Source organism: Pyrgilauda ruficollis, unplaced genomic scaffold (genome assembly GCF_017590135.1).
Source record: "Pyrgilauda ruficollis isolate IOZ18807 unplaced genomic scaffold, ASM1759013v1 scaffold74, whole genome shotgun sequence".
Lineage (NCBI taxonomy): Eukaryota > Metazoa > Chordata > Aves > Passeriformes > Passeridae > Pyrgilauda > Pyrgilauda ruficollis.
In genome coordinates this window covers 4,321,509-4,389,345 of record NW_024529266.1, presented here as the reverse complement: position 1 = coordinate 4,389,345, position 67,837 = coordinate 4,321,509, and the positions used below count along the sequence as shown (strand labels likewise).

At 41.0% G+C, this 67,837-nt stretch overlaps 3 protein-coding genes across 12 annotated transcripts in view; 1 reads left to right on the top strand and 2 right to left on the bottom strand.

Moving 5' to 3' along the window:
- Nucleotides 1-220, bottom strand: part of JAK2 (Janus kinase 2) — an 87,067-nt gene extending 86,847 nt beyond the window's left edge. Inside the window, exon 1 of one of the 2 annotated variants that reach the window (XM_041486234.1) lies at nucleotides 79-220. The gene's annotated coding sequence lies outside the window, so the exon portion shown is untranslated. The remainder of the gene's footprint in view (nucleotides 1-78) is intronic. The other variant, XM_041486235.1, reaches the window with a different exon arrangement.
- A 17,038-nt stretch (nucleotides 221-17,258) lies between these two features.
- Nucleotides 17,259-47,778, bottom strand: RCL1 (RNA terminal phosphate cyclase like 1). 2 transcript variants are annotated; one of them, XM_041486185.1, is made up of 9 exons: nucleotides 47,508-47,778; nucleotides 44,769-44,840; nucleotides 43,760-43,935; nucleotides 37,724-37,798; nucleotides 36,006-36,130; nucleotides 33,453-33,578; nucleotides 31,764-31,920; nucleotides 23,286-23,389; nucleotides 17,259-17,568 (listed from the first exon to the last, which is right to left on the bottom strand). In XM_041486185.1, exons 1-9 carry the CDS (start codon nucleotides 47,761-47,763, stop codon nucleotides 17,418-17,420), a joined length of 1,242 nt encoding a protein of 413 aa, XP_041342119.1. In that variant the 5' UTR covers nucleotides 47,764-47,778; the 3' UTR covers nucleotides 17,259-17,417. The 2 variants fall into 2 exon arrangements, with proteins under 2 accessions (XP_041342119.1, XP_041342121.1); XM_041486187.1 differs by lacking the exons at nucleotides 43,760-43,935; nucleotides 44,769-44,840; nucleotides 47,508-47,778 and adding an exon at nucleotides 38,245-38,397.
- A 9,193-nt stretch (nucleotides 47,779-56,971) lies between these two features.
- Nucleotides 56,972-67,586, top strand: AK3 (adenylate kinase 3). Of its 8 annotated transcripts, none has more exons than XM_041486193.1 (7): nucleotides 57,075-57,211; nucleotides 58,688-58,780; nucleotides 59,392-59,448; nucleotides 61,454-61,573; nucleotides 64,377-64,549; nucleotides 66,212-66,330; nucleotides 67,233-67,586. In XM_041486193.1, the coding sequence occupies exons 4-7, from the start codon at nucleotides 61,513-61,515 to the stop codon at nucleotides 67,354-67,356; spliced, it is 477 nt and encodes a 158-aa protein (XP_041342127.1). In that variant the 5' UTR covers nucleotides 57,075-57,211; nucleotides 58,688-58,780; nucleotides 59,392-59,448; nucleotides 61,454-61,512; the 3' UTR covers nucleotides 67,357-67,586. The 8 variants fall into 8 exon arrangements, with proteins under 8 accessions (XP_041342126.1, XP_041342131.1, XP_041342132.1 ...); XM_041486196.1 differs by having other exon boundaries at nucleotides 61,389-61,573; XM_041486194.1 differs by lacking the exon at nucleotides 57,075-57,211 and adding an exon at nucleotides 58,265-58,280.
- The last annotated feature ends 251 nt before the right edge of the window (nucleotides 67,587-67,837 follow it).

Sequence of the window (67,837 nt, the reverse complement as noted above, 5' to 3'; positions counted from 1 at the left end):
CGGGCCACGGGAGTGCAGCCGCCACCCTGGCCACCCCCTGGGCCCCGCCGGCGGGCGGGCTCTGCCGGCCCCACTCACCGCGGCGGCAGCGGCGGCTGTGCAGCGCGGCGCGCAGGCAGCGTCCCGCCCGCTCCCTCCCCATGCACGACGGCGCCAGCCGGGGGACGCGGCGGCAGCTCCGCGCCGACCCGCGCTCTTGCCGCTGCCTCCGGCTGNCGGGCGGGGCGGGGCGCCCCTCGGCGCGGGGGGACGCCCTGCGGCCGCAGGGCGGGCGTCGCGCAGCTCTCCCGTGGAGGCGGCAGTCCCCTCGTCACAGAATCGCAGCATACTCTGAGTTGGAAAGGGCAAGGGGCACACATGGATCATCGCGTCCAGCTCTTGGCCCTACACAGTACCATCCCCAAGAGTCACGTATGTGCTTGAGATCGAAACTCATCTGGAGCTGTGTCAGGTTCCGTCGGCACTAGAGAGGGCACCAGGGTTTTGTCGGTGCGGGAAGCGGAACCGCTGCCGAGCAGGCGGGTGCTGCTCTTTGCCCCCGCTGCCTGCTCGACAGTCGGTGTGGGCAGCAAGGGCTTCTTGCCTCCCGCAAGTCTCCGTCTGTAGGAGCCTGCCGAGGCGAAAGCTGGACCGCTGTGAGGCGAAGGGCTGGGGACCAGCGAGCGTGAGGGACAGATCTGGCCTTGTTCAGCCATGGCAAACAAGCAGTGCGTCTTTGCTGCGGTCTGGCTGCACAGTAGTGAGTGTGTTAGCTGGGCCAAAGAAAAAATGTACGGTAGTTTTTTAAGCAAAGTGTGTGTGTGTGTGTGTGTGTGCTAGTTCTGTCCCACCTCTTGGGATTTATTGCATAGTTCTGACTTCTGAAATGCACACTTTTCTGTCACTTCCTGTGTGATGAGTTTGTTCCTTGTTTTCTTGTCTGTGCCAAGTAAACATGCTTCACCTGAAGGCTCTGGTGGGTTGTCTGTTAGACAAAGGAAAAACACAAGCTGGGACAGGGAAGAACTAAAAAGCCATGTAAAAGTTTGATGGTTGATGAGTCTCAGACTGCTAATAGACTCAGGTTCATTACATTCTTGCTCTCAAAGCAGGCTGTTATGTGTCAGCTAGCAATTTGGTACTGTTAAAATGTAATTCTTTAAGAACAATCTTACTTTGTCATTTCTATGATGTGATGTATGGTCTTTTGCTCTGTACAGAAGAGTACGCCCATGTGCTGTAACATAATCTCCCAGGTCTCATGTCCTTTAAGATCATCTCACAAAATCTAGGCCATTTCAGAACTGGAAATTACATCAGTGGGTACATTGCTTGGTTCTTATTGAATGTGCATTGTAAAGAATACCTGGTGATTTTGAAATAAAGTAAATTACAGCATGTTTTCTTTGATAATATCTAGTCCTTCATCTCAAAGAAAGTTTCTGTGGTATTACATTCTCTAATAATTTGCTTTTCATGTTTAATGTCTCTTCTCAGTTTGCAGTGTGGAAAACTCACACAAACATGCTGCAGTGACACTGGAAACTTCTTCCAAGCAAAGAAAAGAAAGAAACTCCAAAATAAAAATATTCTGATGCCTCCCAAACATAATTACCTAATATGCCAATGATATCCAGACCACTCAAAAGATACGGAGAGTCTTGTACTACATTGGTTGTGTTCACTGCATGACATAAGACTCTGCTCATCAAGATTTCTGTGGACAGATCCCTGCAAATGCAAAGAATTTGACTGAAATAGATGACAAATCCTTATATTGTTAAGTTTCAGTAGTTTGTCAGGGTCAGGTGTAGTTGGGCTGCAAAATTTCTCAGACTCTGGAGTGATAAAGCACACCATTGCTTGCCTAGATTTTGAAAGTCCAATCTGTGTTAGGACTCCAAACTTTACAGCTTATCTAATGATACCTGGCATTCTTGTTTGTCTTCAATTATAACTAAACATGTTTTAGTATAACATAGCAAGAAACAGAATTGTCCTATGAAATACCCTTTTTCACTGGTCTGTTCAGCATTGTTCATTACTTTCATCAGGGTTCTTGCTATTATATCAATTTTCAACAAATCCTTTAAAAGGCATCTGCACTCAAAAACTGTGAACATCTCAGGTTTGCATCTAACTGCCATTTAAGCCCCCTCCCCTTCCCTTTTTCTTTGCTAAATGATGATACAGTGTCCATACATTTGCATGTTACTATGCTTGGACACCAGTGTGGTGTTGGGAGGGAGTTGAAGTACCTCCTTACTGTTCACACATTTCATTTTGTGTCTTCACATTCTGTGAATGCCCGTGTGTGTAGGGTGTAGTAACACAGCCATAACCATAGAATCCAAAAACATGGATGCTAAACAATAAACTTAGTAAACATATCCCTGAATAATGGACAAAAATACCGCTAATTATACAAAAAACATTATTTCTACAGGTGGTGTAGCAGCTTCAAATTTAGTTTGCTTTTCAAAGCAAGTTACGAACTTGCCATCTGTGCAAAAGGCTTAGTTTTACTTACTTGATTACTTTACTTCTATGTTCCAAATTCTGAGATTAGTGTGCTGGCCAGGATATAGACTTTGTTCCGGTTTCATGTTCAAAAAGCTGAAAATTACAGAAACAGTTCTGTAGTAGGTCCTTCAAAAATTCTCATAGTTGTCCTTTGATTTATCATTTTCAGCTGAAATTAAAATCAAAGCATATTCTCTGTTCAGAAGTTGGGAGTTATTTGCAAAACCTTTTCAAATTACAACACTAACGAAGTTACTTATTTTAGTCGAATCTATGCATGTATTTCACTTGTCTTTCTACTTTTGTAGTAGGATGTAAAATCCATACTGTTTAGTAAGTACATATGTCATAATGTTTTTTCTCATTTTCTTTGTGTAATAGGCCCGGCCTTGGACAAAAACATACTTTGGTTAAAAAGCCATGTTTTCCCTTGAAATATATGATGCAAAGAACAGTCTTAAAAGAAATGTTTTCATTTTTAACAGTCATTCTCTAAAACCTTTTTCTTGAAGTCGTATGAGTGATTACCTCCTTCCTGGAGGAGAATGGAAGAAAAAGCACCTGTAAATACAGGTTTGTGTATGACTCGGTTTGCAAAAGGACACACTTCTAATTCATCCCCTTTGGGAAAATATAACTTAGGAAAAGAAGCCATCTCTTGGCTTTGAGGGCCCCAACAGGAAGCACAAGATTTTCCCCTTCCATTTGAAGGGGAGACATCCATTTGATAGGGGAAGACATCCATTGGATACTGTTCCTCTGAGAGACAGTAGAAAGTACCTAAAAATACCATTTGTAATGCATTTCTGCAAAGACAGCTTTTGGAGCATATACCTAAGTATGCAAAAGGTACTTCTCCAGACACTAAATTGTACCCTCATTAGAAGATGAACTTCTTTGTCAGTTCCTTCTCCAACAGCCTACTGTGTTCTTGATCAGGTACAATATGCTGCATCACACAACAATCCCATAGGAAAAAAATTTTTAAAAATCCAAACAAGCATAGAAAAAGCCCTGCGAGAACAGGCATTAGTTCAATTGCTGAGCAAGCAAAAAGCACTCAGAGACTACAGTGACTAATGCAGGATGGTGACTTCTACAAACCAGAGGAATGGAATCAGGCAATGCTCCTTGTGTGTCCAAAACTGCCCTGTTTCCTTTCCCAGAAGTTTCCAGGAGTTGGATAAGCTTTCGTTTTCCAACAGCTCTCCGGGACTCCCTCCAAACAATACAAGGAGAAGACAGAGAAGCCTGCTTTGTAGCCGACAGTAATCAGGAATAGTGCTCTGCCTGACAGATTGTATGAGAGATGGGTGTGTCAAATGTCCAGAGCATTAAATCTTGGATTAAAAGGATTGCATAGAAGTATTGCTGTATTTCTTAACCAATATTGGTATAATATGCACAAGTCACCCACATGTAGTGCATGAGATTTTCATCTGCACCTTTCAAATTGAATTGTTCCAGTTTTGTGGATTTCAATAGTTTCTGATAGGTTTTCTGCAAATAAAGATTAAATAATTTGCTTATTTACTGTTTAGTGAAGCTAATTGCCTCATGTGAGTAGTAAGGTCTGCACTGATCTCCCATACTGCTTGTGGCTCTATTAAATGTTGCAATCCTTTGGGCACTGTCATCCATGTGGCTCAGCACAGGTTGGTGTGGATCTGATATGGAAATGGAGTAAATTCATTTCTTGCCAAGTTAGTTGAGTCATAACAGAGCAGCAGCATGGGATTTCCTTTTAAGGAACATATGCCTTTCTCTTATTAGAGGATAAAACCTAGTGTGCAGCCAACAATTTAGTAGCTGGAAAAAGCAGGCAGGCAAGTAAGCACAAGCAATTGGTTTAACTATAGAACTTCAAAATAAATTTTTGAAATGCAGTCCACTGATGGGAAATGGCTTGGTATAAATGGTATTACACGGAATCACAAATTTACTGTCACCTTGTGACTTTTTTGCTTAGTAAACATTTAGGTATACTAGTACCACACAGTGAAGAAAAGGGTCAGTAAGTCTGAATTTCTACTCAAAATCTGCTAACAGAATAAAAAAAATTAATAAAACTGCAGCCTGAGGCTGAAGGAGAACCTTCAAGTATGAAGACTCAGCTTGTAGTGTTTGTTAGTGGCTCTGCTGTCAAAAGTCCTAGTGATTGCAATACAAATGTTTCAGGAGTCCATCAGTATGCCAGGACTCCATCAAGTGACTGTTTCCTAACCAACTTTTGCTTGCATAGGTTCTGTTTTGCTTTGTTTTCCCTTTCATCTTTAAAGCAGGGTATCTTCTGTGTTTGACTGGTATCTAAATACAATAATATGTGAATTTGTCTTGGGTTTTCATGGCCAGGTTTTGGTAGTGGGGGAGCTACTGGCTTCTGTCAGAATATGCTGGCAGTGTCCTCCATGTCTGGTAGAGCCAGCGTCAGATGTCTTCAAGCCAGACATGCTGCTGGCCGAGGCTGGGACAATCAGAAATGATGGTGATGCCTTTTGATAACATATTTAAGAAGGAAAAAATGTTATTGGGTAGATGTAATTGCAGCCAGAGAAGAGCAGACTGAGAGTATGTAAGAGGAACAGCTCTGCAGACATCAAGGTCTGTGAAGAAGGGGAGGGAAGAGGCAGACACTGCAGCTGGGATTCCCCTAAAGGCCATGGTGGAGCCTATGGTGAGGCAGCTGTGTTCCTGCAGCCCACGGGGAGCCACATGGATGCAGAGATCCACCTGCAGCCTGTGAAGGAGACCCACACCCAAGCAGGTGGATGCCCAAAAGAGGCTGTGACCCTATGGGAGGCCTGTGCTGGAGCAAGTCCTGGCAGGGACCTGCAGACCCAGGGAAAGAGGAACCTGCAGTGGAGCAGGTTTCCTGGTAGGACTTGTGACTCTGTGAGATGTCATGCTGGAGCAGGCTGTGCCTGATGGATTGCACCTGTGGAAGAGTGCGATCTTCCTGTGAGATGAGCTCACACTGGAGGCACCCCACGCTGGAACATGGGAAAGACTTCTCTCCCTGAGCACTGAGAGAAAAAATGTCTGATGAACTGACCATAACCCCCATTCCCCTTCCGCCTGCACCATTACAGGAGGAAATAGAGCTAGGAAGGAAGAGAAATGAGGGAAACTTTTTGTTTGTTTGTTTTACTTCTCATTATCCTGACCTGATTTTCTTGGTCCTAAATTCAACTAACGACCAAATTCACTCTGCTTTGCTTGAGATGGTAATTGATTTACCAGTCCCACTGACTTTATCATAAATCATGAGCCTTTCACTATATTTTCTCTCCCATGTCTAGTTGCGAAGGAGAGTGTTAGACTAGCTTTGCTGGATACCTGGTATCAAGCCAGGATCAACCCTCCAAAAGTTTTCAGTGCTACTGTTATACAAATTGTATTCATATTCATAATAAAGATAAATTAAAGTGCCTTCCTAGGTCTACCTATCAATAGGAAAATAACTTTTGACAAAGAAATTGTCTTTGAAAAACCCATGGGAATAGGGAAGTCTACTAGATTGAAGACCTCTCAAAATAGATTTTGGAGAGCCCAGAGTCTGTTTTTTCTTTTGAAAAATCAAACCAAAATCACCTCAGGCTTTCTTACCTTAGGCAAATATGGAGAACAGCCTGCTTTCCTCATATACACACACTAGTATTTCTCTATTAATTCTTGGAGTGTCCAGATATTTAAAGGGACTCAGAAATTGACCAGAAGTACTCTAATGCATAATTATAGGCTTCCAGCCCAGTTCACCTTCTTCAGGACTTCATTGTGTACAGTGTTCACAACTGAGTAATGACCTGGCATCAATTTGTGGAAAGTAAGATTGTTCTTTGAATAGTGTTTTCACATGTGTATTTATATTAGAATTTTTTTCTTGTGTCTCAAGACATGAATGGAGATTTAGGTGAGAATATTTGTTATGGATTTTTAAAATTAATATTTCTAGAAGTTAATTATGTACTGTTTAATAATGTCTGATTTTAAATGCAATGGACTGCAGCTGCGCCCATATTCTTTTACCATGCATTATTATGGAAAGTTAACCTTCCTTAGCTTGTTTGGCAGCAGTTATCTATCTGTGAAAGCCAGGAAGCTTCAAAATTTAATGCTTAGGTAAATTCATTTCCATCAGTAGTGTTTCATCCTGTTGGGTTTGGGGCTTTCTTTGTGTTATTTAATTATGTTTTTCATTGTTGTGTCATTTCATCTGCTTTAGTGTAGCAGGATGTGACTGTGATAGAGCTAGAAACGAAAAGGACAAAAGACAACACAATGGGATAACAGAAATCCTGCTAAGGTCAACTGTTGAAGTTTTTGAATTTCCTCACTCGAGAGCTCAACCTTTATGATATTTTTCATTATTTCTTTTCATTTTGAAATACATTTAGATACAATTACTAAGCTGCTTGGATGCAATACAGAAATCAATGTCATGAAAATGAACCAAGTGTATCTTGCCCATTTTCTTAACTGCCTTCTGTACTCACATCAATCACCAGTCTTGAGTTAGGATGGAGAAGAGAAGGCTTCAGGGAGAAGTCTTCAGGGAGACTTTATAGCAGCCTCCTGGTTTTAGCTCCTTCCTGTAAAGGAGTCTTACAGGAAGACTGGAGAGAGACTTTTTACATGGGCATGTAGTGACAGAACAAAATAGCTTTAAACTGAAGAAAGTAGGTTTAGATTAGATATTAAGAAGAAATTCTTTATTGTAAAAACACTGAGGTGCTGGAACAGGTTTCCCAGGGAAACTGCAAATGGTCCATCCCTGGAAGGGTTCAAGATCAAATTGGATGTGACTGTGAGAAATCTGGTATAGTGAAAGATGTCCCTACCTATGACAGGGGCATTAGAACTAGATAACTTTTAATGTCTCTTCAAACCCAAACCGTTTTATGATTCTGTAAGAGCAAGAAACTTTAATATACACACACAAATATACAAACAAGAAACTTTAATGAAGTGATTCTAGAAGGTTCTATACTGCATACAGTAAACTCAAAGTGAAAAATTTGTTTGTAGGTAATTTTTCCACATGGTATTCTCACTTTAATATTTCACAATGAAGTAAAGACACTGAATTTCACTTTTGTTTCTACAGTTTTACTTCTGATTGATAGTACATAGTAGCAGCATGTTGTGTTTTGATTCACAGTTCTGGAAAAGCATGAGCAGAGCTTAAAATCAGAAACCTATTCCAGTCTGAAATACAATTATAAAAACATGCAGTCTGCTGATTCTTCAAATGTGCTAAGTAATTGTTGTTCAAAAGAAAATAGATATGAGACCCATTGTTTTGTTAATATTTCTGAAAAAGTTACCTCAGGAAAAAGCTAGATATCAGTGTTGGTATCAAATATGCACACTGGCAAAACTTTAATACTAAAATATTTTATGTTTAAAATAAATTATTAGGTATCTTTAACATAGCTGTTTTGCTTTTGAATCTTTTGGCCAATTTTAGTTAAAACTAGCAAGAGTATAAGGTTTTCACAAAGAAGTAAATTCCTAGTCTGGATTCAAAAAGGTATGGACATCTGCAAACCAGTTAAGAGGCAATTCTAAGAGAGAGGCCTGTCCCACATGCTACAGCTTTGGTAACACAGCTTTCATTAATTAATTGTGGGATAAAACTCTACATAATTTAACCACTGATTTTCACTATTGCTCTGTACTTACATTGGTACAAACAACATCAAACCCATGTCAAATCACTCTTTTCTTCTCCTCCCTTATTTTCAAATTGCAGTCAGATCAGTTAAAGATCTTTCTTTGTAATTAAAACAATAAATCAAATTCAGCTCTTTAATTTCCTATATTAAAAGAAGCACCCAGCAACTATTAAATTTGAAAATACTGATATCTTGTTCCACGCTTTATAGCGTAATGGAAATAAACTACATATTGGAGCTCTCCGGGACAGCATTTCAGGATCTAGAAATAGCTTCCACTAACTCCTTTTCTTAGAGGAGGAAGATTTTTAGATAAGCAATTCCAGTAAGTATTCCCTGACACTGAGGCACACATACAAAATAAAGCAAGAAAGCTCTCCCTAGGGCAAAGAATACACATCACTTGCCATTAAGCTTCCTGAAAGCTTAGGTTATAAAAGATATTGTCAAGGTAGCTGTACCCTAGGCAGAAACAGGAGTTAACATGATCCTTCCAGGGAGTAGCTTCAGAGTGTCATTCCCAAGATACCTTTCATATGAAGGACCAAAATAATTAGATGTAGAACTAGTTCTCATCTACAGAAATGAAGGAAAGCTAGTTGTCATGGTTTTTGATCAATGCTGAGCAATGTTGAATCTGGCATTCCCAGGACCAGAGAAGCTGCAAGAGCACCCTGCAGTCCTGGCACTGCCTTCAACACAGCTAGACCTGTGGAGGAAACCCAGTCCTCTGAGATGAGTCACAGGGTGCCCAACCCTCCTGGTTTTGAACGTCTTCTGCTTCCTCTGCTGCTACAGGATTGAGTCAGCCATAGACAGAAAGGCTAGAGCTACCAGAAAACCCAGACAGATATTTTTGGTTACCAGAAATTGTGACAACAGGAGTCAGTTTGTGCTTAGGAGATGTTGCAGCAGACAACATAAATAAATATTCTACTGATCTATGGAGAGGTTACCATTCAGTAAATGGCAGAGGAAGCAAATTGAAAAGATTGCAAAGGGAACAGCTTTTACTTGGAATTGCCACTGTTCTGCTTACTCTCAAAAGTGAAACTAACAAGCCTCACACAGAGCTATTTGAGTATAATATTTGGCTAGCAGCTGCAGTAACACCAGAAGAAGTGGATTGTCATGAGAGTGGTCGGGGAGATAGAGCTACTGCACTACTATGGTTAGCATCTGTGTTTCTTGATTTTTTTTTTATATGAGCTAGCGCTACAAAAATATGCTGGCAAGGGTTTGGAATTTTTTTTTAATCCCTATAAAATGCTAGTGGGCAAAATAACAATATTTAAAATAGCTTTAAACATTTTAAATATAAACAGATAATTGAAACAGTAACACAGTTACATTAGTTTCTTCAATTGTGCGCTTCTATATCTTTGTGACTTTTATTCCCCATATTGCTTCACTGACAAGCAAGAAGCTAAAAAGTAGTATCTAACCCTCAAAGCTCCTTCTCTTAAGCTAACCTTGTCTTTGTGCTGGAGATAGTCTTTGCAGTAGCAATGGTAGACACCTTATATGATGAAATGCAGTAAGGGTTTTCACCAGTGGAAAGTTAACGACAGAAACTCCCACGACTGATAAGCAAACACAACATTATGTTGGCTTCCTTAACAGAAGGTCCTAAAATAATAAAGTATTTTAATTTCATAAGACTGGAGCTTTATATCAAGATTTTATCTTGTACAATTCAGACACTTAGGATTTTATAAGAATGTGCTCATTGTCCATTTCTTAGCATAATATTCCACCAGTTTTAAAGCAGCCCATACATGTTAGTGCCAGTCAGCAAGAAACTTTGATTATGAGTGTTAGGCTTAAGTTCCTTTCTTGTTCCACTTTTTTCCAAAACTCAGAGGATTCAGCCAGAGGACTATTATTTTTCAAGATGGCAAGCCTTCAAGGAGACCTCTGAGATGGAAAGACGAGGAAAATGCTTTGCTTCTACAGCAGGAACTACTAGGGCAGACTTAGTTAGAATAAATCCCATCTGTCTCTTCACTCTTCTGTTTCAGAAATCCTGGATGAAAATCCCTGTAGTGAGACAGATCAGTGACCAGTGGAAAAAAGAGAGGAAGATGTCTGGATGAGTAGCCAGGGAGACTGCCTGCATAGGATTCTGTGTGCATACAGGGAACAGAGAAGTGAAATGATGTAGCAACTCAGAGTCTGTCTACTGCAGCATAGTGGGGACTGTTCTTCCAGCTTGTACAATACAGCAAAGACCATGGATCTGACAGGAGTGAGAAGAGATCAGTGGAGAAAGGGATATGTCACAATGGAAAGCTTCCTCAAGTAAAACTGGCAGAATTTAGTCTTTAGAGGTAGACAAACCAAACAGTTTTGTGAAAAAAGTGTAAGCAAGAATGTAAACTTCACCAAAACAAACAAACAAACCAACAAACAAAACCCACCACCCTCAAACCAAAACCAACATAAAAAAACAGCAGAAATAAAACAGAGAGACTCAGGCTTGTAGACCCCAAAGAAGCTTATAGCCATCACAAAGTGAGGCAAATGTTTGCAAAGACCTGAGGTTCTGTGAATCTTGATATTTTCTAGTCCAGCTCCCTGTGGGATAAAAATGAGTCACTTCATTCTTCTTTACCACTGGCACAGAGGAAGTTCTCCAAAACACAGACTTTGGAACAGAGGATAAAAATGCATGAAGCCAAGAATTACATTACATGTAATGCAAAAAATGTACCTTTTTATATTTATAGGCCTGTGACTTAGGAATAACAATTAAAGTTGTATATTAATTAATAGCATTGTTATTGTCTGGACAAGACATAAGGCAGAGGAAATCAGTGAGAGACTTCCCTGAAATCACACTGAAAGGTGACAAAAGAGAAGTTTCAGACAAGTTCTTTCATAGCATCTCTTTCTTTGAAAGTGATTCAGTGAAGAAAATGCCATGAGCATAAATATGATTAAGTTTTCACTCCACGTGTCAGTCAGGCAAGTGACAATTTTGGTAATTTCTTGTATTTTTCCTACAATGTCTCAATAGCTATTAAACAATTTCTGACAAAAAATCGCTCTTTTCTGTGCAAAGTTGTGAGACTGAGAAGGGAAAAGAAGAGTAATAGGATTCTGCAATATCTTTCTCCTTGGCTGTTAGTTATACTCTCTTTTTGATTCTTATTGTAAATTTCAAGTTTTAAAAAAATCTGCTAACAATGCTTATTTAACTCTGCAAACTGAAACACATGTTCATTCTTTATTTGTACTTTAAACTAAAATGAAGGATACCTTTTTAGGCAGCTGTCACACCCAGCCTCTGGTGGTGCAGTTTGAGACTAGCACCCCTTATCCTCTTGTTGAGTAAGAAACTGTTAAATAAGTTTGTGCCTTGTCTAATAGCCTGTTCTTCTAAGATGCTCTACATAGCATGGAAAAAGCCAGATCTTTCAGAACAGTTCCTCACTTCGAATTAATACATCATGGCTTAAAAAAGTCTAAAGCAAGATCTTGACACTGTTTCAAGACAAAACTTGCTGCTGACATTAACAGTGAAGGATGAAGTAACAGTATTTTTGCTAACCTGACAAACACATTCCAAAAGAAACAGAAATACCTTTTCCTAGTGTTTCTTATTTAGCCCTGCCTCACTGTGGATGTGTTCTTTGAAAATATATTATGTAGATTACCTATGTCCCAAAAATCAAGTGAAAATAGTAGATAATAAAATTGTGGCATGAATTATTAAGTAGATTTTTACAATCAATGCTCAGAAAGATTCTGCAATAGAAATTCTTTCCCAGACACATTCTGAATGTTTAGATGTGTTTCTAAATACAAATACTTTTACAAATCTCTCAGGAAGCCACACTGCTTCAGGCACCTTCTGAATGATGGCACACAAACAAAACAGTATGGCTGTGGTTTTCTTCTCTTTTTTCCCCACTTTCATGATGTTGGAAAGAAAAAGAGTAAATAATCAAAATTCATGCATGTTTTGATCTAGATGCATCTTGCAAGTCTTTAGTGCATTATACAGAATCAAAACTGTATTACCAGACAGACAAAGAAAATTGTTTGTCTTGATGTGCTGAGGGATGATGATTCAGAACCACAGTCTTAACTTACGAAATATATCCACATTCATCAAAGTTAACAAAATATATCTAGATTTATGCAAAATTTGCTAAAGCAGTTTTTTTTCTTATCCTTGGAGACAGTTTAGGATCAAAAAAAGATTTAAATAACTTTCAAGGAGTAAGGTGGTGGCCAGTTTAAAATGCAGTGGGAAGGGGTAAGGCATTTGTTCTGAAGCCTGTAACTTCTGAGGCATCCTGCAAAAATGAGTGCCCTCCTGAGCCTGTTGTATTTTGTAAAATGGGATGTGTCACTGACATGTAGTGATGATCACTGGAATTAAGCCCTTAATCCTACTAGTTCATCCGTAGCTAAGCACTAGATCCCTCACACGGATCAATCTCCACAAGGTCCTACAGATTTTCACCACAGGATCACTGCTGAAGGAGCACTGATGTTTGTTGTATGAGCAACACAACAGAAGGAAGCATGGCCAGACTGGTACTGAGAAGAGGGAGTGACAATGCGGCAAACATACAGCATGAGGACAAATATGCAAAGACACAGCCCACCTCTGTGCGCTCAGTTGTGCAGAGCAGTTGCTACTTCAATTTCCGTGGGCACCCACCACTGCTCACTCTCATGTAAAGAATTTATTTTGTTTTCTTGCAGCAACACCCTTGATCAATACCACTTTAAACCAGGTTTCCTCTGTGGGTCTCCTTATTGCTACATACATAGATTATGTCTACACTCTTTAATACACAGGAAATACAGCTCTGGGCACTCTTCTTCATGTGTATACATAATCTTACTATTCCAGGAAAGAGATTAGCACTAACACCTGACATCTATTGCTACAGATTTACTACAAATCATCCTAATAGTTCTGTCTTGTAACAATGTCACAACTCAATTTATATCGAGTCCTGGTGCAATTTGGACATTGTGATGTTTGACACAGTGCATGACTTGCTTCTGTTACTCACCCAATGCCGTCACCATACAGTTCAGCCCACACACTCTCTTCCCTGCAGGACTTTCTGTCTTTTAACCCCTCTCACCGAAAACAGGTTATAGGTGTTTTTCAGAGCTGGTCAGTGTTGCTCAGAAGCAACAGGCACAAGGAAGACACTACAGTTGCCATCGTGAATGCTCTTTTCAGATACAGCTTACCAAGACCTAAGGAGTAACTGCTAAAGATGCTCCTTCCACATTTTTACTTTGTTTAGAGTTGCCCTGACACAATTGTGTGTCTCACTTGGGATCCCTTAGGAGCCAGATTAAACAGAAGTGGACATACATCAGACATACAAAATAAAAGCATGGAGATGGCCATACAATATTTAAAAAAAAAAAAAAAAAAAAAAAAAAAAAAAAAAAAAAAAAAAAAAGGAAATTAACTCATAGACAAAATTATGCATCCTGAAAATTGGTTTCTTTTCTTGCTTGTCTCTTTTTGCATCTGGCTTCTCAAGAGTATGATTGAGAAACAGGGAAGTGAATGTCAGAATTTGCAAGCAGAGAATTATGCCTCTGTGGATTGAAACAAAATCCGTATCACCCATGGGGAAGAGGAAGAAGAGAGAAAGCATATACGCTGTGGCAATAACAAAACACCATTTTGAAAACATTACCCAAGACAGCTATGTACTTACTGTTTTGGCCCAGCCAACTTACCTACTGTGTGCTTCCCCAGACAGTTATTGCACTGGCTTCTAGCCATATGCCTCTGATAAAGTGCACTTGGAATGAAACAATTTTGCTTCCAATATAATCTCTTCTACTCCAGAAGCTGTCCTACAGCAATTTGCTACAGCAAGTTAACATGGATTTTCTGACATAGCTACAGAAGATGCAGTCAAACTACAATCAAAACATCATAGAAGAAAGTTTGACAACAGGTATTACAAAATTGGAAGGAGATGCAAGGTAAAGGCATATTTTACAAATACTTTTCATGTCACCGCTGTGACTGCAACTGTCATGGGACCACACCTGCAGTGGTGCATTCAGCTCTGGGGACCCCAAAATGAGACCTGGACCTCTTGGAGCAAGTCCAGAGGCCCACAGTAAAGATCCCAGGGTTTGAGCACCACTTCTCCTCATGAGGACAGGCTGAGAGAGCTGGGCTTGTACAGCCTGGAGGAGACTGTGGAGACCTTATAGCACCTTTAAGTCAGTACCTATAATGGCACATAAAAGAAGGCTGGAAACGAAATTTTTAAAAGGGCATGTAGTGACAGAAAAAGTGGTGATGGGTTTAAGCTAAAGAAGGTATGTTTAGATTAGCTATTAGAAGACATTCCTTACTGTGAGAGTGGTGAGCTGCTCTAACAGGTTGCCCAGTGTAGCTGTGGATGCTCAGTCCCTGGAAGTGCTCAAGGCCAGACTGAATGGGTCTTTGAGCAACCTGGTTGGGGGGATGGTGGAACTAGATGATCTGTAAGGACTCTTTTAACCAAAACCATTTTGATTCTATTATCAAAGCTGTTCACCCAAAAGGGATTAACTAAATTACTGATGGATTACTCATGTATAGCTAATCACTTCAAATTTAAGTTACCTGAGTGTTACTCCGCTATGGACGGACGGACTGAGATGAAAGATGTGTCTCCTAGTAACTACCATCTTCACCATAAAGTCTCTGGCTACCAACACTATGAATTTTTTTCACCAAAAATTAATTTCCTTTGTCCAGCTCTAAAATCTTACTGCTTGTGTGATCAGACCATCAAAACAGATGTCAGTTGCTGTTTTGCTGATAAACAAACAGCTTTTATCTGCAGGATTTCCTTCTAATAAGTACTCTTCCCAGAACATGAAGGCCATACAATTTTAAGAAAATTCTTACCTAAAACCTCCTCTGGAATTAATATTTCTCCAAAGAGTGACTGTTCTGGAAAAACTTATTAGTTTCATATACCATTCTTTTTCTTTGTAAAGCAGCAAGCAAATTCACGGGATTTGAGTTGTTGCAGCAAATGGTGTGCTGTAGAGCTATGCAATTTCAGAAGGGCTAAGGCTTACCAGTCCAATTTTAACACTAAGGTTAAGTACAGGTAATTGTGTAACATAGTGTCTGCTGCTTGGGCAACTTATTGCCGTCTCTATGCCTGGTGCAACTGGAACATGTGGAAAAACTCACAGCTTTACGGTTAAGCTTAAAAAGAATAAAGCTTTTCATTTTTGAAATTGTGACAATACTTGCAAATTTTTATTTAAGCAAATTTTGGAAACTGGACCTGTGGCACAAATTTGAATCTTTAATTATTGTAAGCTTTATATTTCTATTCTAGTGGCTTTTAATTTTAGTTTGTACATTTCACCTTTTGGATCAGTGGTGCCTTGTATTTTGGATAATTTTAATTCCTGAAATTTCCAGTTTTCTCATTACATAGTTACAGAGGGGAGCAAGGCAGATTCTTTCAGGTCTATATTCCTTTTTCTAACTTGAAATGTAAAAAATATAGTCAAGTTATTTTATTTTACATCCTATTGTTTTATTTAGGATTTCCTTGGCTGCAAGTCAAATTTTGGAAATCTAATAAATTATAAGAATGGCTTCACCCTTTTCCTTCCTCCCTCTCTGGCAACTCCCAAAGTTGGTTTTTTTTGATGCATCAGTTCAAGATAGCCATTTATATTATGATGGGCTTAGGAAAGACTTCCAGGCTTTTTTTTCCCCCCCCAGTTATTGTCTGTTTTGCTTTAAAGGAAAGTAAAACCTTATTTAGGAAAAAAAAAAACCTTTATTTTTTCAAATCATATCTGACAGATTGCAACAAGAACAAAGTACAATAAAAAATTACTCACATGGCCTGCAAAAGTTAACAAAATAGTGATCAAATACCAAACCTCTGTCCAAGTCCTTTTTGGGTCTAATATATATTCTTCATACTGCAGAGGTAATGCCCACTTTACAGTGGCATCAGATAAAGTTTGTGAAACCATTTTAACACAGTCACTAGTATCTGCTCTCTCTATATACCAGCTTTTGACACAGTTTTATATTCCTCCAGACACATGAAGGATAGTCTGAAGTCAAGTATAAATTTCCTCCCTTGAGTAAGGAGTTCAGCATTAAGTTCAACAGGTTTGCCTGGAATCTACCAGAAGCCTTTCATGGCAGAAACTTTTTCACATCTGTCAATCCATCCCATACAGCATTATTGGCAGTTTAAAAAGGGAGCAGATGCACAAAATATGATGGTGGAACTGAGTATCTTTTTCTTTCTCAAAGCGTACAGCTATTTTTGCTACTTCTAACAACTAATTGTGAGACGTGTATAGCATGTCAAACAAACCTAAAAAGAATATATGTGATAAGTCAAAAGCTGCCATGAAAGTTTCTCCTCCCATGCCCATCTTTGCAAAAGAGGCTAAAATAAGTCAGTCTAGGCTGTGGTCTCTTCTACAGTATTCCAACATTAGGAAAAATAAAATACAGATATTTTATTTTTCCTTTGAAACTGCAACCCTGAGATGAGCTCAGCTGGTTAAAGCATGGCGCTAATAATGCCAAGGTCATGTATTTCATCCCTGTATAGGCCATTCACTTAAGAGTTAGGCTCAGTGATCCTTCTGGGTCCTTTCCAACTCAGACTATTTTGTAATTCTGTGAATTTAGTAAATGTAAACAGGAGTGAAGCTTCTGACAAATTCTACACACACACAATGTATAAACAAAGAATTGCTGTCATACCTTTAATTTTCATGCCAATATTATCTCTGCAATTACCTCAATAATCTAATATTTCCATTGCGATCATCTGTTTCGCAATGCAAAGCTTGTTTTTGTTTTCCCTTTCTATCTATCTCTTTCTCTTTCAGAAAAAGCTACGAGTGAAATCAGTAAATACAGAAAACCAGAGCACTCACCTCATTAAGGCCTGAGAGCACAGTGACATGAGGCACTTGTGTCCCATTCAGCGGAATACAGTGCAAAGAGTCCCAAGTCAGCTGAGACTCCAGAGAGCCACTCCAAGCAGCACAGAATACTGGCATTGCATTTATAAATAGCACAGATCTAAATAGTCTGAAGTCAGCTTTATTGTTTACATGCAGTGAGTTTGGGTAATCCCGCACTGGAATCATCACAGGTCTCCCTACGCCAGAGTAAGTACAGAGACAGGAACGGTTTATTAGATCTTTGCAGCATTGTCTGTCTTTCATGGAGTCTGTAGATGTTTTTTATCTTATAGTTTTACTGAGGTTGCAAAATCCAATGCCAACACATGTCATTAAGACTTTCTCCCCGCCCATGTGCTCTTCCTCAGAGGTCTTTGTTTCAATTTTAAACATGATCTGGAAGAAGCTTCTGAGGTGTCGCAGAAACTCAATTCTGAATGAGAGAAAATAATACCATTTAAGAAACAAAACAGAAAGTCCCATAGCATTATGTACCAACACAGATTCCAGCAATGAACATGGTGAATGAAATAAGAAAACATTGCTTAGTACAGAGAAACAGTGCTACAACCTCCACACACTGTTCTCATTTGTATTGTAGAAGCAGCTAGTGACCCCTCCTGAAACCTCTGCTCTCTCTGTATAAGCAGAGAGAGGAATGGCTGGTAATACAGCAAGACAAAATGGTGAGAGAAGAAGAAAGAAAGGAGAGAAATGTAGCTAGGCAGGTTATTTACTCCTGATGCTGACTCTTCATCAGGGCTATATGAACCCCACACCAACCTGTGATTCCTCCTTTCCCCTGCCCAATGTTTAAAGCAGAAATAAAACATAAACAGGCACAGCCAAAAGATTGGGTGCATACTTTAAGAGAGATCCCAAAGCATGTGTTTGATTTCTGACTGATTACTGTCTTCTCCACTTCTCAGTTAAATGTTTCATTAGGATTACAATCAGACTCAGAATTCTTCCTGTTTTCTCATTTTCAGAAAAAAAAAAAATCCTTTCATCATTTCAGACAGAAAGGTAACAAGAAACTGAACAATCACACTGATCCGAAACAAACACTGACTGGAGGGTAAGTAACATGAAAAACTATAAAAACAGGAAAAAACCAAAAACATCCAAGAAAACATTTTTACTGGCTTCTCTGAAAGAGGGAACATGCAACTGCACCAAAGAAAATTTGTAATTGCTTCTGACAGAAGTTTGGACTCTTCCAGTCATGGCCACAAGCAAGTCTGCAGTCTTGAATAAAGATTTCATCTCCTCCAGCAACCGGTATATGCCTTTCTTAGTTTAAAGAAATGGAATGTGGACATCCAGTTCACACATTGGCTTGTCTGCTCTACATGCATAATTGCAAGCTAATCGCACATACATCATTACAACAAATCAAGAGTAAGTATCCACAAAATGGGAAGAAGGAGAACAAAAGCCTAAGCCTGTCCCCACTGTGGCATCATGAGGCCTCTGAAGCTTCTTGGCAGCTCCTTTTCACAGAATTTGTGAAGCAGTACAAGGAAAGTTGCAGAAGCAAAATCGCTTTATACACTTCAGCTGGCCATGCTGCTATTCCTGCACTCAGATATATGCATGGGAGAAGAGGAAAATGGCAGGAGCTGGAAAAAGAGAGGCTGTGTTTCTATACTGGTGTGTGCTTGGGATGATCTTACTTATCTCTGGGGCAATCTGCTAAATACCTCTGCAGGGTGAATGTGGGAACATCACTCCCAATGCTAGGTATACTTTCTCCTGCACCTTCCTGGACTGATAACTTGCCTCAGGACAGACACCAGCTTTCTCCTCTCTCAAATGGACTAACAGTTGAAATGAAGAACTGAAAAGCACCTTTTCTTCCATGCCTCTCCAGCTGCAAGGTTTCTGGTTGCAGCTATAGCAGCCAAATGGGCATATGCTGGCACAAATGCTTCAGTAAAGCTGACAGACAACAAACTCTCTATCAGCCTTCTCCTTAGCTGGGTCCTTTCGGAGGCTCTGGCAGCATGACAAGAAAGCAGCCAAGCCCAAAACAGCAGGAGTGCCATGCTACACTGCAAGGAGGGCACAGAAGAAACTGTAAAAATGACAGAGGCCATGTGGAGCCAGAGACTCAGGGAAAAATCCTAAAAGGTGATCAGGAAACTCTGCAACATGTTGGTGGGATCAGTTCAGCCCATAACTGTCTTTGCACATAGCTGGGCTACCCCGCATCCCTGTCTTTTCTCCCTTTTGAATAAAGGCAGAGTGAGAAAAATATCAGCCCCTACGTACATGGGAAAGGCTCTCTAGGGTGTGAGCAAGGGAAGGCTGCCTGGGGACACCAGGAGAGAATGTAGAAAAAGCAAAAGGCCAGCATTGTCTTGTAGTAGTGGAAACACAAGTGGTACAAGCCCTGAAAATAGAAGAGAAAGAGGCAGGAAAGTAGGGGTTCGTGACAGAAAGCGGGTTTGTATTAGCTCTGAGGTTGGTCTGGGTCACAGGTGGGCCCCTCAAATAATAGCGCTGGCTGTGCCAACCACACAGGCACACGCTGGAGGACTGAGGGAGGGGGTGAAAGGTACAAAGAAGGATTATTTTGCTGAAAATTTACACTCTGTGTTTAGGCAAGAACAAGGCAGCAGCTGAACAGAGCTGCTCCTTAGGTGCAGGGACAGCTGAGCCACAGAGGAGGCCTTGCAGCCAAAAACAAGAGTAAAAGGCCTGTTTATCTAAGTACTGTCTTTTCCCCAAAGCCTGCTAAGAATTACCAAGAAGTACACAAGAACTTCACACGCTGGGCAAAGCAACCAACTAACAGACCAGTGTGAGAGAAGACCTGTGCACTAGCAGTGCATTCTTGATTCAGTTGCACTGGGGCCTGCAGGGGGCTTTGCCTGCTAGCAGTGGCAGCCCCAGCACGGCTCTCCTGTGTCCTGCCAGAGACCTTCCCAGGAGGAGACAGACTGAGGAGCTGGGGGTGGGCATCCCCAGTCAGGGGAGCAACTGCAAGTGTCAGTTTGGCTCGGCAGAGGCACCCTAACCCCACCTCTTGAAGTCCCTAAACCCTTGCAAAGCCATGGACTGGGGCACCCAGGCTTTCCTGTTGCTGTGCTTCACATACCCCTGGCTCCTGCTTATCCACCTGCATGCAGACAGGTCTGTCCTGCCAGACTGACCCCTGTGAGCTATGGGATGGCCAGCACCCTGCATTTGATTTTAAGCTCAGCTTGACAGAAAGGCACTTGCTTCTGTGAAATATGGATACTAAGAAAGGAGTAATGCAGAGCAGCTGCTGGTCATGAAGACTGTTAGCTCCATTGCCACTCAGGACAGCCCTGCTCATGGTGTTGCCTGCATTTCCACTCCCCATTGTTAGCTGAGACAACGGATGTTGTTGGATGTATTCCTCTGAATATAAGAAGTTTCCTCATTCTAATGGATACGTTCCAAAGCATTTTGTCCCCATGTGATGCTCTCAGCACCCAGCTGAACTGTCACATTCATGATGGACAGGGAAGCCAGTAACATAGCTTTTAAATAATTTCAGATTCTGTAGGGTGAAAATGTTAAGTACAGAGATGTCACAGCTCTGAAAAAAAAGAAGGGCCAAGGACACAGAACATGACAATACTGCAATTCACTTCATAAGCTTGTGTATCCAATGAGTTGCTTAGGAGCCAAATTTACCAGTTCTTCATAAACAGCCCTAGCTGAGGGCATAAAAAGCTCTAGTTGTTGAATGCATAAAAAGCTGCATTCTGTCTGAACAGATCCTCATAGGATTGATGAGTCACAGATTCTCACAGAATCATAGATTTTACAATGTGCTGCTTCTGTATGTGTACTCCTGACCTCTATCCCTGCTGCATACATCTAGCTTGGAAGAAGTGACAACCCACCAACTTCAACTCAGCCTGCTTACAAAATAAACTAGTGCATTTTCTTGATTTTCACAGAACAAAAAAAGGGTAAAAAATTAAAAAATACTCACAATGAGAAGTGATTGGATTGTCCCATATGCTTAAGTGTGCACTTCAAACACTAATATCTACTCTTCTGAAACATTCCACATAATACTTACTTTACAGGGGATTACTTCCCCTTTCTGCAATGGGACACTTCCCTGTCTTCCCCTCAAAATCTGATAAATGTTGTTCAGGAGTTGAGAAAAGCAGTTAGGTAATTTTTAGCTCTCATGTGATGGCACCACCATTCTTCAGTTATCACAGTACTGTACCTTTCACGTATACAGCACCGGTACCATGATAACCGAAAAAGGACAGTTCATACTCTTATTGTTTGATGCCATTGCCAGATAAACAAACCTCCCTTCATTTGACTAAAGAAAACTGCTCAGTCTCTAGAAATAACTGTGATCTAATAAATCCCTTGAAAGTCTGAAAAATTAAATTTTTGATAAATTGTTTTGATAAATTTGTTTTGATTTTTTTTTTTGATAATTTGTTTCCCTAATCAGTTTCTCCTAGAACTCAATTAGGCCACTGCCGTGAAAGATAATAAAAGGTGTTTTTATAAATACATTAAAAACTAAAGGAAGGCCATGGAAAATCTCCTGCTTTACTGGATGTAGAAGAGAACATTGTCATCAAGGATGAGGAAAAGGCTGAGGTCCTCCATGTCTTCTTTGCCTCAGTCTTTAACAGTAAGACTCATCCTCAGGGCAACTAGCCTCCTAGCTGGGGCACAGGGAGAATAGATCTTCTGAAATACACAGTGAAGTACTGAGCCATTTAGACACTCAAGAATTCTATGGGATTGGATGGAATTCATTTCAAGGGTACTGAGGGAGCAAGAAGAAGAACTCCCCAAGAAAATCTCCATCATGTAGCATCAGTCCTAGCTAACTGAGCAGGTCGCAGAGGACTGGAAGTTGGCCAGTGTGATGCTCATACCAGCAGGGTCAGAAGGAAGACCCAGGAAACTATAGTAATAGCCCATGGATTGGATGGGTACCCTCTTCACTAGGTAAAAAACTGTTCGTATGGCTGGGCCCGGAGCGTGGTGGTGCATGGAGTTACATCCAGCTGGTGGCCAGTGACCAGTGGTCACTGACCAGGGCTCAGCACTGGGGCCAGTTCTGTCCTGTGCTTAGTTCTGGGCCCCTTGCTCCAAGAAAGACATTGAAGTGCAGGAGCATGTCCAGAGAAGGGCAACAGAGCTGGTGAAGGGTCTGGAGCACAAGTCCTGGGAGGAACACCTGAGGGAGCTTGGGGTGTTTAGCCTGGAGAAAAAATGAGGCTCAGGGGAGACCTTATTGCTCTCTACAACTGCCTGAAAGGAGGCTGTAGACAGGTGAGGGTTTGGTCTCTTCTCCCAGGCAACAAGTGAAAGGATTAGAGGAAATGGCCTCAAGCTGCACCAGTGTAGGTTCAGGTTGGATATCAGGAAAGGTTTTTTCACTGCAAGGGTTGTTAAGAATTTAAATGGGCCACCCATGGTGGTGGTGGAGTCACAATCTGTGGAAGTGTGAAAGAACCAACCAGATCTAGCACTATGGTCTAGTAGAGAAATAGTGTTCAGTCAAAAGTTAGACTTGGTCTTAGACGTCCTTTCCAGCCTTGATGATTCTGTGATTCTGTAACCTGTGTTTACAACTAGCAATATAAGAAATGAATTTATTTTCTATCCCCTGGACAACTACCAGCTACAGACAAAGCTTTAGTGAAAACTGAGACTAAAGGACCAGATAGGATTCTGCTGCCCAATAAAACCTTGAAATAGCACATAGCTCTATGAATTGAAGTTTTAAGCTGTTTCATAGGAAAAATCACAGCTTTAGAGTTTGGCTAGCCGTTTGAAATACAACATTTAATGACACAGCTACAGAGAGATCACCAGGGAAAACGTACTAGTGTACACTAGGCAACAAAAAGCCAACTGATGTACACATACATTCCACGTCAAGAACCATCAATAAACCCTGTCTCTGCAATTCTCAGAAACAGGAATAATATAGAACAGTAAGGGACTCATCCAATATGTAGAAACAAACCCTAGGCAATTTACATCACTTTTCTCATTTGAAGTCAGGTACAAGTTGTTCTATTTGTTACCACAGGCAAAGTCTTCCATACATAAAAATAGCTGTGCAATGAAACTAGTGAATTAAAACAAGACTGTCTAACTGAACTGAACAAAACAACTTACGTGTATGGAGACAGAGGTCCCAACAGGACTTTGGAAACGTCCCGCTGTCCAAGGGTCATAAGGAGCAGAGCAAGGCTCTGATTTGTTGAATCCACACAGCCTCCCTGCAAACCAAAATGTTTTCATAATTAATCTCTGTACAAACCAGAAACTGGGATGGGAGGAGAGTAACAAAGGCAAAAGATACACTTAAAAGGGTGAAATACCACTCCCAATTTTTAAGGGCCAAGAAGATAAAAATCTAGATTTTTTAAACAATGACAAATTAATTTCACATGGCAGGCTGGGAGAAGAACAGAACTAAAACAAAACCCGTAGGAAGGTCACATTAAATATTCCTCCTAATCTGTTTTAACACCTCAGAATGTAAACACTGAAGAATTTCTTTGCAGTAAATTGAAAAAAGGTATTGGTTCTAGTTCGCATGCATCTGAAGATCCAGGAATTCCAGCACTTTATGATAACAGTTACATTTGCACAAATAGTTCAGTGTTAGCAGATGCAAAACAGCAAGTTAGAAGTTATTTAGCACTTATCCACAAAAACCCTTGCTGCCAACTTTTGCGAGTTTACACTTGTAAAACATTCCCCCTCCATAATTAAAATAGAAGACTTTTTTTATTGCTAAGTGAAAGAGCCACACATAAAATTAAGGAGAACCACACAAACTCTTTTACATATTTGACTGTAGTAAGTCATATGCAAGGTAAATAGTTCTGTATGTGAAAGGTGTTTACTATGACGCATACATTAATTAGAACTGGAAGGCTAGAATTAGAAATAAGAATTGTTTACAAAGCTGGAATATAAATTTAAAGGGATACGTTCAGTCAAGGCTGCTGTAGAGACTAGCCATATGAAATCTATCTGAACAGTTTTCTGCTGCATCAGGCCTAATGCTAAGTCCTCTGAATAGTTTCTCTGGAGAGACTTACCTTTTTAAAACCAAATTCTCTAATGAGGTAAACTGACAGTTACCTTTGTTGACAAGGAAGGTAACCTATCATAATTTCAAGATATAACACTATCCAAGAAGGCAAGGGAGAAAATATATTTTGGACTACACAGATTAAGAGAATCAGCCAACGTGACAACTGCAGCACATTTACTCAGTGAGAGGCAGAAAGGGAGAGCCTTTCCAAGGGGGGATACCGAAGACTTAATTTTCAAGATGGCCTTGCTTCTGTGTGACAAGCTGCAGATCCATTCTTCTGAAAAAAAGTCTGTGCATTACATGCAACGAACTACAGCACAGCAAAGTAAGTAGCTCTGTTACATTCACTACCATGACCCAACTCCTAAAACATGCTCTTACAGCAGTACTTGCCCTCTTAACTGCGCAAACTTGCCATAACCAAAATGAAGCTCATATATTCAACTTAATGCCGCCTACAGGACTGATAAAAATTTTACTTTATCTTGAGTGAACAGGGGACTTGCAGAATTTGCTGGTGCAATCTAAAGCCACAGATCTCACCAGCTGTATTTGCCAAGGAGAAACACATACCAAGGCAGATAAGAGTTTGGTAAGAAGTATTCCTGACACTAGACTTTGTGTAGTTGTAGTCTGATTAGTAATTCAAAATGCTCCTTCTTACTTGGATGAAAACTTCACATTTTCTGAGCTTGTTTTGTTTCTCTACAGCTGAAAACATTGTAAGGTATCTACTTTTATAACCCAATTTATACAAAAGCTTCAATCAGCATGGAGACAACCATGTCCTAAGAAATAAATCAAACCACAATGCATCCATCATGTCCTAACTGCTTACATAAGTTTCCTTGCTGCAGTGAGTCAGTCATCCCCAGTACTGCTGTGCATTTGTGGCAGTGTTCCCTTGTGCCACTCTACCATCTCCTCAGGAATTCTTATTAGACATTGACCTTGATTAATGCCTCCTGGGCAGTTAAGCTCCTTTTTAGCTTATCAGAAACAGTCTGCTCCTAGGAAGTTCTGCCTAACAAACCACTGTTTTCTAATGGACAATCTTGGAACATTATTTTTGTCTACATCGTAGCCCAGGTGGAACAATACTATTGTTACTGCACCTTTTGACGAAAATTCCAGTAACAACTGACCCAGACTGCAGCCAGAACGGAGAATGACAGAAGCCTAAAGCCAAGCATCTCACAACCCTACTGGCAGCAGTACTAAGTGAGGGTCTTTGACTTCTCCAAGGCTACAGAAGGCTGCACCAGCACCTCCCCCGAAGTGGTACACCTCTTGAAGCTCAACAACCCTCAAGTCTTCAGTACTTGGAGAACAACCACCAAAAGTTGTTGACAGGGTCTGCACTGATACACTCAACGCTCAAAGCTTAACTCTTCAAGTTATATGTCAGGTACAAAGCCATCTGACATATTTTACTAAACATGAGGGGAATTTTTAACCTTTTTATATACATCTTTATGTCTATGTGTGTGCATGTATGAATTGATTTAAATATACTACAGCAAGCGTAGTATGAATGTTGCCATCTCCTAATTTTTCAACTAAGTTGCTACTGAGCTTATAGAAAATCTTACTGAATCATTTTGTAAGTGTTAATCACAGAATCAAAGAATGGTTAAGATTGGAAGGGATCACAGCAGGTCAGCTGGACCAACCTCCCTGCTCAAGCAGGATCGCCCGAGAGTACATGGCACAGGATTGCATCCAGACTGTTCCTGAGTATCTCCAGTGTGTGAGACTCCACAGCCTCTCTGGGCAACCTGTTCCAGAGTGCAATCACCTGCACTGTAAAGGATATGTAAAAATATCTTCCTCTTATCTAGGTGGAACTTCCTGCGCATCGGTTTTTGTCTGTTGGCTCTTGCCCTAATGCTTGGCACCACCAAAAAGAGCTTGGAACCATCTTTCTGGCACCCTCCCTTCAGATGTATCAATAAGGTCTCCACTCAGTCACCTCTTTTCAACACCAAACAGGTGCAGCTCGCTTGACCTTTCTTCGTAAGAGAGATGCTCCAGTGCTTTAATCATCTTTGTCACCTCCTCTAGACTGCTCCATGAACACCATGTCTCTCTCATCCTGAGAACTGAACACAGCATTCCCATATGTAGCCTCACCAGGGCTGAGTAGAGGGGCAGGATCAACTCCTTCAACCTGCTGTCAGTGCTCTTCCTAAGGCACCCCAGGGTATCATTGGCCTTCTTGGCCACCAGGACACACTGCTGGCTCCTGGACAGCATGCTGTCCAACACCATGTTGTCCCCCAGGATACAGAGACCTATTCCCCAGTGGCTCAGTTCCCAGCCTCTGCAAGTGCCCAGGATTATTTTTCCCCACATGCAGGACCCAGCATTCACCTTTGCTGAGTTTTCAGGAGCTCTTCTCTGCCCATCTCTCTACACTGTTGAGGCCCTCTGAAGAGCTGCATGGCCCTCTGGGGTATTGGCCACTGCTCCCAGCTTTATGTCGTGAGTGAACTCACTGAGAAGACATTTGTGCATTTGTTCAAGTTATTGATAAACAAGTTAAACAATGCTGGATCAGTACTGAACCTTGGGGCCTCCAGCCAGACCCTACTCTACTGATTACAACCCCCTGGGATCTCCCATTCAGCTGGTTCTTAACCCACCTCCCTGTCCACTCACCTAATCCACACTTCCTGAGTTTGCTTGTGAGGATGTTGTGAGAGACAGTGTTGAAAGCCTTGCTGATGTCCAGGTAGACAAGCAACGCCTTCCCTGTTTGTTAGCATCACTTGAGCAGCACACCATTGCCTGGGGGATCCTCCACTACCTATGTCAGGAAATTGTCACCCATGCTTTCCAGGAACCACCTGGGCTGTTTGTGTTTCACTGTGCTGGCTCTGCAGCAGATGTCAGGGGAGCTAAAGTCCCCCAAAAGAACCAGGGCCTGTGACTTTGAGGATGCTTCATGCTGCCTGTAGATGGCCTCGTTCACTTTCTCCTCCTGATCAGGCAGCAAACACCCACAACAGCAAACACCCTTACTAGTCTGCCCTTTTATCCTGACCCATAAGCTCATCATCCTCACCAATACAGAGCTCGATACTGTCAGGGTTGTCTCTCCTGAACAGGGCGTAGCCCTTCATGCCAACATTCCAGACACATGAACTAGCCCACCATGTCTCTGTCACCGCAATAAGATCAAAGCCCTGTGACTGCATGCAGGTTTTTAGCTCATCTTGTTTGTTCCCCATACTGTGTGCACTGGTGCACATGCAGTTTACAGAAGTATTTGATTATGTCAGCATTCCAATAGTCAATGATTAAATGCTGCTATGTTCTTGAGACAAATTGTTGATCAAGTCGGAAGCTACATTTTGCAAGGGATACACTTTTGTGACCCAAAAGGAGGACCTCCCTTACCCCTTTTGCAGCTTTATCCTTTTCCATCCTTACCCTCTTTGCATTGCCGTTCTCTGCATAAATCATTGTAGAATCACACTAACCAATTTTTCTTGGCGTGATTCATCTATGTAATAAGTAATAGTGAACCTTGCCATCAAACTTTGCAACATGTCAACAAATTTATAAAAAAACTTCCTTTTGACAATACTTTTGCCAGCAATTTAAGTGATCTAAACCACTCATTTGCAACACCATTCCTATAAAGACAGTTCCCAGACAGTGACATTAAGTGATTGCTTGTAATCTAATGACTGACCAGTAACTTCTGCCAAGTAAAGGACTTAACGTTCCCAAGGAGGTCAGGTTTTTTTTCTATCAATCCACCTGCCACTTACTCAAGAGTCAAAAATTAGAAACAACCCTCCCAAAAGAAATGGAATGGGCAAAGTCAGAGCCAAGGTACGTTTGTTCCAAAATAACTGGTGCTCATTACCAATGCAGAATGCAGCTTCTAGACTGTATTAATTCAGTCTATGGCAGCTTAGCCATTATTGTTTACACTGACTACAGAGCCAGATCCAGCTAGTTGTGATAGTATACACAGGTCCCTTAAAATCCCATCCATTTTTAAATGTTGTACAAATACTACAGCTGACATGTACATACAAATATCACAACTCAGCGTATTGGACAACAGTGTCTCGAAAAGGTTTTTTCTTCTGAGCTTGAGCCCAGCTTTGATTGAGTGTTAGCTATATTTTGGGACACACACAATTTCCTCCCTTACCTGTGTGGTACATATTTGCAGGACTCAATAATCTATTATACAAAGGGTATCAAATTATTGCAGAGGGTTTGTATTTTGGTTTTTGGGGTTTGGGTTTTTTCCCAGAAGAATGGAGCAAAGCCTTACCACACTGAAGTAAGACCATCTTGAGAATTAAGCCATTAATGAAATCCTTCACTCATTTTTGCTCTATTTCAATAAAACAAACAGCTTTAGCCCTCCTGCCCTTTCAAGGTCCCCTAGCAACTCAGCCTTTCTTCATTAAAGAATTCAGCCTTAAATAGGTACTCCCCTATTTTTCATGATTACAAAGAATATAAAAATTAAATCCTTTTCCAGTTCTTCCAGACCTTCCATTCTGCCAATTACTCTCTACATAAAGCTCCCATAAACAATGTCTTTCAAAGGCAAGAGTTAAAATCCTTACTAGCCTTCTACAATTAAGCTTCAGAAAGAACTGCATATGGATTTGTAATGACAATGCTAGTCAGTCACTCCATTACCCCCTCTTGCAGAGCCACTGCAATTAAGGCACTGTGCCACTTATTAGTCTATTAGCTCTGACATCTTTCCATCAACAAATGTGCATTTAAAAACTCTGCTGATTCCAAGAATCATGCAACCTAACTAATATATTTTTGAAGGCTTAGTAAAAGGACTTCTAGCAAGACTCAAATCCTTAGATTTCCTAGGTGGTAAACTTTACACAATGGCAAGCACTTTACAAAATGTCCCTGGACCCCTTTCAACAGTAACTGCAACTCCAGCAGATTTGTGGGTGATCCCAACACCTAAAGCCCTTTTACAGAGAATTGTCTCCAGTGCTCTCAGGGTGCTCTCCTTGTCTGGTCAGCCCGCCCTGGCTCCCACAGCATAGTACCTACTGGTAAAAACACAGATAGTGGAAAAATCCCATAAAGAGAAGATCTAAAAACAGGAAAATAAATTCTTCCTTGAGCCCTGTATTCAACAAGTAGGTGGTGTAAAAATATGTGAGACTTAAAGATTGCCCGTTCAGAGCAATCTATTCTTGCTTTTTCAGATTTTTAGTTTCACTAAACATCTTACCTAGGCAAACAAACATAAAAAACTAGTGCAGTAACCTAAACAAACACTGTGCACTTTGCAACATGTTTTTATATCCCCTCTGCATCCAACACTAAATCAAACTGACCAACAAAAAACCCAAAAAAGACCAAACAAATGAAAAAGCACCCCAAACAAAAAATAAATGTCCAAAAACCAAACACCCTAAAAAAGCCCATCCCAAAACAAAAAACAAACTAACCCCCAAAAATACAAAGGAAAGAAAATTAAAAAGAAACCTTACCTTTCAAAATTCAGGCTAGCACTGCAGGACCACATGTGTCACACATAAATTCGTCTGTATTTCAAAAACTACATAACAAACCCCATCATATTGCCCATGATGGAGGGAGAGGGGAATTCACTAAATAATGACTAAGCACTGCAGTGAAAAAGTAGCACAAAGAGCCAAAAATGCTACCAAATTCTAACTTTTCCACAGTGAGCTGCTACAGTGAAGGACAAATAGTCTGTACACTGCTCAGCATTTTTCAGTCACTCTTGGACAGAAGTCACCCACACGTAAAGGAGTCTTCTAGCAGCACCAGCAGTACCATAGCAAGCCACAGCTAACAACCTCACTCAGATTCTGATCTTCAAAAACACTGAAACCTGATAGCCTATTACTTTATGATTCAAAGACTTGTCTGACCCTGATTCCTCCTCAAACTTTTTTTCCTGTTGTCTTAAGATTCTCACTATCCTTTGCAGAATTTGACTCATCATATTTAAATGGCTGCCACACACTAAAGCAGAAAGTTACTTGCTTTAGGCCTTTCCAGCCCTCTTCCTTCGTAAGTTCTCTGACATCTGACTCTGTGCAAAACATAACATCTGGACAAATTGCCTCACTAGTTTTAATCTACCAAGTGCTAAATGGTTTCCAAAGGGGAAAAAACCCCTATTGTTGCTGATAAAAGTATGTGGAAACTTGATTTTTGATGTCTCTAGACACATGACTACCAGAAGATGTTTTCCAACATGTACACAAACAAATTACTGAAAGATTTTTGCAGTTCACACCTGAAACAAAATAACTACATGACAGTATGTAATTGCAGAAACAGACAGATGTTTCCATCACTAGCTGTGACTACATTCTTGACACAGGCCGGACTTTCAAATACAAAGGGCCTAGATTGTACCCAGCAACCCATGAAATACATTTTGGTGGTGGTATTTCTGTGACACAAGAAGCCTGGGCTAGAAAAGTCCTTTAGCAACATAGTTTATCTGCTGAATAAACATAGCCAAAATATTAATGGAAGACTGAAAAACGTGGCCAACTAGTAATTCAAACAGATAAAAGATTTGCAACAGGGAAAGAGAAAAATAAAATGGGCACAGATGAAAAATCTAACACAGGTATGGATGTGATTTATGAAGTTGAGGGGCTTTTTTACATTTAACTGCATTCCCTAACATAGAATCTCAATAATGGCAGTTTTAACAATTTGTGAAGTCACATAGCTTGTTAACAGTTCAGAGCAACTACTTGTTTTTTTAAATAATGAGCAAAATTTGTACATGACTGCCTCCTAAAGGCCAAACATGTTTTATCAATGCTAAAACGTAGTTATTTAAACATTTGTGGAGATACAAATCAAGGCAGCTGGAAGGTTCTTTATTAAATTGGAAACTCATCAGGGTGCTATTTGCCAAATAATTTGTAGCACTGAAAGCTGCTTATCCACTGAAATTCTTGCCACAAATGAAAATCATTTTAATAAAGAAAAATATCTATGCTGAAGAAAACTGTGATGCACTTAGGATTCCTAAGTAAACATCAATCCAGCTCCCTTCCAACAACCCATTAAGACAATTCTTCATTCAACCAATAATTCTCAGCACAGTTGACTTCGTCATCATCATTACAAAGTGGTCAACATGGAGCCTTGCAAGGCTTTTTTCCCCTTCTGTCTCTCCTATGTTCTTTCACTCATAATGTCCAATTCCAACCACTAGTTTAGAAGCATGGACTATGTTACCCATTCATACTATTTAGAAGAGTAACAGCCCATGTGAATGAAGCTAATTGAATTCTGTTGAAGACAGAAAGCAACAGTGAACAGCCACTCCCATGATTCATAATACATATCAGACATTGGAAACAGCATGCCCCAGTAACTCATTACACTGTTAAAGGAGCCACGCAAAACCACTCTTGACCTGGATGAAAACGACACTGGCAGCATCAGACAATTTCTCTGCTTGAATTTGCACCTGTCTGAGGGTGCCACTTCCCTTACATCTATACACACATATACAAAACATATTGGCCACTTACTCTGTAGACCTCCTCAAGCAGCAGCTTAGCACAATTCTGGCCCAGTTCCTCAGGAAGTATAGCTGCTCCCTGGCCCTGAGGGTTTGAGGCTAGCTCGGCACTGAGAATAGTGCCATTGATGGTTTCTGCAGTAAGGCACATGCCAAAACCTGGTGATCTGAAAGAAAGTGGAAAAGTGCATTTGATTGAAGGACAAAACTGGAGTAATGAGTCAAAAACTTCAAGTCATAAACAGCCCCTCCCATAGGATGACAAACATCCTGTTTGATACAACAGATTGATGCTGGAAAAAGAAAATTAACAAATTAAAAGTCAAACCCAGTACCAGTAGCCACAAAACCCTCTATGTTGGCTTTTCCTGGGCCAAACTCTTTAAACAGAAAAATGAAAAAGAAAATAAAGAGCCATACAAACCTCAGAAATGCTTGGGGCTTTTTTTAATAGAGGAGGGTACCTTTTACATTTATTTAATTTGTGTTTGATAAACATTTCAAAGGTATCTGGTGTTTATTCTCTGCGACATTCAAAACCAGAACTACCCTTCTTTAAGGCTTCAGCTCTTTCCCCTGGAAGCCACAATATTTAGCAAAATTAGACTAATTACTTAGTATCAAGGATACTGCTATCACAGTGGATTAATATTTAAGATGATTGCCACAGTAGCATCAGAAACCCAGCCAGCCAGGTTGAAAGTGATTCAGTTCCTCTTCCCATGCTATTGTTTATCCCTCTGCATGAGCTGCATGTAGTAAAAATAATGTTGCTGCCCCAAATAATTTGACTTTTTAAATTTCATAAGCAGATGAAAAACAGAATTGAGACCCCAAAACTATACAGCTCCCAGAAACATTTTTGCAATTCTGATCCTGTAAACAGCTTGGAGCCATTAAAGTTACAATCCTGGCATATTAAATATGATGAAGGATTGGAAAAGACAAAAGATACCAAAAATTTCTTCAACAATTTCTACGTTCATAAACTTTTTAATCTAACAAATTTTAATGAAATATTTCAAAAAGCAGAAATATTGAAAGAAAATATGCATGCCTGCATTTGAGCATACAGACAGAAAACTATCAAATGAGTTATCCAGAATCTTTCAACCTCAAGGAAGAAGAAAACAGAGATGACAGATACCAGCAAAATTGTCACAATAGATCCACCACTTCTGTGTTCTGTCACAAATCAAAATCTGTGGAAGTACAATAAATTAATTTTCCAGTCCTCGCTAGTGAGAGGACACTCCTTCAGCCATTCAGCAGAAGACAACTCATACTGCTTTAACACTTCCTCAAAACACCTCGGTCCCATCCTTAATATTACTATTTCCAACAGAAGGTGTACAGTCAACTTTGAATCTTGGTTTCCTGAACATATCATGACACCTTGATCTTAATCTCTCTTCAAAGCAACAGATTTAAAGATGAAGGGGACTCAAATTGCCTTTAGTGGCAATAATGATGTATTGCATTCCTTGTTTAAGAAAACACACTTCTATCCCTGTGTAAGTATCTAGGAAAACAAATGTATCTAGTGAATCACCCATTCTTTCTTTGTGAGAAATATTTATTTCAAATCAACAAAATAGAAGATTGTGATCTAAAGCTCAGTAAAATTAGATCAGGACACCCCAGCAAATAAACAAATGCAGAATAACACGTCTGTTTCCTGTAAATTCTGGATACTCACTTTCCAGAGCTGACCCCCTTCATATGGTCTGTGTAGATATAGATGTCTGGGAGGAATTTATTCAGGATGCCCCTTGCAGATTCCACCATTCTGTTTGCCATCTGTGGTGACACTCGGACAGAGTATCTACATTTCTGAGCTAAGAAATCCATTGTGATCACAAGAAAAAATTGAAAGCAGAGAATGACAAAGTGAAGAGGTCCCAGTGCATTATTTCAGAAAACATGTGTTTTATACATCTATTCATGGGCTTTTGTCCATGTTCCTGCACCTAGAGAACCATATGCATGTAAATGTTTTCTAGTCTTTTCATTGATGTACCTTGAAGTACACAGAACATGTGCTGAAGAACAGATTACAACTAAGTAAACATCTATCTTGAAAATGCCCTTCATCAAATTTAAATTGCTGTTATGTCATCTTCTACTTTCTTATGATGGAGGAAGTCCCACATGCTCTGTTCTTCATGGTTTATCAAAACATGATCCTGAGTGAAGTTTCTGTGAATTTGCAGCAAAAAAAAATCTGCCTTTCTGTTTCTGTCAGGGAGAAATTGGGAAGATGAATAAGAAATTAAAGACAAATGTTCCAACAAAAAAAAAAAAGTTAATTAAAAAGCTCTAAGAAAAATATATTCGCCATCTCCAACCATTTTGCAATGTTCTGAGGCTATCAAATTCACTAGTTTTCTAGTCACTCAGCATCTGAAAGTTCCAGTAAAGAAGAACCTACCACCTTACCACCCACCCCAACCCACCTCTTAACAGTACCTAAGAGATGAACAGCCTTTCTGATCTTGTACTCAGGTGCTGCTTCAGAGAAAGTCCCAAAAGATCTTCAAATGTACAAAGCACATTATGCTTTAAATTCCAGCCCAACTATAATGCAGACTCACACTCTACCCATCTGCACATACATTCACACAGCAATGCAGAGAAACACACTCTCAAAACTCCCAGCTGGCAGGGAGAAATTTTCTTTTCTGCAAATTTCTATAGCATTTCTTATGGAGTAGGCAAACCCAAAACTTTAGGATCTTAAGGCAAAATCATTAAAAAATAAACTGCTCTGCACAGTTGATGCACTCAGTATTTTGGATTATATAAAAGGCTGCTGTAATATGATCTCCACAGCTGTGAGGAAGATTTACTCAGATGAATCTTGGAGGAATAAAAGTACACATAAAAAAGACATATGGGCTTATCCTTTCAGATGTTTTGTATTCTATTGCCTTGAAGGACCACTTAATAGCTAAACTAAAATGAGTCTGTCTCTCACGATGCTTAAAGGCAAACCTATACCCCTGAGAAAAGGCCCAGGAAAGCCTACAGCAAGGTAGAAGTTCAGAATTAGATCAGATACATCAGTCAAAGTGGTCCAAAATGGTGCTGCATATTAGTGTCAATTTAGAACAATGGCAGTAAAGTCATGATCATTGCTTCCTCCTCCACACAGAAACAACTACTTACTACAGAGCAGAATGGAGGCATAACAAAATTACCTTCTCCACCAATATACCACAGCAACTACCACCAAAAGCACAATGAGCTGCCTCCTTTCTGTTCTACAGCACATATACCCAGTAAAACTGCTCTTGCTTGGCACTACTGCACTTATCTAAATGCCGCAATTGGACAAGGCAGTGAAAACATCCAGTTTATACACACAGTTGTGATGGTATGACATAAAGTAAAAGAAGAAACAGACTGCAAATCTACACTTCTGGCAGAAAACATGACCTCGTTCCTGCTTTCCTTTTGAGTAATCAATGCCAAATCATGTTTGGGCTCTCAAACACAAATTAAACTACATGTAGGCCACCGCTTAAGACAGTTTCATGTAAGGGATTTCTACCTTCTTTCTACAATGACAGCAGATTCATGACAGATACCATACAAAAGCCACAAGAGAAAAATAATGTCAAAAAGAAATAAACAATCCAAAACATTGGCTAGATTTGCAGCTGTTTGAAAAAGTATGGAGTTCACAAGAGTATTTTGTGCCCTTATCTCCATATGGAATAAAACCTCCTCCACTTCCACCTGCACTGGTTCTACCAAAGGTGAAGAGCCAAGGAACCTTCTTTCAAACCACACCAAAAAGCTTAGTGTGCTGCAAGATGTAAACTGAACTAAGATTTATCATGCTAAACTATCACCCCATCTAACTTCTGCTAAACTAGTAACCACCAAGATGTCAACTATTCAATGCACAACTAAACTACATTGGTCACTACTGAATTTACACACAAAGTAAGATTTCTCTAAGCCTCCTACATTATGTGATGGAAGGAATTTTAACTTTTTCTTGCTATTGAATTTTAAATAGTGCTGTTCAGCTTTGAATTTATTCAATGGTTTACAGATGCTTTTTGAATAGCAATGTTTTGAAAACAGGAGTTTTGGGACACAGTTCTGAAATCTAGTTGTATGACCCCTCTGTGTAATGTTGGCCTGTGTTCTGTGCTCAGAACGTGGTTTCCAAGTTAGGGGATTTTTTTTTTAATAAACAAACCAATTTAAAAGTAGAAAAACAGACAAACAAAAAGGATACGCAGTTCCTCTGATGCGCTTGATTTTTCCAGGGTCTGTGAACTGAACAGGCTGCAAGACCTTTCTCACTGGGCAAGAAAACAGTATCTCTCCACCCCCTTTGGGAGGCATTCCTCTTCGGTTGATCTAGAACAAATAATGGAGGAAAAAAAGCAGGTTAGTAAATAGTGCAAAGAATGTACCTACACCCCCCAAAATTACACTTTTATTTCTCATAGAATAAAATGTTTTAAGTAGGGGCATTATGTGAACACAGGCAAGAAAACCACATCCTAAAAGCAGAAATAGATTTTGCATCAAAACTAAAAGCAGGCATTGATTTTTTCGTTCCTCTCAAGTAAAGTAAAGCATGGCTTCTCAATAGAAAACAGTGCAAAACCAAACAAAAACATCTTTACCAAAACAACCTTGGCTTAAGACTTGTCTCTAGTAGCAGATTGCACCTCGCTGCTAAGGAGACTAGAATATTTGATTTGAGCTGAGCTGATTACAGCATGGTGCTGATAATGCCAAGGTCGTGGCTTTGATTCCCATATGGAACATTCACTTAAGATTTGGACTGGATGACTTCTGTATGTGAGAGACTAAAATGAACTCATTCCCACTAACAGGTCTGTCTGGCCTGAGCCAGTCCCACCATTCCAAGGCAAGGATGGAGCTGGGACATGGGCCAGTGAGTGGGTCTGGGTAGAGAGGCCCAGAGCCAGGCAGGGCAGGGCTGTGGTGAGCTGAAGGCCAGCCCTGCTGCAGGGTGACAGGAGCAGAGGCTGGCAGTGCCAAGACAATGACAAGGGCACTTGGGCTGTGGGCAGGGTGGGGGTGAGCCTTCGCAGAGCAAGGCACCAGCAGACCCCAGTTGTGCAGCCAGACCCTTCACTCATTTCTCCCGCCTAAAAGAAACCCAAATGTTGTTTTGTATCCAGATTTATTGGGCCTCTGAAGACTGTAGTCTTCATGAAAAATGGCTTTCCTCTGTTTTCCGAACTAGAAACAAACCTCAACTACTGTAGTTATGATATTTTATTAAAAATCCTTTGCTAGGATTTTTCCCCTCCTGAGGAGCTGGGAGCCTCAGGAAAGAAATGTAAACAATATCTATCTGCTGCTGTGGAATGCAACAGGTGCATCTTCCATTGGTTCATGTGGATTGTTTTCAATTGATGACCAATCACAGCCACCTGTACCAAGGCTGTGAGCAGTCACAGGATTTTGTTATCATTCTATTCTATTCTTGTTCTTTGTAGCCTTCTGATCTTTCTGTTCCTCTATTCTTTTAGTATAGTTTTAATGTAATATTTTAATATAATATATAACATAATAAATCAACCTTCTGAAATAGAATCAAACCTTGTGTCTCCACACACAGAGAGTTCATCACAACAAACTACCCAAACACAGATTCAGCTCTCCTACAGGTGAAAAAGGTTAAAGATACCATTTTTAATTCTTAGCCCCAAGCATGAGGCAGAATGAACAAGTAGAAATAAAAAGATAATAAATGAACTGATAAGCAACAAAAAGCAAAAGGGTTTCTCAGTCTTCTTTGCAGACTAAGGAAAATCACTACTTTCTCCTTACCCTCTCTATCACTGTGTGGTTCGTAGCCAGAACAAATTATCTGTTAGAGACAGAAACCCAAAGCAAGCACATGGGCCCATGAAGTACTGCAAGAGCATAATTTCAACACATGCTTGAAAATAAAGGAACAAACTGTCTTACCTTGATTTCCAGACTTTCACCATCAATTCCAAACTTCCTCAGAAGGGGTAGAGCTGTTGCCTTAAGGACATCAACCTATGTGGAACACAGAATTTTAAGAAAAGACTCTCTATTTGAAGTAAGGTTAGTCAGTAATTTAAAAAATCACTAACAGAGACAAGTCTTCTTCATAGAAGTATTTTATGGGAAAACATGGGAATGCAGCACAGAGAGCTACATCATTACTAAAAAAAATGTCCTAGAACAAATTACTGGCAGATAGAATTTCCTATTCTGGCTTTCCTCCTCAGCCTGATTTTGAATGTCATTATGTAAAACAGCTTACTTATTTCTCTGAACAGTGAAACATTTCTCTGAACATTTCTATGTTATTGAGAAAATAATATTCTTCCGTCATTACTAAAAAACTCCTATAGCTAAACAAATTAATGCAAGAACCACTGCACTTTTTTCAATCATCACTGCAAGATATAGCTGCAGTATTTGGCAGAAAGATCATTCTATCAACAACTTCTTTTTACCTGTTTCTAAGAAACAGAAGCTTATAGGTAGCTCCTGCCGAAGCACTTAAAAGAATCTGAAGTGGGTAACACATCATCAGTGTACTCCCTTTGAAGCCAGGTGCTCACCAGGTCCAGGTCTGAACAGAATAATCCTTGTCATTGCTCTTTCTAATTCCTAAGACTACAGGGACTGCCCTCTTCTTCCCTTTCTGAAACTTCAGTAGTGTTGCCAAATGTGATATAAATTATTTAGCAGTGCAACAGCACAAGGAGTTACCCAAGACAAATAGCTGTGGAGAGACAGGATCAGGACGGCACGACCAAAGAGAAGATAAACACAGATGAAGGAAACAGTCATGAGGTAGACAGTATTTGAGAAGGCAGATAAAAAACACTCTCTTTCCCACGCCTTCAGCCAAAATTCATAATTCCTGAATTTCATTTTCTCTGCTTTGAAAAGAGTGCAAGCCACTGACAAAATTGCAGTACCTCACCTACAAATCTGTGAACATTCTGTTAGTGGTACCTGAGGAGCTATGAGTGTGTGTTGTAGTTCTCATTTTCAAATCCTGCTGGACAACATATCTCGTTTCTTACAGAAAGGTATTTGCTGTTGGTTTTAGTATCAATATTTGAATGTCTGTGTTAAAACAAACAAAACTACAAGCCAATGCTTAACTTCTTTTAACTTACAAAGTTTACAGTTTTTTAAAGCCAGGCTACCTCGCTTTGGCCCTTCAGTAGTATTCATTAACTGTACAAATTTGACTTTTGGAGCAAAGCCTTTATTAACATGCATGTGCACAAGCACGTGAATACCACTGGCAGTTACTAACATGCATGTGCATAAGCATGTGAATACCACTGGCAGAAGTCTCAGCAAGCTGATCTGGTTCAAATGAAAATTACACAACATTTCTTCCTCCTTCTCATAAAACAAAACATACCAGTAAAAAATAAAAACTTTACTGTGTAGGTTAAGAACTCAAAAAACTTCAAGACTTGTTGTAGTTTTCAGTCCTCAGAAAAATTCCAGGCATAATACTTAAGAGGTACCAGACAGACAAATAGTAAGACTGACTGTTCCAATTTTGCTGCCTAAACAGAGGAGGCAATCAGCAGTATTTGAAGAATGGGAAAAGGCTGTTCTGCCTCACAAACAAGCAGGGAGTTGGGCAGGATGAGAAGCAGTTCAATGAAAATCAAAAAACAGCAGCTGAACTGAGCTGTAAACCCATTTTTCTATCCTTCTGCCTACTCTCAGCCATAAACCCCATCCCTTAGCTCCCCTTGGAGGGCAGTTATTCTATTTCCAGAACAGACAGCACAACACCAAGTTGCACCGAAACAGATGCATCATACCAACTAATGGTATACCTCACCAAAAATGACAACATTCTAAGTCACATAAATATTGCTTATTCGCGAAGTTGTGTAAATGCAAATCACTTATCACTTCCCTTTAAAGAAATCTACAGTAGCTAAGAAAAAGGTAGAAAAGTAATTTTAAGAATCCCTTATCCAGTGCAAAGATATATTAAAAAACCCAACCAAAAAAAAACCAAAAAAACCACCAAACCAACCAACCAAAAAACCCAAAAAAACCCCAAAAACCCCACAAAAAAAAAACAACCCAACAAAGACAAAAAAAACCCCCACACAAAAAACCCTCACCCAGATTGAGATCCTGCAGCACATGGATACCTGAGAAACGGAAAAGCACCAGTTGGCCTCTATATCCATTGGCATTGCACATATCACTGAGCCCTACCTAACATACAGTGTTATGTTTTGCAAAAAAGGGCCTAGAAGGGGAAGGGAAAAAACAGAGTTTAACAGGGAAGAAAGAACCCTGGGAAGAAAACTCAGTAGGAAAAATGTCTTGTTTTCTACAGACAACTATTGAATTCTGATTAAGATTGAAGATTACTGCTCCTAAGCTAAATTTTAATATACTAGCCTCATGTCAGTCATTTGAACTCAAAGCCCCATGCCATAGCTGTAAAAAACCTTCAACATCTGGAAACACTAAGATCAAGAATGATTACTCTAAAACAGATTACTGCAGCTATATCTAAATGTCAGAATAACAACACATAGAGAAGAAAAAGAAAATAGGAGCCATCATTTGCGTGCCACCTCCATCCCCTTCAAAAAGGCACTTTACAAAGGGTACACTTTGCATACATAATCACTACACAGAGAAACTTTAAACTGCCTCAACCCAGTCTCACATGGTTGGTCCCACAAGCTACCCAGGGCCAGATCTCACCAGCAACAGCACAAGAAAACACATTGCAAGTGTAGGCTGTCAATGAACAGTCCAGGCTGGTATTCCAAAGGCTTAGCTCTTCCTGACAAGTGAGAGCAAAGCAGCATTCCTTTCATCCATTTAGGATGTATCACTCACACAGTAATAATACTGCACAGTATTATCATAGAATCATAGAATGTTTTGGGGTTGGAAGAGACCTTAAAGACCATCTAGTTCCACCTACCACTGCCATAGGCAGGGACACCTCCCACTAGAACAAGTCCCTGTCCAACCTGGCTTTGAACATTGCCAGGGTTGTGGTATCCAGAACTTCTCAGGCTGACTTGTTCCAGTGTCTAACAATGTATCAAATAATATGGATAATATTATTAATAATGTCAGCACAGTCCCACTTGGAACACGTGCATGTTCACTGGCCACGATACACTTTAGGAGTGATGCCAGTTGTCAAAGAGCTTTCATTGCAGCCTATTGGAGGGCTATTAATGTATGTAAACAAACACCACAGTAAACACATGCTCTTACACTCCAGGAACGCAGCCTGACCTGTGCCTCACTGAACTCAGCTAAAGTCTTTCCTTCTACAAGATGTCCTTTAGAAATTCCTCCTTTCACCTGACTCTCTTCTACTCTCCTCACAGCAGGAGATCCACAAGAGATTCCCTTGCACACACCTGACAAGGTGATCTCTGGTGAAAAGCAACCTCCAACCACATAGCAATCACATCCAAAATACTTCTGTGTAAAAGGTTGTGCAAAAGCAAAGATCTTGGTGCTGAAGAGCAGATTTCACAAAACCCAGTGGGTCAGCCTACCTGTTTACTGCCATCATGAGAGAAAGGTCACACTGGCTGTAAGTGGACATACACTCTGCTGTTGACATTTGTGGGTTGCTGGAGGACAGTTGCCTCACCATTGTCTTCATTATGGGCTACAGGGGAGTCTCTGCTCCAGTGCATGGAACACCTCCCATTTTTCACTGTCCCTGCTCTCTGCAGGGCTGCTTCTCTCACATATTCTCACTCCTCTCTCCAGCTCCGGTTTATTCCACTGTTCCACCCCCCAGCACTTCCCCCTTAAAGCTGCTACCCCAGCAGTGCTACCACCATCACTGATGGGCTCAGACTTGGCCAGATGACATGGCCTCTGTCAGATTAAGGGGAAAGTTTTGTCAACTTCTTAAAGAAGCCACTTCTGTAGCATCTCAGCTCACAAAATCCAGCCATGCAAATCCAATACAACCCACTAAGCTGAAGTAGAGAGGTTGCTACATGAAGATCAGCAGGTAAAACACCTAAACTTCCAGACTGTAGTCACACTGGTTTGCCTTTCCACCTTTGGAAAGCAGAAAAGCATACAGATAGATAAACAAACTCAAGCACTTCTTTTTGGGCAAGCACAGGTAATAATTTTTCACTGAGTTTATATACACGCTCTGTCTACTGAAAAATAAAAACCAAAATCAATTTAAAACCAAGTTTCCATTTACTTAAGCATACAAATAAATTAGGGTAACACTTAAAATTGTGCTTTTAGTCTCAGAAACCAGCAGAGACATATGTTATACCAAACAACTTGTAAAAGTGCTTTAAGTACCTTATTGGTGTGCACCAGGATTAATGTTTACTCAGGCAAGTTAAACAGACATAAGCCAGGGTTAAACCAATTTTAGGAACTGGTATTCTGTTACAATCACTTTACAGTTAGCAAGTATGAGCTGAGTCACAGTAACTGAATCTGTTACTGTGTTGTCACTAAGAACTAAAACATAGTGTCTGCTATAGAACAATGAACTTAAGATGTAACTCTTTGCATGCATTTGATTTACATTCAGCATACAGAGCTTGGGAGTCAGCTGATGTATGCCAACCCACTTGTCTAAGTTTTGGCAAGTGCAAGCACCCTTCAAGCACAGAATGGCCTTAATTCTTGCACCCATTTGAACTAAAATAGTTTAATCTCAGGCCCATGTGACTCATGCCCAAAAGGAGATAATTCCCAGAATCAAGACTCCATTGCTTAGATGAGTGTCTGAATTTACCTGAAAGCAATATGAACATTGCACTACTCTTCATCTCCAGATTATGCAGGAATTTCTCCATTGTGATTAAGTACTGAACAAAAAAAGGACTTCTTTGATTCTTACTACTTACAAGAAGTACAAGAAGTGCTTTTAATCACAATGACTGAAAGGGTAGCAAAAAATACTCCCTCTTTTTTTCTTATAGTGCTGTGTACAACCCACTTTGATCATCCCTTGACTCATGGGGATGTCTCACAGAGCCACAGGTGAGAGAGTGAGTTTTTTAAATTACCAGAAAAACACAGCTGAAAAGTCATAAATTCGAGCAGGGGCTCATGTAGTATCTGTAGTTATACTTCACAGGTATTTGTATTCATTTAAACTGGTTAAATTTTCATATTACAATGTGTCCTTAATTTACTCAGAGGAAAACAGGCAAGGTCTAATCACCATTCAAAAAGTAAAGAGTAATGCTGTTCTCTAAAAGCAGAAGTCTATGTTTGGTGTTTTTGGAGAAAAATAAATAAAGAGCATGCTCATTAATCATTACTTCAGCATTCTCATCACATCTCCCACAGCTCATTTCTGTAACAACACTGGTACAAAACAAAGGACTACATATCAATAATAGAAAGCAAGGCAAGCATTTCATAGCCATTTGACCTACCACACCTTCTGGCATGTTTCTGAAGAACCAGAAAGTTATTACATTCTTTTGCTACTGTAATTGCCTAATCATCATGTGACTCCTGTTTCTAATAGAAAGAAGGCTTGACAGCAGCAGTGGTATGACTGTGTCCAGAATCGAACAGAAGAGACAGATTTCTTCCTTTTTGCACTCATATTTTGAAGACACCTTCTTCTTTATAAAGTAAATACAAGTATGGGGCAAGAGAAATAATCCATTGAAATTCTAAGAGAAGAGGAGAACCAAACCTGTGTCAGGGCCTCACAATGCATTTAAAAGGAGTTTGCAGGGGGGAAGATGGAAGCTGTACAGAACTGAACATCAGTTCAGCCAGGGGGATTAAAAACTGAAGTTTAGAGTATGATACACTCTAGTTTAGCAGGTGGTTCTTTAACTCAGAGAGTTTGTTAATGCAGCAACAATAGATACTGGATACTTCTGGATGTGAGGAGTGCTAAAAATTCAACACGTTTTAGACACTTCTTCCCAATCTTGTTATTTTAGGGGGAAAAATATCCTTCTCTGATACTTAAACTTTATTACTTACCGAAGGATCTACCTGATCATTTGTTACTCCCCTCAAGACAATCCTCAAGGGATGCTTCATGAAAGGTGCCAAGCAGAGCAGACTTTCCAAGTAGTAGCCAATACCACGGCTGGGGCTGCAGTCATGTTCCAATGAGCCCCCGTACAGAAGACCAGGCTGATAATACAAGGTAGTACCTGGGGAAGAGGCCAGGGGAGCAAACCAAAACGAGAGCACTGTAAAACACTGGCCATTAAAACAGCATAAAAATACTTTGCAACAACATATGAGGCAAATTGGAGGCAGAAAACTATATGAAAGGCTAAAGCACTTCCAGCACACTATTTACATGTCTGCAGCTAATAAATGGGTCAGCACATGAGTGGGTCTCTGTCCTGCACACCATTTTCCTCTTTTCCCCTCCAACTAAAACCAAGGATCTCTTAGCAATCTCCAAAATGCTAATACAAGCAATTATTATTTTCCACAGAAGCTAAACCTTCAGTCTATTACGAGTCATTGGAGTCTTGGCATATTGAATGCTAATTCATTTGCCTTACTTACCAACAAAAGATCATTAGAATCCTTAAAAAAAAAAAAAAAAAAGGAAAAACTCAGACCGGGTGAGGTTATCACATGGAATGCTTTTCACCCTAATCAAACTCATTTCTAAGCATGAATAAGCAAGCAGTCTGGCTAAGCAGTTTGCCTCTGTAGAGGGTAAATCTTCTTTTTCTTCTACAAAAATTGATTCTGGTGCAGAGGAACCTTTGTGCACTGTGAAATCCTGCATACCTAACAAAATACTAATTTTAGTTCTTGGGCAATAGAGCTTCCTTAGCTCCCTGCGTTATGGTGGAGCACTGACCTTCTTGCATGTGATCAATTACTGCAAAACTTGCCAACTTTGTTACTTCTGATCTGCTCAGTCAATCTTATCTGAACACCTACCTCTATCAAGACAAGACTTCCATTCTACTGCAAAAATTGATAAATCCTGGAGACCAAGCAGAAAAAAAACAGATCTCACCTGTTTGGTTTATTTCAATCCGTGAGCCATTGGTCACTTTGTCAATCAGGCGAATAAAACTTGCTTCAAAATCTGAGGAGTAGAGCACAGACAGAATTGTAAAGTTTCTTAGAAGTTCAACATCTTACTTGTACTTTTACCCTTTCCTGCTTTCCATGACAGTAAGGCTACTCTCACTCTTCAAGTTGTGGTATAATGCCACCACATGTGAAAAGGCAATTCTCTGTAAAAACAGAGATGTTAATGTGAGCCTCCACACTTACAGGCGTCTCAGATCAACCGAGATGCCCTCAGATGCGGCAGCTAGACTAGTCACACTCTTCTCCCTGGCACACAGCACATAATAAAAGTGGACATTTCTGACCACAGTGGCTTAAGGGATTGCTCTTGTCCAGGACAAAACTTTTGGCAATTTACATTTTGCTCAGTACAAAGCAGAACAGACAAATCATAGCAAACAGGATCCCATATACTGAAGCCTGACAAACTAATAACAGCTTCATATTATTCTCTGTGAAAGTGTTAGCTTAAAAGAAGGGGATATTTAGATGTGAAGTGCTGCTGCTGCTGATCTGTTCCACAAACAGAATTAGTTGCTTGCAGACTCTAAAATTTTCCATTTCCAAACCAGTTTTGGACATACTTAGGGCTCGAGAACCACAAGTCATCCCACTGCCTCTTTTCTTGCTTACTGTGTTCACTACAGTTCAAGTGGAAATGATTCCTCAGTTTCTCTCAATTGTGTGGACTCTCACCCAGAGACAATGAAAAGGACAAGCAGATTTAACCCAAAATAAAACCAAAAGCACCAACCAACCATAACCAAAAAGGAAATAACACAAAGCAAAACAAACAAAAACTCCAAAAAACAAACCAAACAAGCAAAACCAAAGCAAAAACACCTGAAAAAAGCCATCCCAGGAAGAATATGCTAGTATTCTAGTATCCCAATATGGTACAGGCTCAGTATCAAGAAGATAGGTGAATATATGCAGAATTCAAAACCCAGCTAGTTTTAAGAGCCAACAGCATCTGCACAATTGTTTGTAGGCTGCTGAAGTCCCTTATTAAGCAATAATCCTATGTTACTTCTTACACAGTAATCAGGTTTTTTCTTTTTACATGTGACTCTAGGATGTAACAGACATTTAAGCTACCTGCAGGATTTACAGTTTGTCAATATCTGCATAACATGATTTATGTCTCAGTCACACAATACTGGTTCTGTTCTCTTTCTAAACTAAGGCAGCTTATATGCTTACAAAGTTTATATCAAAGTTTATATTTATAAGCACTGGGGCGTCTTCCAGTGCAAGAGTGCATCCTTGTGAGCACACATTTCACTCTTGGAGAACACCAGTAGCAGAGTTTACAAAAGTTCCAGTCATGAAAAGGAAAAAAATAGCTGCATGTTGAATTATCAATACAAATCAGGATTTATTGTGATTATTTTTCTGTTACAGCCATAGTTTACACTTGAACCCATACTTAAAAAAAGTATATTCAAACACTCTTTAAAAAAACATGGCAATAGCTACAAACTTCACCGCCACCAAATGCTCCACAGTGATAATAAATACTTTGGATCATGGTAAATGTTAAGTCAAGCACACAAGAATGCTTTGGCATTTTTTGAGTAGAATTTTTAGCTACATGCCCAAGGCTCTTCAGGAGGCAGAGAAGCATCTACCCCTGTTCTGAACTTTATAACAGGGGGCCCTTGCCTAAAAAATAACTGAGCACCACAATAATGTTCCTTCCTCAAACTCTGTCCTATTGTTTTCTTATTTCAGTTCTGATGGAATTCATCCTGGGATGCCAAAGGCTTTGTACGAGAATGGTACTCCCTAAAATAATTTCCCTTAAACAAATATGCAGAATAAATTATTTCAAGTCTTTCACCTTTCCCGTTTCGGCAAACCCTGACAAAAATCAAAGCATAAAACTTGCCGATTAGAACTGCACGAACATGAGCTCCCACCAGCACAGGGAGCACACGGCGCTTGGGCACGGGCACGCGGCAACGACGGCCCAAGAGACAGGGAATTAATTCTGCCACCCCGACTGCGAAGATCCCCACCGTCACGGGAACGAGAACCAGCTCCGGGGCTGTGGAGAGGCTCCCGCGCACCAGCGAGCCGGTCGGAGCCCGGCCTGGCCGCTCCCACACCGCCTCCGCCAGGCGCGGAGCGAACGCGCTGCCCCGCGGGGCGGGAGGGGCGGCCGGGCAGCGCCAGCCCCGTCCCACCGGGGCGGCTCGGCAGGGCAGCACCAGCCCCGGCCGCTCGCACCGGCCCCGGACGGCCCGCTCTGAAGAAGTGACCCCGCGGAAGGCAGGGCTGCCGAGCCGAGCCGAGCCGAGCCGAACCGGCGGGACGCGGCTGGTACTGCCCCGTTCCCCATTCCGCCCCGCCGGGCAGCGAGGGAGGCTGATGGCAGGAGCCGGCGGGTGTGTGACAGCCTCCCTGCTCCGGCCCCCTTCTCCTCCTCCTCCCTAAGCCCCGCGATCCACGTGTGACAGCTACACCCGAGACCGGTGTGCGGGGCGCTCAGAGGAGAGCGCATCCACGGCAAGACACCGGGACTTCTCCTCGGTGGGGCCCGCCCAGATGGAGCCCGGCTGCCCCAGCTCCCAGTGGGGGTCTGCCCCTGCCCGGCAGCAGGTCCCGGGCACAGCTGGCGCCGGAGCTCCGCCGCCCCTCGACCTCCTGCCCCGCGGCCGCCGGTGCCGCCGCTCACCGCGGAGGCCGGGATCCTCCTCCTTGGCACGGATCTTGCGGATCTTCAGCGGGCGCCCGCTGAGCGTGGCCAGCACCAGGCGCTGCCGCAGGAAGTTGCATCCCGTGTAGCTGAGGCACTGCACCTCGCCCGCCACGCCGCCCGCCATCCCGCTGCCCACGTGGTTGGGAACAGGAAGCGCTGGGACACCGGCGAGGGCAAAGGGCAGGGGGCGGGCGGGCGCTGGGAGGGCTCGCACCGCCCCCGGGCTTCGCATCCGCCGGCAGCCGGCGGTGGGGCCGTGGCGAGACGACCGGGGTGAGTTTGTCGAGGCACGGGCGACAGCCCCTGCCGTATCCTCTGCTCTCCCAGCCTGCGTGTTTTCAGTTGAAACTTAAGGAGTGTGGAAGTGTGGGGAGATGCGTCTGACCGGAGCCCGGCCCGCTGCTCCTCCGGGTGGGCTCTCCTTCGGCGGGCGGGTAAGCACGGTCCGGAGCGGAACGTGGTGCCCGCACAAGGATTCTGCCCCCACATCCAAATGAGTCGATTTCTGGGACCATGTTCCCTAGGCAGTACTTTTCAGTAATTTACCCCTGTTTACCTTAAGGAAAACGGCGGAGGAATGAGTCCTGCTCGCGCTCCATGGGACAGCCTGTTTGCTTAATGATGCTGACAGGGTCCTGCTGTCCTTAAGGAGGAGACCGACTAAAGCTTTCAGTCTCTTTAAGAGAAACATCGATTACAGTGGAGGTGTGACAATGTCAATTGTTAGGCAACATTTACGTGCTCATGAAAAGAAGTTTATTGTAATTGAAGAGTCTAGTTGTAAGGGATGTACAAGAATCATTTAGCCCAGCTGCTTCACTTCAGGGCTGACCCAAAGGTAAAGCAGGCTCTTAAACAGGCTCTGTCCAAATGCCCCTTACACATTGATAGGCTCAGGGCATCATCGGGCTTGACCACCCTCTCTATAAAGAAATGCTTCCTAATGGTGAGTCTGAACCTTCCCTGGTGCAGCTTTGATCCATTCCCACACATTCTGTCACTGGATCCCAGGGAGAAGAGATCAGCACCTCCCTCTCCACTTCCCCTCCTCAGGAAGCTGCAGAGAGCAAGGAGGTTGCCCCCCAGCCTGCTTTCCTCCAGACTAGACAAACCCTAAGCCCTTAGCAGCTGCTCACAGCCATGGTGTCCAGTCCTTCCACCAGCTGTCTTGCCCTTCTCCAGACACCTTTGAGGACCTTCCCATGGTTCTGAAATGGTGGAGCCCAGAGCTGCACCCAGCACTCGAGGGGGAGCCCTGCCCTAACGCTGGACACAGAGGGACACATAGAGTGCCGAGGTTGGTGCACTCAGGGTGGGGTTTGCTGCATCAGGATGGCGTTTGCTGCACCCAGATGGGGTTTGCTGCCCTCCTGGCTGCCAGGGCACACTGCTGGCTGCCACAGAGCCTGCTGCCAACCAGCACCCTCAGAGCCCTCTCTGCAACCCCAGAGCTGCCCCTCTCCTGTTGTAGACTTGTGTCTGGCATTTCTCTATCCCAGGTGCAGAATCTGGCATTTGACTTGCCATCTTCATGGTGATTGCCCAGTGATCCTCTCTATCCAGATCCCTCTCTCTCTAAGGCTTCTTGGCCCTCAGGAGAGTCAGCAGCACCTTCCACTGTTGCACAGCAAAAGTCAAACAATTTTCCTTATAAATGATAACCACTTTTTATTTTACTAAATTGTTTTCCAGAGACTAAAACTTCTTTTTTTAAAGCCATGATAGGCGCACTTTACAGAAACTGAAGGAACTTAGCCACCTATTATTAGCTGCTTGCTGACAAAATGCATAAGGATATTTGTTGTGTTGATACACTGGTCTGCAAGCTTTGTATCACAGAAAAGCAGAATTATTTCGTTTGGAAGGGATCTTTAAAGATCATCTAGTCAACCTCATGCTATGGGCAGGGTCACCTTCCATGGACGAGGTTGCTAAAAGCCCCATCCAACCTTGTCTTCAACACTTACAGGTCCCCATTGGGCATACACAACTTCTGTTGGCAGCTTGTGCCAGTGCCTCATGACCTTCACTGTAGAAAAATTCTTCCTTATGTCCAGGGTAAATCTACCCTTTTTCAGTGTAAAACTCTTGCCCTTTGTCCTGTCACTATTTCTTGGTAAAAATTCTGTCTCTTTGATAAGCCCCGATAAATACTGAAAGACAGCAATGAGCTCACACCAAGGCCCTCTCTTCTCCAGGCTGACCAATCTGAGCTCTTTCAGCCTTTCCTCAAGAAGAAATTATTCCAGCCCACCAATCTTTTCTGTGGCCCACATCTAGACTAATTGAATGAGGTCCATGTTGCAGAACCACAGAGTCAGAATCACAGAATTGATTAGGCTGGAAAAGACCTTTGAGATCATCAAGTCCAACCTATGACCCAACATTACCTTGTTGCCTCGACCATGGCACTGAGTGCCACATCCACTCTTTTCTTAAAAATCTCCAGGCACAGTGACTTCACCACCTCCCTGGGCAGCATATTTGAATGCCCAATCAAGCATTCTGTGAAGAAATTCCTCCTAAATATTCCTTGGCACAGCTTAAGACTGTCCTCTTGTCTTTCCTGAACTGAGGACTCCACAGCTGGATGCAAAAATCCAAGTGGGTCTCACAAGCGTGGAGTAGAAAAGGGCAATCATGCCCCTTGACCAGCTGGACACACTGCTCTTTATGCTGGAGTCCAATTTTTCACATACCAGTATCCTAAATTTCTTCTCCACTTAATCCATTTACCACACAGACTGTACAGATGCTTTGGATTTCCCAGACCCAGGTGGTAAGACAAAAAATCAAATGCCAAAAAATTGTACATCTTAGTCAAAAGACCACATCTGTGTGGAAACAAAGCCTAAGAAATTTTTTTAAAGGAAGCATGTTGAGAAATTTGTGGAAAATGAGAATCAAAAAATGAGAGCAGTTAAACAGCATTTGTTCACATATGTGATGTCCAAGATTTCTGAGATATGGGCAGAAATATCTAGAGCTATTCATGGACAAACCTCACTGTAGTTTTAGAAAAAGAGAGTTCGGTCATGGACAGTTTTGTGGATTCAAAGAATTGTAGCTTTCTGTGTGTAAGAAATTAGTTGCCAGTTGCAGCTCTGATCTAGAATATAGCAGAAAATAGGGTGAGTCTTGGACAGCTGAAATTCTTTTTGTTATGCACTGAACAGAACTAAGAGAAAACTGAGTGTAAGGAAGGTAAAGAACACACATATCTTCTCAGAGCTAATAAATCTATGTCCAAACTTCACAAAAAATTCTTAAAACTTTCTTAATAAATCAGTGGTTTGTTTTCCTGTTTACAAACAATTAAATTCAGTCAACTCTCTGCATAATTCCTTTGGGTTTCAGAGTTTGGAGGGTATTTTGGAATTCCAGAACAAACAGTGCTAAACTTCATGATTAATGGAGAAGAAGTCTGGCACTTAACTGTTTCCTATTTTCAGGGAACAACTTTGTCATCTTTAATTTCCTTCATTCACAGGCCTTTTAGACGTAATTTCAGGGTAGTAGTTAAATAACAGTTTGCTGTGAGTTTGTGGATATGGAGTGTGACAGAGGACAAACACTCCCACTGAAATCTAGTGTCTTCTTCTGTGAAGACAGCTGTGTGAAAGGCTTTCAGGTGCTGCTGCTGGGACTATGTTTTTCACTGCATTGTCTGAACTCTGTATCTTAGATTTGCACTGCAAATATCTAGTCAACTGCGTCTACTTTGAATGAACTCTCTATCTTCCTTTGTGTACTCCCCTGCGCTCCCACACATGTATTTTTAGTTCTGTCCATCCTGTCCTTCTTCTGTGACTTCCAATTACTTGCTATCATCTGTTAACAATTTGCAAGTATCTGCTTTATGTCAAGGCACGGGAAAACAAAATTGGGAGGACAAAACAGAAAACAGTCTTCCCCAAGAATTATTCCATTGGCAGTCAGAATTTTCTCATGTAACTGAAATAAGATGCTTCTGTAAAAAATCACTGGCATATATACTCTCCTGGTATAATGTAAGTATCCCTGTAATGAAAGCTCTATCTGTCATAAAAATACCCAGTGACATAAAGGAGGGGTTTTGTTTCCCTGGGAATGCTATTAGCTTGTTGTGCTAGAAGTTCAAGGATTTCTGGAGTCAGGGAAATGATTTTTGTCAACTGCCTAGAGGTGGCACAGAGAGAGGGAGTGGCACCTCACAGATATATACATGTCATGATCTGGGCAGCTGTTACAATGTAACCTCAAAATGTAAAGCTATTACTGGCTTACCTCAGTACTCAGGGAAATGTTAGTTTTCATTTAATCAGTGGTTGGAGAACATGACAGTCTCCTGATAGTTTGATCACTTGAGATATATAATACAGAAAATGTCATTACAGAAACTTCCAAAAGAGATCTGCCTTTTGCTAATATATGAGGGCTCCAAGAATGCAAAAGGATAACACATTTCTCTGAATTTCTGTTAGTTTACATACCTCCCAAGAGGGAACACAGTCTCAGAAACACAGCTATGTAACTTCTCTTTTACTTGAACTTTATTTCTTTTCCTATTTATGTTTATTTTGAGGGATGTCTAAACAATCTGCGATGAGTGCTTTTTATAGGACTAAAATTATAAACTCCATATACAGCTCAAAAGAACCACTGAGACAACAGAAATGTTTTCCAAATAATTAAAATTCTGTATTTGATTATTATCAACTTGTGACTCCAACAAAATATTGCCATTGCTCGTAACAGGACATAAGCCTTTTATTGAATTTCCAAGGCATCAGAACAGAAGTTAGTCAGATTTGCATTGTCTGAATGTTCTTTGATCTGCTTGCAGCTTTGGTTTGCTTCCTTTAATTGTGAGAGCAGTTTTGACAGGTTTTCTATGGGTAATTTATTTTTCTTGTATTTTATGTTTCTTTTCTTGGTTGCAGACCTGGAGCTGGACACAACTGGTTTAGCAAAAAAGACAAAGAAACTATCTAATGTACGTGGAAGGTACTATATATAGTAAACTTAGATGTAATATGGAGCTGGAGATTAGTGAAGAAAAGGCAAGGTGTAAAATTGTGTTAGCAAGCATACAAAAACAACTCTGAGTGAACCCTACAGGGATGAGGAAGGAGCTGTTAACAGAAGCGTGGCATTCTTCCTGGTGAGGGAGTCCAGATGCTGATGACTCACCATAACCCCCCCATCCTCACTTGAGTGAGACCTTGGGACCCAGGCAAGAAGAGGAGAGAGGTAAATACAACACCAGGAGAATAGGAAAAACAAAGAAGAGTGTGTGGAGCAATTAATTATTTATATAATAAATAATAAAACTTAATAATGGTAATTAGCATAAACTTTCTGTAATAATGAATCATTCTTGAGTGATACTGTTAGACTTTCAATTATGTTAATAGATTTTTCACTTTATGAATAAGGTGTGCTTCAGCTTTGTCACAAATAAGGTTTTGAGTGTACACAAGTGTACAGGCAATGAATTTCTGTCTGAAGAATACACATTTCCTAGGAAACTCAGAGTTTTGGAACAACCCATACTATGTATAAGTGTCAATTTGCTATACTCAGCCATCTGGGAAGAATAATTCATTAGGCTTTTTAATAAAGGCAGGAGTGACACCACAAAAATGATAGTGATATCCCTCTTTGCAATAAAACACTATTTAAATCCAAATAAAGAATTACAGCTCTACATTTTTGGTGTGTAAAAAGTTATGTCTTTGCTACTTTAAAGGAAACAGTTCAACAGCAACATTTCATTCTATGTATTTCAACTTATATCTAATAAAAAAAAATCTTGTCCTCAAGTGTTCTTGATGGTATATATTTTTTGAAGGAGAATTTTCAGCTGTGTTGTGTATATATGTTAGCCTTCATTGGATAAGTAGTCAATGCATTATTAAAAAAAAAAACCAACATTATTAATGGGGCATCTTGTTTACAAATACAGCATCTCAGCCTTATCCAGGTTGGAATCCAGATCTGTAGCCCAATCTGTGGACCAAAGCAAGGTCAGACTGGGTTGCTCAGGGCTTTGTCCAGTGGGGTCTTAAAAACCTCAGTCTACTAATACTTAGATTCCACTACCTGACTTGCCAAGTCCTGCCACTCATCTTAGTAAGCAGCCTGTCCCTGCCTTCTCAGTAACCTTCTTGTGGGGGCTAGAAGGCTGCTGTTAGGTATTCCTGAACCCTTCTTGTCTCCAGTCTGAACAAGCATGGTTCCATCTGTCTGTGGCAGTGTCTCTTCTCCATCCCCTGATCACCTTGGCCGCTTCCTGCTAAACTTGCCCCAACTGATCAATGCCTGTTTTGTACTGGAGGGCCCAGTAATGGCCACAGCACACAGATGTGCCTAATACAAAGGAATATCTGTTTTCCCTGATGTCGTGGCTACCTTTCTGTTAATATGGCTCAGGATGTTAGTGGCTGCATGCTGGATGGTGCTTAGCTGGCTGTAGACCAGTTCTCCCCAGTCTTCTCCAGCAGAGTTTCTTCCTTGCTGGTCCGTCCCGAGCCTGCACTGTTGGAAGCAGTGTCCTGGATGCAGGACTTTGTACCTGCCTTTGCTGAATTTTGCCAGGGTCCTGCTTGGCCCCTTTCCCCATCTGTTCTTTCAGAACTCCACCTCCTGCCCCTAAGCCCAGGTGCTCAGGCCACATGGTTTGGTGTTACAGAATTGAGGAGGGTGCGCTCTTCTCTCTTCCAGTTATTCACAGACACTAGACAAAACAAGGTGCCAGGACAGGCCCTGGAAAAACATGCTTGTTAGCAGCTTTTGGTAGGGTACAAAACACTAAGCACTACACTTCTATTCCAGCCGGACTTATACCCATCAAATTGTCCACTCCTCCACAAAATTAGGTACAAAATTATTTGGCAGATCATGTCAGACGTCCTGCCCTGCCAATCAGTGTACTATGACTTCCTCCTCATGCAAGTAACCATTTCACTTTGATACAAATACAACACTTGGGAAGTAGTTACCCAACAGTACTAAAATAATTCTACATCAAACTCAGAAGAAAGGATTTATACCTCCAAGGAGCATACCTGACAGAAACTCTTTTGATGGTTTAAGGCTTAAAAAAACCTCTTCAAAGCATTTCTTATGTTTGAAAAAATTAAAGATTATTTAGTGGTAAGACCACTTGGATTTGTTTGAAATAAGATTTTCATTACTGTTCAGTCACCATGAGGGTTACTTCTATACTCACTAAGCAAGAGTTAAGTTTTTCATTTATACATGTGTGAAAAAGATTAATCAGAATATAGTGCAAGTTGTGTTGCATAAGCATTGACTACTCTGTTATGTGAATAATTAAGTCTGAATTAAGATGATGAAATATTATTTTCCAAAAATCATAATGAGGCTGCCAAAAAAAAACACTTGTGTGTCTTTAAGTACAGAATAGCTGTTTAAAACTTGTATACAAACTAGTGAATAATTGACCCCATTTCTTCCATTATTTCCTTTTCCACTTCTGAGTATGTCGCAACTACTCACAAAACTACCAGAGCGAGGTTTGGACTTCAGGAAAGATAGCGAAGGAAATGGGAACAATAATTTATTTTACTACCTATTTTCTGTAATCTAAGTACCTGCTTCTGTTCTGCAAAGGCCATAGGTTAGTAAGAACCTGTGTGTGTGGGAGAAGTGCCTTTCTGTTCTTTTCCACCCCTTCCTCATGAATCTGTTATGAAGTTCAGAGAGGTTTCTAAATAGTCTTTAACAAAGGGATTGTCTTAGCATTCCCATCTGGATTTCTGAGCTGCTCAATAGGCCTGTAGAGTGGCTGCACCTCAGGCTTCCTTTTTAACTGGCAAATAAATGATTGCTGCTTTTTATACATGGTGGCATTCGACATTAGAGTTAATGAGCTCTCTGATAAGTCTAGTTATTTGCTGGATATGTGTTTCATACAATACCTTCCATGTTCCATAATATTTGCTTTAGGAAGATTTATCAACACATTGTGGACTTCTGCCATTCAGAAGTCTCTGAAGTGTGGAGCTTAAAACGAACACTGTGGCTTCTAACATTTAAATGGCCTTTGCTGCCAAATTTTAAGACTATGGTAGTTTGGCAGACTGAAGTGTTGCCCTGGGAACGCTGCTAAAGCCCTGAATGTTTAACTCTTTCTGTCCTAATACAATCTGGAATAGAGGTATATCATATTCATTTGTGAAGGTTCACATTTTTCAGAGCAATGAGACTTATGCTCATAGTACGCTCTATGAGCTAAGCCAGTCCCTTCCAACTTAATTGTTAAGACAAGTAATTTTGTTGGCTGGGGAGTTTTGGGGCTATATTCCTATGTCTTTTCTGTTTCAAAGTACCAAAAAGCTGTTTGATTATTTTCTTATGGATTTTGTTTCAGTGTGAAACTATTAAAATGAAAAAATGTTTTAAATCATGAAGCTGAATTGTTGATGTTTTGACTCTAGCTCTGCTTTCTGGTCACTTTTTCACTGTGACCTTTCTGGTACAGTGATTGAGATCTAGCAGCATCTCCAGAACCTTTATCAGGAAGGCTCACTTCTGCTGTGGACATGACTGTGAACACTCAGGAAATGGGACAATCTAATGTTTTGGCCAAAATATTGTATTCTGATGTAGCTGAGGATGACCAAATGGTATCTGTGGGAAAGGACATCTTGGTGTTTGGAAGAACATTACTCAGAACAAGGACAACCTGCAGTTGTTCGCATTCAAGTACCACAAACAAAACTCAGGCACAGCTCATTAAAAACGCAACTGCCTGCTGCTAGACAGTGGGAGCTCATTTGCGAGAGACTAGCAAGAGCAAGGCATGGGGGTGAAGGAGCACAGCAAGGTCTGCCACAGCCTCAGGGCACCTGGGCAGGGCAGTGACAGCAATGGGACGTGTCAGCAGCCAAGCAGTCATTAGGTGACAGCCAGGTAAGGAGCCACGTCCTAGCTCAGTTTGGGAAACCCTCATGAAAATTCAGGGAAGTGGTGGAGTCACCATTTCTGGGGATATTTAAAAGGTGGGCTTGTGTCAGTTTGGGGCATGGTTAAGGGATGGATTAGTTGTTGCGCTCGGTGACTCTTGAGCTGTCTTCCAAAGCAAACGACTCTTTGATTCTGTGTCTGAGGGGAGCAGGGGCTGACGGCTTAGGGAGCAGCCAAAATGGGCCTCCTGGGCAGAGGGGTGCGGGGAAGCTGGTCATGGCCGGTTTGAACAGCGATGCCTAAATGCGGTCTGATGCAACGTTCTAAGATGACATTTGCTTCATTTATATTTTTATTATCGTTGCTAATTTTTCCCTCCCTACCCCCGTGCACTTACGTAAAGGATCTTTCCTTCCTGCCCGTGATTGACAGCTGCCGCGACTGCTCCCTGGAGGACCGGCCCGGGCTGGCCGGCGGCGCGAGGCGGCGCTCCCGGGAAGGCGGGGCTCCCGGGAAGGCGGGGCTCCCGGGAAGGCGGGGCTCCCGGGAAGGCGGGGCTCCCGGGAAGGCGGGGCTCCCGCCGCGCCCTGCGCGCCCGGGGCCGGAGGGCGCGGGCAGCATGGTGGTGCCGCCGCTGCTGCGCGCCGTCATCATGGGGCCGCCGGGCTCCGGGAAAGGCACCGTCTCCGCTCGGATTATCAAGCACTTCGGCGTGAAGCACCTCTCTAGCGGCGACCTGCTGAGGGACAACATGCAGAGGAAGACAGGTGGGCACGGGGACGCGGGTGGGGATGTGTGCGCGGCTGCGACGACCCCTCTTCCTGTTCCCGTCCCGCGAGAGCGGCCCCCACGCGGCGCTGCGCGAGCTCCCGCGTGACACGGCTCCGCTCCGGGAAGGGACACACGCTCACAACACACATTCCTGCCCCCAGCCCCGCTCCTTCCCTTCCTTCCCCTCCGAGAAGAGGGGGCGCTCCCTTAATGGGGTTCGTTGCTCCCCAATCCTACCTCCGTGTGCCTCCCCCTGACTTACACAGCTCTTCTGGAGGCCAGAGGCCACTGACGTGGGCCTCGTAATCTGCAGCCGTGGGTCCTCCATACGCTGTCACTTGCCAGCCTCTTCGTGAAGGTGGACGGGGTTATCCTGGTTTTGTTGTTTTGTTACAACTCATTGATTCCTTGTCTTGGTGCTTTTTGTAAGCACACAGTAGTTTTTGTACGTGTTTCTAATAGTTCTGATAGTTTCTCATTGTTTCTCCAGCTGGAAGAAAAAAAAGAGAAAATATTATAAAAGAGAAAAATATTCACGTCTTTTAACAGGCAGGGCAAGAGGAGGGGTTTTGAGCAATCAGACTTTTTTGGATATTCATTTGATGGCTAGAAGTAGGGGTACCTAGAATTGTTAACAGCTATTCCAAAATTACACCTAGTCCTGAGCTGGCAGGCATAATATAGTGGTGCTTTCAAAAAAAAAAAAAAGCAATGTGCAAAATTTTCAAACTGCATAGCTTTTAAAATTATTATTGTCTTATGAGTTCATATCATGCTTAGGTTTCAGCATGGTCTGTGTTTACATACAGTGATGCTTATATTTAGTAAATATACAAATTATTCTTGCTGAACAGTTCTAGCTTGGCCTCTGGCCTCAGTTGAGATACCACAGTCCCTCTCTCTGGTGGATTTCTGCAGTGATGGAAGGTTCCCTCCTGACTTAGACATCTGCTTTTCTATATGGTGGGTTGAAAAACCTTGTAAGAACCATCTCAGGCTGCACGTGATGAAGTGAGAGTATTATTATTTCCAGCAACTTCAAGCTGTAGAATATTCCATTCACTTGTAAGTATCACTGTAGTATTATGCCTAGGTAACCAACAGTCTTAGTTTTGGAATACGCATAAGCATGTTTGAAGGTGAAGCAGTTGTGATGTGATTCCCACATCTTCACACAAATTTTGTTTACTTGGTAAGGATAATGACTTCAGTAGAGTGACTGACTTTACTATAATTGATATTGTAGATACTGTAAGTTAAGAATTTGCTACGCTACCTGTGTAGACAGACCTGATCATATTCATGCTATTTCATTTAGTTACACAATCATATGTTTTTATTTAAAGAGGGTCACAAAACTGTTCTGTATGAACTTTCAGTGTAAGATGTGGTGGGTAGCCATTCCAAGCAAATGAAGGAATTGTTATTTTACCAAGTGTTTTGAGGTTTACAATGTTTACTAAATACTTTAGGTTTTGTGCAAGACCGTAGAGCACCAGAATCATGCAAAAGGTTGTGTGAGAAGAGGAAATTCCAAGTGGAAATGTCATATTGCTTGAATTGAGGTGAGAACCTGAAGTGATGGAGAGAGAAGTGATTATGCAAAGAATTCTAGGTAGGTTGGACGGAAGAATGACTGTGAAGGAGAGCAAACGTGAAATGGAAGTTTAGCAGGTACATAAAAATCCAGAATATAAGGAAAGAAGTCAGTGGACAGCTTAAGAGGTGAAGTTTGCTCTAAATTAGCTACAGCAGAATTTAACAGAATCTGCTACAGAGTTTCTCATTCACTAGTAAACCCAGAGGGAACTCTATTGCAATTTCATTGAAAGTCAGTCACTAGTTTCAGAAATGGTTCCCAGAGGGCTGAGATGAAGTATGAGGTAGGAGGACTAGGTAGTACACTAAAAATAGGAGGAGAAGAACTGAGAGGCAACTCAGACAGCCTAGACAAAATCAGTCAAGGCAACGATCCATGAGTTTAATGACAACAGAAGAATCCTGCAATTTTCAGTTCCTTGGGAAATGAGTAACACTAAGATGGGCAGTTAAAGCCCCTGGAAAATTAGATATAGCTAACAGTAGTTGTATGGTGCAAATTTTCTATTTGTGGTCTTGTGAAAATGGACATGGTTGAAAAGTCCTGTTGAAGATGAGTGTCCTTATCATTCTGCAGTTATTATCATGTTCTTCTGGACAGCGGAGAGTCTGTGACCACCTCTCTAATGCTAAGGTAATTATTGTCTGGTTATGGCTAGAGCTTGATTGCTGTAATGTGGTTAGAACGTGCTGATCCTTTGTAAAACCATGGAACATGGATACCTGTCATCACCTACAAAGGAAAGAAACCTTTGTTACCTGTAATTCTGTAGATTGCCATGCCTTTAGTGGTTTCAGACCCAATCTGAAAAAACCCAGAACTAAATAAAACCTACAAAACCCCATGAAACCCCATTCCCAACAGCAGAGTGGGGAAAAAAAAAAAAAAGCTCTGACCTAGTGTATCAACTTTTTGTCCTAATATATGACTATTGGGTATGGTTCTGCCTATTTTTTTCCCCTCTGTAACAGTGACTTTCTAAATTACTGAGTTCTGTAGAGGGGGGCATAAGGCAGCATTTTTCAAGCTCTGTTGGTCTAATTATAGCTTGCCATATGCTAAACCTTTCTAGGCCCAAAAAGTCATGAATCTTTCTAAAGTAAGTTAGCATTGTTCCCTGTGAACGTTGTCTTGCAAATATTTTTAGATCATTGTGGCTAGAGCAATGCTGCAACATAAATCAGTAGCAGAGCCAAACATCAACTACACATTAAACTATGTAGACATGATTTATTCCTTCTCCCAACCCACTTTTTCAGTGTACATGGTTCAAAGCACACTAGAATAATAAAAAAAGATCTGAAGAAGGGAGGTAGGGAAGAGACACTTTGTACACAGAGAGACAGTCACCTTCTTTCTATTTTGTGATGTGCTGAAGGACTCAGGCACCACAGTCTGACTCTTTTCCATATAGTGAGCATGTTTTGAAGTCTGGCCAAGGTGCACAGTGCCTGTTTCTAAATGGTCTTTGTAATTTTCAAAGCCCGACTACAGATGTGAACAGGCAGTAAGGGGAAATTGTTCTTTTATTACAATGTTTTTTTCTCATCACCAAAGCTACTATTTGCACTATTTGAGGGCATGTACTGCTTTTCAGTTGCCTCATCTGAAGAAGGGCCTCTGTCCTGTTGCACATACCACACACTGAGTGATGGGACTGGCATTTGTCATTGCTTTCTGCTGAAAGTGGTCATACCTGTGTGGGTATGTCAGTCCATCCCATTTTCTCTTTAGTTTTCTGTAACTAAAGAGATTTCTAGATCTTAACTGGTTGCAAGTAAAGGCTTCTGCAGACCCACAGTAAAACCAGTCTAGCTGCAATTCTGGATTACTTAACATAACTGGGTAATTGTTTTTTAAATGAAAGATATGCAAACTTTGTGCCTAGGATACAATGCAGGCAACTGAATTTCTTCCTGGCTATACCCATGATTTGGGTGAACTACAGCATGCTACTGCCTGCCATGTAGGAGCATAGTGTCATAGCTGGAACGACAATGCATGGATGGAATTTTAGTGAGCCAGTGGGATAAATGACTGGTACTAAAGGTTAGTCAGTTCCATGGGAAAATAGTAGTGTGTGTGTACTCCCATAAATAGTGTACAATATCTATAAACCCTCTTGCAACTCTAGTAATCATAAAAATACATACTTCTCAAGCGTGTCCCACTGCAGACTGCCAAAGGCATTTATGTTTGTAGTGAAGCCTAAGTGTAAGTTAACAACTAGCCACTGAGCTAAGGAAATAAACTTTGTTTTCAGGAAGTCTGAGGGCTGATATCTTAATAAATTTGTATCCTTTCTATTTCTTATTTTGAAGACTCTTAGCTAATGGCCTGTTCTCGTTTTAGTTTTTGGAACTTCATATTTCAAGTACATTCTAGTAAATTTATTCAGAGGGTGTGAGGATAGAAGTGTGTTTTGCCCTACAGGTGGATCTGATTAATCTGATACATATTTGTATGGTCAGATCCTCCTTGATCATCTGGATATTTTTTAGTTTTGGCAAGCATGCTGTCTGTCTTGTTTACAACTTTTCTTCATCATCCTGATCAAAACTATTTTTTTGCAGGCTTGTGGGCTTTTTCTCATTTTCTGGACGTCAGAGATAGTATAATGCAACTTTCACTTTTGCAGAAGTGGGAATCCTTGCCAAGTCCTACATTGACCAAGGGCAGCTTATTCCGGATCACATCATGACACAACTAATGCTGAATGAGATAAAAGGTCTAGACCAGTACAACTGGCTATTGGATGGTAAGTTATCATGTTGGATATCACTATATATGGAGAGAAAATCTGCTCTGGAAAACCTGGGACTGCCTTGGTTGCTGGTAGCCAGCTTGTGAAACTTTCAGCAGATAGTCTGCCCCAATTTCTTTGGCTGACAAATGCTTTGGGTGTACCCTGTCTTCAGAACATTACAGAGATATTTAACTCATGTTAAAAAGGGAGTTCAACACCCAGAAAAAATTTAAAACTGGCAATTCTAATATTTTTTATGATCATTCATATGGTATTTCCCCATTAAAATAGGCATTGAGAAGTTTACTTTTTAAAGTATTTTCTTATTAAAGTTCTTGGGGTATGGAAAACTTTTGAAGGATGAGGCTTTGGAATTATTTAAATAGCAGGGTAGGAATGCGATACAGTACCAAGGTAAGTGTGGAAAAGTACTGCAGCAGTGTGGAGTGTAATCAAAAGTATTGCTCAATTGCCCTAAGAGGTCTCCTTCATTTGCTGTTTGGTTCTGTTCTCCAGAGTGAACTGTTTTGCAGTTCTGCAGTGTAAGCTCATTCCTTCAGCATTCTTGCTAGAGAGAAAATGCATTTGCTGCTGTCTTCACGAACTGGATGACTCTTGTTATTTCAGCCCATGGAAGTACAGTTGGATGCCCAGCACAAAAATAGTGTCTAGGCTGGATGCATGTTTTTTCAGACTCCAGTCACAACCTATCTCAGTAGATAAAACAAAAAAGTTATTGGTGTGTCTTTCTATTTGGAGGGAGTGAAAAATCCACAGTGGCCTCTGTGTTATTAATATTATAGTTATATTTATATAGTTGTTCTTACGTACAGTGATATGTTCTGGTGGCTTTAGTCACAGTTGGGTTCCTTCCTGAGAGAAAGGTTTTATTCCCACAGTGAACAGTACAATGAAACCTAAACCATAAAGCAAATAATGGCAGATATTGGGTTTTTTTCCTTTAGTTTCAGGTCCCATGTACATACAGTTCCAGTCTTGTGGATCTGGATGTGTAGCAGTATAGCTGTGCCCACTGGCAGCTCTCAGCAGGATTGTGTCAAGACCATAAGAAAATAAATCAATTTCTGCTGCATGTTAATGTGCTGCTGCCTTTAAAGTTTTGCAGCAGAAATTTTGTCTGCATCAGCATCTGTAATGCGACCCACTGAATTACACTAGGGATAGGTCTGGCATAATGGGCTTCACAGGAACAACACTGTTCTGTTGAAATATATTAACCCAAAATCTTAAGTTTGGTAACTGCAATGCAGAACAAACAGATGGGGTCAGTTAGCTCAAACCAGAGCTGCTGAGCCACTTGCACATTCACTTAGCCAAACGCCCATCTACTGCCTTACAATAGGTTGGTGACTTCTAGTCACCAACCAGATGTAGCAGTCTGAGTTGTATGTGTCTGTGGGTATAATCCGTTTAGATTTATAAACTGTATAATCCAGAGCATTTTCTCTGTGTTCCTGGAATCTTCATAATTCATCACCTCTTGCAGATCTTTTTCTGTATAGAGAGAACACTATGTAGAAGATGTCAGTTCAATTTCAATGAAATGCTTTTCTAAAGGCAGTTCAATTTGTTGAGGAATTTTCTCATTACTCAATACCAAGCAAACTCACTTTCCAGCTCCATAATTTAGAAACATGGTGGCTGCTAATAGTAAGAAAGAACAGCAATTCTTGAACAGTGTTCAACAGCAGTGTTGAAGACCTAGCTCTTCCTCTGCTCTTAACATTTAGAAGATAATGTGAATATGTGAGAAATAGGATGAGGGCAACTTATGACTGTGATGCAAGCCAGGTGCAAGAGACTTAAAGCACAAGCAAAGACTTGGTCTGACTTAATCAACTCCGTCTTTTTGTAATGTTTTTCCTTACTCATGCAAAGGACAGATCAACATTATGCAAGAATTTCTTAAGTTTGTGCCTATCGGTACTTACCTTTATGAAGAAGTTTACTTGTACAGTATGATGCAAGCTACTGAAGAAAATGAGACTATTCTAGAGCTTTTTGAGGAAAGGAACTGTTCCATGTTCTGTAGTAGCTTTGACCACTGAAGGTCTTGTGCTCAATTTTTCATTTCAAATTCTTTGTGGAGACATGTGCTTTCTTGTTCTTTGTTCCCAGTGCACCTCTCCTAAGTTCCACTAGATTATCAAATAATTTAAGGCATAGAATAGGGAGCCACAGAGTTCACAGGGCAAAATGCAGCGTCTTTGAAGAGACAGGTTCCTGATCAGCCTGAGTGTTCTCACAGTTATCACATCTGAGGGCAGTTTGATACACTAAAACTTTTAGAAACCGTCTAAATCCTGTACTGCCTCTGGTAAACAGATTTGGCTTACTGCAACTGAATAAAACAGGTTTGTAATGGCCATCACCTTAAGACAGATTTACACAGAAGTGAAAGTAAGATATATCACAAATGTTTCCAGTTTGTTCTGAGGGAAACTTTTCATTGGAGTTTTTATTATTCCAAATGCGTATACAGTGTTTTTATTCAGTGTAGTGGTATGTGGTGTACATATGAATATAGGGTCTTTTTGCATTTATTTGTTGCACTTTTGGGAAGATGATTAGCTGAAATGAAGAAATAAAAGCTGGGAGGCATTTAAAAAGTTAAAATGCATTGACACACTGAAAAATATTGGAAAATCTGATGTCTCTTCCATCTTTATAGAACATGACAATGCTTTTTGGTTTTTTTTGCTGTGTAACAATTATTTTCTTTAATGACTCAATCCAGGTAATCTTTGCTACAACTCTGCTTCCAGAATCTTATCAAGTTGTTTCCTTTAAAAAGGTTTCCCCAGAACCGTTGCTCAGGCAGAAGCCCTCGATAAAGAATGTCACATAGACACTGTGATTGACCTAGACGTGCCATTTGAGACCATAAAGTGTCGGCTTACAGCACGCTGGATCCACCCTGCCAGTGGCAGAGTCTACAATCTTGAATTCAGTCCTCCCAAAGTGCAGGTAAGCAATATCCATTGGTGTTGGCACTAAATAAGTACTGCACTGCGTTTGCTAGCTGCAGTAAAATATTGTTTGCATAACGTGTTTCAAAACACAGCAGCTCAGAACAAAAATGCTCATCTCATTTCTTGGGAGCACAGAATCTTTCTGGTAACACCATGCTGGTATGAGGGTATGTCAGTGACCTGGTAGAACCTCAGGCTGTCGGACAATGTATTTGTCTCTGCAGAGCAGAACACCAAGGTGTTTTGTAAGCGCTTGTTAAAGCTGTTCACTGATCTGGAATACTGTCTGCCTTGTGCACTGGCACACAATCTGGGCATGGTCATAGCCTGTTTGCAGCCTGTACAGTCCAAAATGTAGATTTCTTTTGCTTCCTCCAGAAGAGTCATGCTTTATATGTAGGAAACACCAAGCCACCAGTCAGAGGAATCCACTTAATGCTTTCCCGGTGTTTATATTTAACCAGGATGGGTATTTTCAGGGGAAGAACTGCTGTACTGCAAAACTGGATGTAGAAACTTTCAAGTCAGGGAACCTTTTCAACAGATTAATTTTCAACAGATTTTTATGACTTGAGATATCCTAAAGAAGAGCTTGAAGATAAAGAGTGTAAATTGTTACCTTAAGTTTTTTCAAGAACTATTTGCTTTAGTGCAACTCAGCTAAAGCTGTATTTCATCCTTAACTCTAAATAACTTAGCTGTTGTGGCATCACAACCGCCTGGAAGCTCTATTAATTTACATCAGAAGCACAGCAGGCCCTATAGTTTTTGTATTTCAGTGTTGCAGGAAAACAGGCCAGCTTGAAATACCAGGTAAGCAATGGAAGTGAGCAACTGAAAATATTGCCTTTGTTTTGTTTAAAACAAGGTATTTAAAATCATGGTTATTTTCAATTGCAGGAGAGCACAGGCAAGATGGAACAGAGAATTCTCAGACTTAGCAGAGTAGGCTTTAGCTGCCAGAGCTTTGCTATTTAGGATCTGTCTTACCTTTCACTAATTAACAGACTTACCACAACACAGTGGACTGCAATACTTAAATTGAAAACATGGAGTAGAAGTAAACAGGGGAAATACGGTTGTCTCTGTTCTCTTAATAGACCTGCAAAATGCTTACTTACTTAGTAGGAACAGAAGTTCACACATTAGGTCCCTATCTCTGTAGGGAAAGCTTCAGCTGACTCTTGTGTCATTTTTTGTACAGCTGTTGTTAAATGATAACTCTTCCATTTTGCAATTTAAAATCAAAGGGCCATTAACTCCTTTGCCCATTTTAGTATTGTCAAATGAAGGTCCAACTGGTCTCTTATTTCCTGTTATACAGGAATGTATTACCAACAGTATTGTTTTTGCTTGCACATGAAGGTTTTGTCTTCATATTCCCCATATTCTATGAATGTTCCAGAGGACAAATTAGTCAAGTTACTCTGATTTAATATTCATTGGCAATACTGAGAAAATATTTTTACCTGACAGACTGTTTTACTGGAAAGTCAACAAGTTATATTCCAGACAAGAACACAGGCAGCAGCCTCTCTTTATCAGCAGAAATTTACACCCTGATTAAGGGGAAATTGATCATAATTTAAATAGAAAATTATATAAAGCATGCTTAAAGAGAAGAAATACTCTGGTATTTGCTTTTAACCATGATTAGGGCATTGACGACATCACTGGAGAGCCACTTGTTCAGCGTGATGATGACAAGCCAGAGACTGTCAGCAAGAGGCTTCAGGCTTATGATGCACAAACAAAACCTGTTCTAGAATATTATCGGTAAGTAGTAAAATCTGTTCCTCCACATTGCAAAATCTGACTGGGCATCAGCATAGCGAGGAACAGATCTCACTGCTACAGAATATATCATACCACAACAGTGAGTGTGGTGTGAGTAGCTGTATAGCTTTCAGCAGAATGAGTATGATTTTCCAGGGTTCCATGAGACCTTCTGGAACCTGTGTGGTAAAATAACTTGTCACTGCAGCCGGCCACATTTAGCTTCATAAAGAATGCTATGCATTATTCAATACATCATAGTACTGTTATGAGCAACAACAGCTCTGGTGGGTGGAGGTAACAGTTCATTTTTTTTGCAAGAATTTACAATATTTTTTTTCTGGATGTATAAGTAGAAACTCTTCTAGTAAGTGCAAGGGGTCAAGAAGCGATACACAAATAGAGAAACTGTTAATGAGGATTTAAATGTGGCTGTTCTAAGAACAGGACTGTGACTGGACCCATCTAGCAAGACTCTTTAGGAGTAAGTAGCTAATTCAGATTGTCATTTGCATTGTGGAGTGAAAATAAATTACTAGTTCTTTTAAGAGTCAAAATTACACACAATGTTTCTCTTAATGTAAAGCTGCAAGCATCATATGCTAATATATAGATATGTAGTAGGTCACCGTGTAGAGCTCTAGTTTTACCTTGCTAGATTCTGAGAACATCAATGATTGTCCTTTCTGTATGTCCATATTCACCACCCTTCACTGTACTCTTTCAGGACTGTTGAGCAGAAATCAATGTCTAGCCTGCATTTCCAATGCTACAGCTTTCTTGGTGTTACATCACATGCATATTTTCACACTCCTGCTGGGTTAACCTTCAAGTGAGGTGGAGATTTTGGAACAATTAAACAATTTGACATTCTGTAATGCTTTCTTCTTTTTCTTCCTTAGGAAAAAAGGGTTATTGAAATCCTTTTCTGGAACAGAAACGAATAAGATCTGGCCACATATCTATGCTTTCCTTCAAACCAAGTTGCCAGATGTGAGCCAGAAAGATGCTGCCAACCCCAGGTGAAAATAGATCAAACTTCTGCTCATCTGTTACAGCTCACTCCTAATTATATGAGATTCTGCAATCAAGGATTTGTCCAAGTAGTCTACCAGACTTATCAATAAATTAAGTCTAATGCTGTTCTTAACTTACATTATGGTGAAATTTTGTTGCCTGTGGTTACCACTTCAATGCTGTATTTTTTATATTAAATATACCTAATTTTAAAAATACAGTAACTGTCTTTAACAAAAGCCAGTACTCTTGTGTCTCTTATTTGGAACACATTTGCAATATTGACTGATGAAGGAAATACATTTCAGAGTACAGCTTAAGCACATTGACTGATTTACTCAGTCAGTAAATGAAGCAATGACAAGAATATGCAAGCACACTCCTTGAACAGGAGCCTAGCTGGAGCTAGCCAGAAGCTGTGAACAACGACTGCTGGTCTGCAAATAGCCATTTCAGACCAGAGCTCGTGTGTATGGAAGCTGATCTTATG

Excerpts from the sequence above, each read along its gene's own strand:
- RCL1 (XM_041486185.1), bottom strand. The coding sequence starts at position 47,763 with ATGCGAAGCCCGGGGGCGGTGCGAGCCCTCCCAGCGCCCGCCCGCCCC. Across the intron at positions 37,799-43,759 it reads ATGATCAGGTAGATCCTTCG|GTTGATGTCCTTAAGGCAAC; the intron begins GTAAGTAATAAA and ends TGTTCCACATAG. Across the intron at positions 36,131-37,723 it reads GTGAAAGTCTGGAAATCAAG|ATCAACCGAAGAGGAATGCC; the intron begins GTAAGACAGTTT and ends TATTTGTTCTAG.
- AK3 (XM_041486192.1), top strand. The coding sequence starts at position 57,064 with ATGGTGGTGCCGCCGCTGCTGCGCGCCGTCATCATGGGGCCGCCGGGC. Across the intron at positions 61,574-64,376 it reads GTACAACTGGCTATTGGATG|GTTTCCCCAGAACCGTTGCT; the intron begins GTAAGTTATCAT and ends TCCTTTAAAAAG. Across the intron at positions 64,550-66,211 it reads TCAGTCCTCCCAAAGTGCAG|GGCATTGACGACATCACTGG; the intron begins GTAAGCAATATC and ends AACCATGATTAG.